The 69,087-nt window shown below is 52.0% G+C and overlaps 3 protein-coding genes and 1 long non-coding RNA gene across 4 annotated transcripts; all 4 read left to right on the plus strand.

The window, feature by feature from the left end:
* Positions 1–23,119: 23,119 nt before the first annotated feature.
* Positions 23,120–31,888, plus strand: LOC132246536 (maestro heat-like repeat-containing protein family member 2B). Its single transcript, XM_059719670.1, has 12 exons — positions 23,120–24,681; positions 25,711–25,833; positions 26,464–26,626; positions 27,025–27,123; positions 27,572–27,723; positions 28,182–28,325; positions 29,208–29,300; positions 29,768–29,837; positions 29,981–30,079; positions 30,501–30,574; positions 31,013–31,132; positions 31,621–31,888. Exons 2-12 carry the CDS (start codon positions 25,819–25,821, stop codon positions 31,663–31,665), a joined length of 1,074 nt encoding a protein of 357 aa, XP_059575653.1. The 5' UTR covers positions 23,120–24,681; positions 25,711–25,818; the 3' UTR covers positions 31,666–31,888.
* A 119-nt stretch (positions 31,889–32,007) lies between these two features.
* On the plus strand, positions 32,008–33,504 carry LOC132246553 (uncharacterized). The gene is made up of 3 exons (XR_009457924.1): positions 32,008–32,138; positions 32,707–32,765; positions 33,407–33,504. It is a non-coding gene; the product is annotated as an uncharacterized LOC132246553 (long non-coding RNA).
* A 31-nt stretch (positions 33,505–33,535) lies between these two features.
* LOC132246554 (maestro heat-like repeat-containing protein family member 2B) lies at positions 33,536–35,617 on the plus strand. The gene is made up of 3 exons (XM_059719734.1): positions 33,536–33,966; positions 34,200–34,322; positions 35,259–35,617. Exons 1-3 carry the CDS (start codon positions 33,763–33,765, stop codon positions 35,460–35,462), a joined length of 531 nt encoding a protein of 176 aa, XP_059575717.1. The 5' UTR covers positions 33,536–33,762; the 3' UTR covers positions 35,463–35,617.
* Positions 35,618–35,763: 146 nt separating this feature from the next.
* On the plus strand, positions 35,764–47,629 carry LOC132246502 (maestro heat-like repeat-containing protein family member 2B). Its single transcript, XM_059719638.1, has 20 exons — positions 35,764–35,788; positions 36,525–36,604; positions 36,990–37,125; positions 37,276–37,371; positions 37,738–37,842; positions 38,032–38,155; positions 38,563–38,672; positions 39,178–39,330; positions 40,480–40,634; positions 40,932–41,076; positions 41,562–41,758; positions 42,388–42,525; positions 42,727–42,838; positions 43,386–43,532; positions 43,851–44,030; positions 44,611–44,763; positions 45,212–45,346; positions 45,585–45,687; positions 46,500–46,565; positions 47,390–47,629. Exons 2-20 carry the CDS (start codon positions 36,531–36,533, stop codon positions 47,569–47,571), a joined length of 2,511 nt encoding a protein of 836 aa, XP_059575621.1. The 5' UTR covers positions 35,764–35,788; positions 36,525–36,530; the 3' UTR covers positions 47,572–47,629.
* Positions 47,630–69,087: the final 21,458 nt, after the last annotated feature.

The following is a 69,087-nucleotide window of genomic DNA, read 5'->3' on the forward strand; positions in this document are numbered from 1 at the left end:
CGTTATTTGGGATGTCAATTAGTGCCATTTGGAACGTGTCAGGAGCATCGGTGGCATCCGCTCCAAATGGATCTGCAAACAGCTTCAACTCATCGCTGTGTTCCCTGAAATCCACAAATCTTTGTTTGAATTCATCCAGCAGACGGCCGATCAGTGCAGAATACTTGCCATGGGTCACAGTCTCAGCACATCTTGTTAATAGTATTGCTGCTGAAGTGGCGCTGGAGGGGATCAGGCCATGGGTCAGATGCCCAGCTGGAAACATTGAAAAGGGCTAGCTGAACGAGATGAGGGAGGCAGAAGGGACTTGATGAGCCTGGAGAGCCTTGGTAGCCTGGAGGAAGGCACTGTTTGTGTTACAGCCTGGAGGGAGAAAGGCTGAGTACTGTTTATTAGCCTGGAGAGGGAAGCGGGAAGTTTTTCTGTTTGACTTCCTTTGCTGAGAAGGCCTTCAAATAAAGAACCTGGTTTGCAAGTTAAAAAGAAGTGTGGCTGACTCAAGTGAGGTGAGCTGGTAGAAAGCACTACAGCTCCCAGTGTTGAGTGTCTTCATAACAGACTTAGTTGTGCAGGGAAAAAGCAGGTTCCAGTTTTGGAGGTATTGTAGAGGAAGTAGTAATATGTAAGTACGTCTCGGCCGTGTGGAACAAGGAAATGAACGGTGGACGATGCCTCCGATTCCTGGCCTGGTTGTGAGAAAGACGATGGTGTTGTTGGCTCTGACAAAATAGGGTGAGGAGAGATTGAGGAAAGAAAAGTTCAGTTTTGGCCTCGTTACCTGGGTAAATAAAGTAGTCAAACTTGCTATAAGTTGGCCCAAGTTGAGAAACTAGATTTGAAGGGTTGTTGACTGTAACCATGCTGATCTAAGGCCACAGGCAGACAAGGTTGTTTGGGTGGAAGTCATATCTTTTATTAGACCAACTAAATTGATAGCTTAAAATATCACATCTACCCACAGAACCCTGTCTGTCTAGAGTTGAAGGCCCATTCTGTTACAGGGGTAAAACCTATCCCATATTGTATGCTTCGTGTGTTCGCAGCTGGCATTTGTAAGGCTATTGTTTCGAGTCCATGCCATGCAGCCCTCATGCTAGAGAGTCTACCTGACACGTACACCTCCTCCCAAATTTTTAAAACCCAAAGTTTCATTTTAAAAAGTCAGGGATTTCTGTGATATCTTTTGTTTGACCAGTGCATAGTTGACAGACGTATTGGACAAGCCTTTGGTCATCGAGGCTAAGGACAAGTTGCACATAAACCGGTATAAGTGATTGGAAACCAGTTCAAACGTGTAACAGAACTGCAGTTCAGTGTACATAAACTGCTTTCAAAATGGCCAAAACTGGTTTAAGATAAACCTGGATGAATGTAATATGAGACTTAATTTATTTAGGTGAAATTGGTTTACTGAACTTCTGTCCCAGTTCCCCTCCAAATTCAAACTCAACCCCCCCTGCACCCCTCTACCCCCCAGAGTGAGGGGGCTAGCCTTGTGCAGGCTGTCTGCTCCAGCCAGGCAGGGAAACATGCTGTAGCTTCCCCTGGTTTCTGGCCTGAGCACTGCAGACATATGGCTGCATTTCCAGAATCAAAATGAATGTCTGTTCACTTGCTTATTGGTTCAGCCTAATCTGCAAAGGTTGAATTGATTCAGCCTTGGGGTTTTCGACAGTCTTTTCTTAGCCCAAGTGCCCTTCCTCAGGTCGCATTTTAAACCTGTCCAGTTTGGCAGAGTCTGGCTGAATGCGTAGCGACCCTGTCTGGATTTCGCAGAACAGAACTCAGGCTAGGAGGGATCTCCATAGGTGACCTAGTCCAACCCCCTGCCTGAGGCGAATCATCCTTATCTGAGCCACCCTGTGCAGATCCATAATGCAACCTCTCAGTAAAACTACTGCCAACCCTGACACCACACAAGCCATAAGGCCCTAACCTGCCACAGGTAACACATGGGGAATATGGCGGCCAACGTCCTGCTTCTGCAAAATGTTGTTAATATTCACTCGAGAGATCTCGGGTAGATCTCCATGCCCCCACAGAGGGAGGCAACCCCTTGGCCCCCCAGCCCATACCAATCTGACCATGGGCTCAAATTTCTTTCTGAGCCCAAATACGGAGTCGGTCTGACTGTGAGCAGAGGGGCAAGACCCTCTAACCCAGGCTTGTCCAACATACGGCCCGCGGGCTGCCATGCAGCTCACCAAGCCATTTTCTCTGGCCCGAGGTCCTTCACTCGGGACAGGCGAGGAGTCCTGGTGCCTGCTGCACGCTGCACAGCGGCTGTGGGGCAGCGGCAAGGCGGGCAGGGCCGGCCTGTGGGCCCCAGCCAGCGGGGAGGGGAGCTGCTAACCCCCGCGGGGCCGGGCTCATCACGTGAGCCGGGTGCTGCTGCGGCTGCCCCAAGGGCTGCATAGCGTGGGGCTGCCCCAGCCTCGCCTGACAGGACGAGCTGGGGACAGCGCCTGCTATGTCTCCTTTGGCTCCGCCCCTTTGCCCCCAGCATCCAGCTCGCCTCGTGGGACCTGCCAGGCTCAGCGGGAATGGGGCGCGGCGCCTGGCGCAGGCAGTCGGCAGGGCAGGGTCGGGGGTCCTCAGCAGGCGGGATCCTGTGACACGTGTCCTGGCTGACTGCCAGATCCCGCGCTCTGGGCTCGCAGCGCTGGGGCTGCGTGCACGGTCACCATTGTGAGCAGGGCCGTGCAGGTAAGGGGCATACTTATAGGACACGGCACTATACACATACTTATAGGATGCAGACAAACCTGCAGCATGCTTATACGCTTGGTAGTGGTACGCTGGTTAGCACTACAGATGAAAGGGACTTGGGGGTCATGGTTGACCACAACATGAACGTGAGCCTTCAATGTGATGCTGCGGCTAGTAAAGCGAGCAAAACGCTGGCTTGCATCCATAGATGCTTCTCTAGCAAACCCCGGGACGTCATTCTCCGCTTGTACTTGGCCTTGGTGAGGCCGCAGCTGGAGTACTGCATCCAGTTTCGGGCGCCACAATTCAAAAAGGATGTGGAGAAGCTTGAGAGGGTGCAGAGGAGAGCCACGTGCATGATCAGAGGTCAGGAAAACAGACTTTATGATGAGAGGCTGAGAGCCATGGGTCTTCAGCCTGGAGAAGCGCAGGCTCAGGGGTGATCTGGTGGCCACCTATAAATTTATCACGGGTGCTCATCAGGATCTGGGGAAACATCTGTTCACCAGAGCGCCCCAAGGGATGACAAGATCGAACGGTCACAAACTCTGCCGCAACCGATTCAGGCTGGACGTAAGAAAGAATTTCTTCACTGTCCGAGCCCCCAAGGTTTGGAATAGACTGCCACCGGAGGTGAAATGGGTGTTTAGTTGGTCTAATAAAAGACAGCACTTTTACCCAGAGAACCTTGTCTGCTGAATGAAACGGCGGCATCCCGACTACACAAGGTGCTTTGCTCAGGAAGGAACTCCTGCAGAGCAGACGTGTCTACTGACCTTTCTCTGCCGTTCCCTATCGGGCAAGGTTCCTCGCCCAAGGAAACGGGCTCTCTTGTGATATGAAAAGGAAACTAATTTTCAAAAACACTGGACACTCGGCTTCCATCTCCTGCACCCCTTTGTGTTTGCAGATTCCTCTGACTTGTGCCCAGCTGGGGAGCGGGGCATGGGACATGGGGAGGAGGGCAGAGGGGCCCGGGCTGCAGGCACGACAGTGCTGGGAGTGGGGGATATGCCTCGCTGCCTCTTGCCCAGCCAGGACAGGCGGGGGGCGGGGGCATGATGCAGGTGCAGCTTGCTCCGGGCGGAAGGGGGCAAGCAGTAGCAGGGCATAAACCCCACTCCCAGCACTGCCATGCCCACATCCTGTGCCCCCTACCCTGGCTGGGTAAGTGGCAGCAAGGCATTGCCCGCCAGTTGCCCAGCCGGGGTTGGGGGGCACAGGATGCAGGTGCGTGGGGCTGGCCCAGTTTAGTGTGGCACTGTGCGCTTTTAGGTAGTTCTTGGCCACTCGCGCTGTCCCTCGGGCCCCGTGCCACTCGTGAGGACCGCGTGTTGAGTCGGGATGACTCCTGCGTGCACGAAACTGGCCCCGCTGGGTGGTGCTTGGTGCCCATGCACACAGGACCTGGTCTGGCATGACAGGTGGTCTCCGTGAGTGGGCCCAGGTGATGTGGCAGAGGAGCGGCTGGTGCGAGGGGGGATATGCCAGGAGGCCCCAAGTGCCCCAGCCCTCACTGCTGCTCCCAGTGAGCTGTGGGTCGTGCAGGGGGGCTGCGGTACTGTGGGGGTGGGCCACGCAGGGGAGCTGTGGGCCCTGCGGGGAAGGCTGTGGTCCTGGGGGCAGCAGACCATGGGCTGTGGGGGGCGGCCTGTGCCCTGTTGCGGGGCAGAGGACCCACCCTTCCTGAGCAGCCCCCTCACAGTTCCCACTCACCCACAGTCCCCCCACAATCCACCCACCCCCTGTCCCACCGCCCACCCCACACCATGTCCCACCCCACTCCTGCAAACCGGTGCTGGCCGCAGGCTCTAGCTGCCCCTGGCTGCAGATCCGGGAGGAGCTGGGCAGGGTTATTTTGCCCCAAGTGGCACAACTTGCCCCACACCAAAGGGCATGTGCAGACACATGTGTTGAGGCAGAAATCCCCAGCTCAAATACGTGCCACTCCTATCTGAGCTGCTGCAAGCACACGGGCCTGCACGTGTGGACGTGCCCTAAGGGTGCAGAGAGAAGTGGAGCTCCCAGCTGTAACTCAGAACAAGTTTTGCAAAGCGATCTGAGTTACACCCTTACCCCAGATCAAACAGAAGGTCACTGCGGGTCCGGACGGGCGGGGATCTAGCTGCCCACTGGGAGCCTGCAAGCAGGTTCCCACAGCCAGGGCCAGGCTCTGTGCAGTCCTGGCTGTTTCCGAATGGGAGGGGAAAGGCAGTGGAGGGAGCTGGTACTTGGGGCTCCGCACCTGGTGCTGGAGGGTGGAGTGGGGGAATTGGAGCCCCCCACCCCACCTTGGGGGCCTGCACTACACTGGCCCCAGCCTGTAGAGGGGGGCTGAAAACCCCCAGACTCAACTCCTGCTCCCTTGCCCCCTCCCACTCTGAAAGCACCGGCAGGTTGGGAGCCCCAGAAGACACGCGTTCCAGAAGACACTACGTTTTGAACATCTTTATCTGACACCACATGCAATGAGGGGTCAGATTTTTCCCCGGTGGGCCATTGAAGCTGCTTGCAGCCGTGCACTTGTGTTTGCTCACAGCTAGGACCAGCTTGTGGGGGACAGGGGTAAACAATGGACGTGGAAATTCAACTTTCACTTAGACTCCAAATATTGCCAGTTCCTCCTACCCTTTTCACACTGAATACTTTGAGCAAAAGGTTCTAGACCATACCTTTTCTTGAGGCAGGTCCCCAGGCTGGTCCTCGCGCAGGCTGGTTCTCCATATGGTCCTCGGTATGGTCCTCAGACAGGTCCCCAAGCTGGTCCTCGGGTAGATCCTCAGCCTCGTCCTCGGGCTGATCCCCAGGCTGGTCCCTGGGCTGGTCCTCAGGCAGCTCCCCAGGCTTGCCTTCGGGGTGGTCCCCGGGGTGGTCCCCAGGCTGGTCCTCATGCTGGACCTCAAGCTGGACCCTCGGCTGGTCCACGGGCTGGACCTTCAGCTGGTCCCCAAGGTGGTCCTCGGGCAGGTCCCCAGGCTGGTCTTCGGGGTGGTCCCCGGGCTGCTTCTCAGGCTGGACCCTCGGCTGGTCCTCAGGCAGGTCCCCAGGCTGCTCCTCATGTTGGAGCTCAGGCTGGTCCCCGGGCTGGTCTTCAGGCTGGTCCCCGCTCTGGCCTAAATACAACAATTTATTTGGAGCTAAATGAGCTGAGTGAAAATGGCTCTACCAGCCTTAGTTATGTGTTGCTATTTTATGAAAAGAAGCCACATCAATGACATTTTACAATAATTGTTCACAAAAAGAATCGCTCCGTCCTCCCTTTCTGATTCTTTCCCTGCCCCAACTGGAATCTCTCCTCTCTCTCTGTCTTAACTCAGTAACATCAGCTCCAGATCCTGTTCTACAAGATGTTAACCTCTTCATTTCTGCTGGCATTTCCCCTATAGTCTAACTCCATCAACACGTCTCTGTTTTCAAATCCTTCTTTAAAACCCACTTCTCTAAAACTCTTCTTACCTTCTTAACAGCACTGATTGCTGGCTCCCAAACTCTTGGGCTAGGCTCGCCTTGTCTGGTATTTCTTACAATATTCTGTAGGCACTGACAAGCGATGCTTTAGCCCACGATCAGCCGCTGACAGCACTCTACGACCAAGCACTGAGAGAAGGGCATGGCTGCAGAGCACTTTAAAAAATGCCTGATTGTCAGACCAATGAGCCCTCATTACATGAAGGTGCAGACTAAGGCGCTCCAAAGCAGAGCGCCTTCATTAACTTCTGTTAGGACATGCCAGGAACAGGGCCGGGCTGAAGCAGCCTGGCCTTGTTCCTGGTGCTGTCCTTAGGATGCGGGCAGAGAAGCAGGGGCGACACATAGGGAATGCACGGGGGTGCACCCCCTGAGAGCACCGGGGCACCCCTGTCATGCTGCGCTCCCTGTGTAGCCGGTGGGCAGGGTAGCAGGCAGGAGCACCAGTGCCCCTCCTGTGAGCGCTGGCCGTGGAGCGGGGCTGCCAGCTCCAATGGCCGCGCTGCTTCTGGAAGTGGTCACCAAGTTCCCGAAGCAGCGTGGCTGCTTTTATGGTGAGTGAGATCCGGGGCCCCGCAGGCAGCAGGATTGGCCACCAGGGGACCCCCCCCCCCAACCAGTGGGATCGGCCTCTGGGGTTCCCCCAGTTGCTGACTGGTATCGGGGTGGGGCACATGCCCCCCCTTGACTCAAGAGCCACCAGACACCCATGTGGGGAAGGGAGGGGAGGGAGTTGTGTCTGGGGTTGCCCAGCCTGTGCTGGAGGGTTGGGCCGGTAGACTGGAGCCCCTCCTACCCCAGACGTGGGGGGCCTCCAATCCACACACACACACACACACACACACACACTCTCCAGCACAGCATGGGCAAACCCCAGAATGGACTTGTGTGTGTCTTATCTCTTGCCCCAGCCTTGCAGTCTAATCTACATGGGTGGGCCCTGCAGAGAGTCCTCATAGATTCATAGATGTTAGGGTCGGAAGGGACCTCAATAGATCATCAAGTCCGACCCCCTGCATAAGCAGGAAAGAGTGCTGGGTCTAGATGACCCCAGCTAGATACTCGTCTAACCTCCTCTTGAAGACCCCCAGGGTAGGGGAGAGCACCACCTCCCTTGGGAGCCCGTTCCAGACCTTGGCCACTCGAACTGTGAAGAAGTTTTTCCTTATGTCCAGTCTAAATCTGCTCTCTACGAGCTTGTGGCCATTGTTTCTTGTAACCCCCGGGGGCGCCTTGGTGAATAAATCCTCACCAATTCCCTTCTGTGCCCCCGTGATGAACTTATAGGCAGCCACAAGGTCGCCTCTCAACCTTCTCTTGCGGAGGCTGAAAAGGTCCAGTTTCTCTAGTCTCTCCTCGTAGGGCTTGGTCTGCAGGCCCTTGACCATACGAGTTGCCCTTCTCTGTACCCTCTCCAGGTTATCCGCATCCTTCTTGAAGTGTGGCACCCAGAATTGCACGCAGTACTCCAACTGCGGTCTGACCAGTGCCCGATAGAGGGGAAGTATCACCTCCCTGGACCTATTTGTCATGCATCTGCTGATGCACGATAAAGTGCCATTGGCTTTTCTGATGGCTTCGTCACACTGCCAACTCATGTTCATCTTGGAGTCCACTAGGACTCCAAGATCCCTTTCCACCTCTGTGCCACCCAGCAGGTCATTCCCTAGGCTGTAGGTGTGCTGGACATTTTTCCTCCCTAGGTGCAGCACTTTGCATTTCTCCTTGTTGAACTGCATCCTGTTGTTTTCTGCCCACTTGTGCAACCTATCCAGGTCTGCCTGCAGCTGTTCCCTGCCCTCCGGCGTGTCCACTTCTCCCCATAGCTTTGTGTCATCTGCAAACTTGGACAGAGTACATTTGACTCCCTCGTCCAAGTCGCTGATGAAGACATTAAAGAGTATCGGTCCAAGGACCGAACCCTGCGGGACCCCACTGCCCACACCCTTCCAGGTCGAGACCGACCCATCTACCACTACTCTTTGGGTGCAACCCTCAAGCCAATTCACCACCCACCGGACTGTGCAGTCATCCACATCACAGCCTCTTAACTTGTTCACCAGTATGGGGTGGGATACTGTATCGAAGGCCTTCCTGAAGTCTAAGTATACGACATCCACCCCTCCTCCTGTGTCCAGGCGTTTCGTAACCTGGTCATAGAAAGAGACTAGGTTGGTCAGGCACGATCTGCCCGCCACAAACCCATGCTGGTTTCCCCTCAGCATAATTTGCCCTGCCGGGCCCTGCCCCCACGAGATCCTCGTGGGGGGTCTCTAGAGTTCAGGCTGCATATAGAAAGCTCCGCCTGCATGTTTCTCACTAAAGAAATGCCTTCGACCAATGACTCCTCACTGAGCCTTTAAATGTGCTTGTGGAGAAAGCATGATGTACTTTGGAAAGAATAGCTCATTCAGCTCTATAACCATGAGCAAACCGGATGGACACAACACAAGTGATCACTCTAAGACAGCTCCTATCATACTCTCAGATTAGACACTGCCCTGCCCTCTCCGCACTCCCTGCTACACAGACAAGTTCATTGTAATTCGGAGCCGTTCTTTCAGGATGTGGATCATTTCGTTCTCATGCAAGGGACTGTCTGTCACTCAAAGTTCAAGACCCTTTTTCCAATATTACTGCAAGAAATAAATGTGGGAACAAAACCCCTGGAAACTTCTGCTGACTTTGAACAACAGTTGGATCTAAACATCGACCTGAACATTGTCTTGGCCCACTGGACCCAAACCAGGGACAGAGCCTCGTTAGACACATATTAGCAACCTTGCAGATACGAATGATTTTGGAGGCTGAAGAAAAAAGCAGTTGTGTTTTATGCAATGCGTCTTGTATCCACATTTAAATGCCTGAGTTGACCTGGCGCTGTGCCCAAGTCTAAAATAACCCCTTCTTTCTGGAACACCCAGCAGGTCAATTTTCTGGGGTGAAATACTGCTTTTCTTTTGTTTCCCTTCTTTCATATATCATTTCCCTGCACTGCTGTGCCAAAGCTCGACACCAGTCCTAGTTCACACATTGCACCAGGTCTGAGAAGCATAACCACAAAGCTATTTGCCACAGGAAAGTTTCTACCTGGGTGAAGGACCATGTGTCAGTTGGACACTGGACATACATTGGTGCAGTGCCACAGCTCAGCGCTGTTTCAGCAGGTCTGCGTCCCAGCAATGTGAGTCTGTCCTGTGTCCTTGGATTCCCGCAGCCCATCGCTCGCATAGGAAAAACCAGTGGGACGCACGTCCTGCGCCATGGCGCTCACTAGCAAGAGATGCCTCGTGGCAAAAAGGCTTTTGCCCGAAGCTGCCTTGGGTCAGAGCACAGTAACGTCTGATGAGATTTTCCTCTTTTGAAAGGAGACAACTGGGTAGAGAGCAGCTTTGGCCAGATTTTGCAGGTGCTGAAAGTCCAAAGGCAATTTGCCTCTTGGCTGCTGCTCTCACTCCTGTGCGCTGGCAAAAGTCTCCGAAATGCCAAGTCCCCAGTTTCCAACCCGCACAACCAGGCCTGTGCTTCCACCCTGCAGGTTTGCATTTCAACCCACTCTTGACCTGCTCTCCCGGGAGAGATGCAATGGGGACAGCGCTAAAAACCCCCAAATCTGCAGGGCCTGGTCCTCTCATGTCAGTGATATCAGAATTCGCCCTGGTAATATAACTGTTGGTAACATTTACCCCCCAAATGCAATTCTTTGGTCAGGTTTGGGAGGTTTGGCAGCGATAGCTTGGGGAAAATTATAACTTACTCTCATTTTCTAGCTCGTCCCTCAGAAACTTGGCCAGGAGGTGTTGTGCTTCTTTCAGCATTTGGGAGCCAGGCATGTCTCCTTGCAAGTAGCAGACCAGTGTCTTTAAACTGGGGTAATCTGGTGCCTCCCTGAAGTCTTCTGGCATTGAAAGGAGCCAGGTGCTGAGGAGGAGGGCTAGTGGGCTGAAAACAAATACATTGACCAAATCCGGCCATGGTCAGTCTTTGAAACAGTGATATTTGTCACTCAGCCTGTATCGAGAAGATGGACATATTTCTTCTGTCATGAGCCAGCAAGGACTTCTGATCTGGGCGCCTTAGAAAGGACAGCTGCAATCTTTGACTGAACCTGGTTCTATGACTACCGCATCCATCTCATCTGTATTGCCCTTCCCTGTACCTTTTCAGATTGTAGGAGATCCTTTCTGAGAGGGATGAACAAGAAAGGCTGTCCACTACTAGAAGCAGAAAAGCTGCTTTAATAGAGGGATGAATCTACCCTGGACACACAAGGGTTATTATCAGCATATACACCTGCATTCACGTGGAAGGGGTAATGCAGGCACACACACACGTGCTCCGTCCCGGCAGTGCCCAACATCTGTGTCCCGCAGGCGGGTGGGCACAGCCAGGTCCCTATCCAGCCAGATCCCAACAACAGGCCGGATCCCACTGCCCAGCTGCTGCTTCCTGTGGGCGCGTATTCCGCAAGGTATGGGGAAACCGGCCGTAGTTGCGTCCTGAGTGGGGCACCGGGTGGTGACACCAACCCAGACACGCTCGGGGATGCCGGGTGCGAGAAAGAGATGAATACCGAAGGCAATGAGAAGGTAAAATAAGACTTGAAGTTTTACTTACAGAACAGTTGAACAGTAGGTGATATAACTTGGAGAACGATACAGATGATGAACTATATACAGCAGCAAGGAATACAGATGACAGATGACAAACAAGTGACGGGTGGTGGTTGAAGCGAGGCAGTAAGCTATGGCGCTCGGAACAACCAGAGCAGCTTCTGCTGGTAACCTAGGGGTCTGACCAGGCCCCAAGACAGGTGATCAGTCTGTCTCGGGAGTCGGAGCCCGGGGACCCCGCACCAAGGCGCGCGGTCCCCTATATAAAATTTCTAGCCAATCCGAAAGCTCCCCTGATGCTAAGTTCTGGAACACATGGACATGCTGGCCAGCCATGCCCATTAGGTGGTTTTTGGTTGGCTAGACCACAGGTGATCACACGCCGCTCACATGGAGGGTTAGATTGTGGACACACTCTGCCACCGCATCACCAGTCGCAAATGGTTGTGTCACTTAACCCATTTTTGGTACAATAATCTGGCGGGGTCACTTTATTTGTTGACACTTCCCAGAGCATACTCTACTCACACTTCCCAACCCCACCACCACCCAGTTCAGAATGGACTTTCCAATGGTGGGACTGCTAGGTCAGCTATCTTATCATGAATAATCCGAAGTATTCATCGTAATTTCGTAATGTGGTATGAAAACCAGTGGCATTCTCTGTGACACCCCCTGCCACAATGTCTTAGGACTAGACAATGCTAAAATGATGACAACTCCAAAAACCCATTCATGAAACTTGGTAGAAAGGTTGTTCCTGGGAGGGAAAAATGTGGTGTGAGGTCTTGCAGGTGAGACACTGCTCTTCTATTCACTAGTTAGTGGTTCTTTACTGCCCAGCCTGCGCACTTCAGTCTGCGACGCGATGGGCCATGTGCTCGAGCGCTGCCCATACTAGTACCAAGGCTTTGCCCTTGGAGGGAACATTTCATCTGAGACTGTCAAAGGACTTGGCAAACAGCAGCTATGTCTCACCAATCTCGCAATGAAATACAATTCAAACCCAGAAACTGTGCTATTGCATTTGCTCTGCTTCTGTTGTACCCAGCATGCTTTTCCATTAAGGGCTTCAAAGTTGTCATGATGGAGCCTGAAGCAGCGTCCCAATTCTGTACTAAGGGCTGGAGTACTTGCTCCATGTAATAGGAGCCTGTCATCCTGGAGTGGCACCCTAGAGAAATAGGGCATCGACCCTTCTTGTGGCACTCCGGCCTTTCTCCGTACCTTGGAGTGCAAATATACGTATTCAAGAAGCCTTGCCCCTTGCCCCCTTACAAAGCATGCCGAGGGCCTGCAGAAACCTTTGGTCGTTGGGTTAGTAGATGGCATCTACGAGAGGAGAACAATCCAGAAGGCTCTGCTCCGGCTTCAGGAAATTTACTGCTCCCTGCCCCTTTTGGGAGGCTGCAGAAGTGGCCGAGACAGAGATGACATGACCCGAAGGAGCCTCGAATTCTGCTCCTGGAGCAAGACTCCAGAAGAGGACACGTGGGTTCCTGTCATGTATATCAGCTGGAAGACGACCAGAAGAACTGGGGCACACAACACCTACTGATTTATCTTCTACTGCAAAGAGATGTTTTTTAACACCTTTTAGAAGAAATCCCGGCACTCTCCATGCATCAGGGAATAAGCTCAGCGGGAGCTGCCATCGGCCTCAGACTGGCATGTCGGTTAAGACACCTCTCACTGTTGACTCGCAGGACAGCGGCAAGGGTCGAAGTCCATGGTGAGCATAGGTGACACATTGGGCCACTGTGGTTAACGCTCCCCGGTTTCTGGAGCCAAGAGCCTGCAACACAGTGATGTGGCTGACTTCACTTCCAGCTGCCTCTGGCCCTCCATCCTGAATGCCTGGGTCCCCACTTCCAGCTGGGTTGACTAGGACTGGCCTTGGGTCCCCGTCTACAGCCAGGCTCCAACTTCTGCCTCCTTTTCTGTGCTGCAGATGTCCGCGTCAGAGGGAGCGCCAGGCCTGTATGATGGGCATAAGCATCCTCCACTGAAGGAACAGGAGAGCATGAGATAACTTCACTATGTGGAACAGGATCAAGGAAGGCTGCCCACGTTATGGCCTTTCCAGAGCAGGCGACCTCTGTGTCTATTCAGGTTGGATGAGGATCAGTCTCTAGGGCACGCTAGCTTGCCCACTGAGGCAGTGATGGCTATGCCTCTCTCCGGCTGTGTTCAGGTCCCTGCACTGAGATGGCTGAGATGGGACATGTGCTTTCTGCTACCTGCCGGGAGCACTTGGAGGTGGAATAGGACGTGGGCCTGGCTCTGTGACCTCAGGGGAGGTGCAAACGCAGCGGTGGTACTGCACTGGAGGCTGCAAGAGCCCCTGCTGGGACGAACCCTGGAGGAACATACCTTGGCCTAACGTGCTGGGGCTCAGCCCCAACTGTTCGGTCTGCTGGGACCCTGAGGACATGGCTGCCTTTCCCACAGACCTCCCTTTCCCTTGAACTTGTCTAGATTGGAAACTGCCAGAGAAACACTGCACATAGCAGTCTCCTGTTAAGTCAAGCACAGCATGGCCTATCTATCTATCTATCTATCTATCTATCTATCTATCTATCTATCTATCTATCTATCTATCTATCTGTGTGTCTGTGTGTCTGTGTGTCTGTGTGTCTGTCTGTGTGTCTGTGTGTTTGTCTATCACTCTATCAATCTACTTTGATTAGCATACAAGGTACAAATCTACCCTACTTTCTGTTGTTCCTAGCCGTGCGGGGAGATGTCTCAGGTCGTACCTGGCTGCTGTTGCTTTTGGCCTACAGGCTGCTGGAGCCTGCATGCCCGGGAAGGCTGGTGTTCAGGAGACGTCTTCCAGATCCTGAAGGTGACACAGAAAACCACTCGGATACGTGGTCGGTGGCGAAAGCTCAGAAAGGTTTCTCATCGCACGGCATCCCTGTTGCCTGATGAATACTCAGCCCAACTTGGTGACGTTTACCCTTGACCAGTAGAGACACCGGACATTATTCATGGTTCCTCTCGGCCTCTACAAGGCACAGGTTTCCCAACCCGTGTATTTCTACTTGCAAGCCCCCATCTCGTGCTCGCTCTTACCTCTCTCTCTGTCGAGATGTTCATCTCTGCTTGTTACATTTGCCAAGGTTGTGCACCTGGACTTGTGACCTCTGGCTCATTAGGAAGGGCTTGAGTTTGTTTGGGGGTTTTTTTGTTTTTGTCCTTCCTTCAGTGTCTTTTTGCTCCTTGGTGTGTTTTCATTTTGTCTTTCTGACGGTGTCATCCAGCAGTCAGGAGGCTCCTTTGTCCCACACTGCTTTTTGGCACCACTGCTTATAATAGCTTAGTGTAAGTAGGGCCGAGCACAACGGGAACTCCTCCAGCTTCTACCTGACTTCAGGTGAGCACGGTGCTGTGTCGCTGAGCTCTGATAACAGCCCGCTCTTCTCAGCGCTGCCCTGATTACTTGTTATGTTGGTGTGGTTTACAATCACCGGATGTGCTGGGTATACTTTTCTGTCTCCTTTGCCATGCATTTTTTTTGCCTTATAGCTGTGTTGAGAACCACACAAAAATCATGACCCCTCTACAAGGTGGTGTAAAATAGGTCAGTGTGAAAAGCAGAGGGAACACCAGCTTCCTGGTCCCTGCACACCCTGAGAAAGCTCACTGGCCCTCCTCGTCGCCCACCTGCGCTCCTGCAGGGCATGCTTGGCCCGAAGCGAGTGCGTATCTTCTCCCCGCCCCAGAGACACGGTTTTGTACCAGACTTGTCCTTGGGGCACGTGTGATCCTGTGTCTCACCCTGCTTGCCCTCTTCAGGAGATGTGAGTGGCCCCTGGAGGAAGGTGTTTGGTGGGGATTCATGGGTCCTTTCCTTGCCTTACACAAAGAGCTTCTGGTCTCAGTGGGCACATCTTCACGTGGTGGTTTAAGGTGCATTAGGTATTTTTAAGGTGCATTAAGAGCACAGGTCTACACATGTGTGCTCTTAATGCAGCTTAAAATGGTTTTAGGCTACTCACACCTAAATTTCCTACTTGCCTAAAGCAGGTATCAAATGTATATGTGATTAGTTAAGGCACTTTAACCCACGTGCAAACACCTTAAGGTGCCTTACGGTTATGTGTGACCCAGTGGGATGGAGCCAGGCCTGCGGGGCACCGCCAAGAAGACGATGCGGTGGGTCCTGTTGTGCCAGGCGCAGACACTGGAGCTGGAGCGGCACCTACGGTTGCAGTAATCCCTGGTGGTGTGCCGACCAACTTGGACTAAATCAGTGGAGGGGGCAGGAGGCACGAGGGCTTCTGTTCGTGCGCAAGGGAAAGGCCCCCGCGACTCCTGGCCGGGGAAGGGAGCAGCGCAGCGTGAGCAGGGCCTTTGCTAGCGGCTCCCCCGTGCTTCTCCCCCAGGTGCGTGTGCTGGACGGGTCCCGCCACAGTCCCCCAGAAGAAGCATTGCTACTCGGGCTCCTTGCATCGCTCCTAGATTTGGTTCCTGAGGAAATGAAGAGGAATGCAAGTTTCTGGGGCTACTTAAGGGCCCGGCATCTCCAACCCTTCTCCCACTGAATAATCGTTTTCTACGCCAGTACTTCCCCTGACTGAAAGGGACTGCGTGCACCATGAAGTTGTACTCAGCAGGGACGCAGGGGGCAAGGTACAGCCCCTTGGGATTTTCCTAGTCCCAGGGGGAAAAAAACTGAGTCATGCTGGCAGCAAAGATAACATTGGAAGAAAGAAAACTCTTAATTGGATGTCTTTTGTTGCCTTTTTTTTCAGCTAGCTGAAGCCATGGAGACCAAAGGTCTGATGGCAATGGCTGCGTAAAAGAGCCAGTCACTAGGAGAGGGAGAAGACCGTCACTGTGAAGGGTCTGTACCGTGGCAATGCCTGGGGCCTCCAGTCCTCAGCAGGAAACCCACTGTGCTCGGCACTGGACCAGCACAAACCTAAAGGGTGGTTGTGGCCCAAAATGCTGAGACTCTGCTTTTCAAGACACACAGAAAACTGAGGCCCTGCTGACCAGGTTAATGGGCATTAGTCTCAGCGTGCCTGCTGCCTACCTGCGGGCATCCCTGTTCAGAGGTCGCAGAAGGGGTGCTCCTAAAGAAGGATGTGAATCTGGATAACAACATGACTTTGAGAGAGTCACAAGGGCCCTCTCCCTCTCGACTGGGGCCGTGTTCTGCCCAATTTCTAGCCTGTCCCGGTCTGCCTGCAGTCATTCCCTACCCTCTGGTCTGTGCTCGGGCCGTGCTCGGAGTTGGCAGCGTGGCAGAGCCAAACTGCACTTTGGGACGGACAATACTCTGGGTATAATCCCAGCACAAAATCCAGTTCCTTATTCGGTTCCCCCTTCTGCACACTGAATGACATCTGCAAGGCATGGGCATGACTGCAGGGGTGGTTGGAGGGCACCGTTATTGCCCCCCAGGCACAGCTGGGGCTCCCATTAAGGGGAAACCCGCTGCGTGGAGGTTGAGGCAGACAAGCCCCGAGGACGGTGCGCAGGGGAGTGGCACCTGGGAAGAGCCGACCAGGAGGGAGTCGTTTTTAGGTGTTACCCAGATTAGGCTCCTCTGCCCTGCTCGTCTTCACCCTCGTGGAGTGAGACACTCTCACTTTCCGGCTTTTGGGCCCCTCCTCGGGCTACTTGAGATCTCAGTGCTCTTAGCAGTGACCTCTCTCAGCCTTGTGACCTCTCATCCATCTCTTTCCCTCAGCTCCACTCTGCGCCTCTGGACCCCTCTGGTGCCACGCTTTCCAGCAGGTCTTTGACGTCCCCACACTCCCTTGAACAGGTCCCTTTTTGGGTCACAGTACAGCCCAGGGGTCCATACACACTTAGAGCCTCCTGCCACCGCCGAGGTTGTGTGTGACACTTGCCAAAGATCCCGTGCGCCTTTCCCGCTGGGGTGTGTAACGCCAAGGGCCTTCAGTCCCATATGCCGGCCAAGTTATAACAGAAATCTCCCAATAGCTGAAGTTACAGCACGCAGACCTACCTTTCAATCTGCTGTAGCTACCCAGGTGGCACTACACCGTTGCTAAGTCAAACTGAGCTTTGATTTTAACCATCTTTTAAACACGGAGGTCCCAGGTTTAGGGAAGCATCGACTTTGCAGGTTTTGGCTTCAGAGATGCTCAGGTCGGAAGGGACCTCAACAGATCATCGAGTCCGACCCCCTGCCTAGGGAGGAAAGGGCCAGATGCCCCCAGCCAGATGCCTACCCAGCCTTCTCTTCAAGCCCCCCAAGGCAGGGGAGAGCACCACCTCCCCTGGGACCCAGGCCAAATTTTGGCCACCCTCAGCATGAAGAAGGTTTTCGTGATATCTAGCCAAAATCTGCTCGCTGTCAGTTTGTGACCATTGCTCCTTGTTGCCCCAAGAGGCGCCCTGGTGACCAGAGCATCTCCGTTCCCTTGCTGCCCCCCTAATGTATTTGTAGGCAGCCACAAGGTCACCTCTTGGCCTGCTCTTGCGGAGGCTGAAGAGGTCCCGGTCCTGCAGTTTCTCCTCCCTAACCGTGAGTGGCCTCCTCTGCACCCTCCCAAGTCTATCAACACCCTTCTTGAAGTGCGGCGCTCACAACTGGACGCAGGACTCCACCTGGGGTCTGAGCAACACCTCATAGAGGGGAAGGATCACCTCCCTGGATCTAGTCGTCATGCATAGCACGCTACAGCGTGGTTACCTTTGCTGACGATTTCCCCACACTGATGACCCGTGTTCGTCTTGGATCCACGATGACTCCGAGATCCCTTTCCGCTCCTGTGCTGCTGAGCGGGTCACTCCCAGCCAGTGGGCGTGCTGGATATTTTGACCTCCTCAGTGCAGCGCTCTGCACTTGTCCTTGTTGTGCTGCATCCTATTGTGTTCTGCCCACTTTTCCAGCCTGTCCCGGTCTGCCTGCCATTGTTCCCTGCCCTCCAGTCTGTGCTCAGGCCATGCTCGGTGTTGGCAGCGTGGCAGAGCCAAACTGCGCTTTGAGCTGGACAATACTCTGGGTATAATCCCAGCACAAAATCCAGTTCCTTATTCGGTTCCAGATACTTAGCACAGTGGCTAGGGTATTGTTAGTTGGCCAATCTGCACTTTGGGCAGGGCAAATCTCTGGTCAGAGATGTCCAGAAGTGTCCCCTGGTTGTACAGAGACATGGTCTGGGGTGGCCCAAGAAGGATTTCTTGGTATAATCCCAGTCCATAATCCAGTTCCTTATTCAGTTCCCTGTATTCAGCACGGTGGCTGTGGTGCGGTGTGTTATCAGCCTGGCATGGCCAAACCGGAGTTTGGGTCGGAGAAGTCTCTGGTCACAGATGGCCAGGACAGTCCTCTGGGCACGCAGAGGTATTACGATAGATGGCCCAAGCACAATTTCTAGCCATGAACCCAGCCTGAAAGCCAGTTCCTTATTCAAGCCATTATACTTAGTACAGTGGGCATGGGGGCTGTTAGCTGGCAGCCTGGCACGGCCAAACCGTGCTTTGGGCCGGGCGGCACTGTGGTCAGGGGTCTTTGTGACAGTTCACCAGTGGCATCGCCATGAAATCTTGGGTAGCCCAAGGAGCATTTTGCCCCATAATCCCATCCTAATCTCGTCATGTGACAAAGATACTGGAGACAAAGTCAGCTCTTTGGTAACTGAAGACAGAGAGCTCATATGCTTGCCCATATTGAAGTATTAATTAAGTCTTAATCCTGGCCACATCGACATGATTACCAGGTAGCATGTGGGTATTACAGCTACTTTCTTCTATTGTTTACTACAATGCAAAGTAAAAGCAGAACTGGGCCTTTAAAGAAAAACATCCAGCAAGATAATAAATAGACTGAGGCGAATATTAAAGAATGCATCTGGTACACAGTGTAATATTAAATATTAAAGCGGGAAGCAGAACCAATTCAGGAATGGACCAAAGCAGTGTGCTCATGGACCAAAGCAGCGTGCCCACGGACTGAAGCGGGGCGCTCACGGATGGCTACACCTTAGAGGGACCATTGCTTAGAATGGGCGAGCCAGTCAGATAGGATGCTCCAGCGTACGGCTTGCCATTTGCATTTCTGGAACTGGGCAGCTGTGCTGAGAAAGGAGCCTCCTTGCACTGGGTAAATTAGCATAACTCCACTGTAGCCTGCTGGGGCTCCATTACCGATAGGTCCAAGATCAGAGTCGTTCTCTAGGGCTGTGATGCTGGCATGTTGCACACTCATTGCCTTGGCTTGAAAAAACAGCAAGCAAAGAAAAAAAATCCCTCTAGCCTGCAAATCACATTCCCCACTAGGTTTTTTTCTATCTAAGGCCTCTGCCATTGGTTCTTGAGAAGAAGCCTAATGAGGAAGACTTCTTTGTGGGAGAGCAGGAATCACAGAAGAGGAGGAACAATCCCTCAGCAAGAAACTACATGTCACCAGCAGCTTCTTTCCTTTCCTTGTTGGAGGAGGAGGATGACACCAGTTTCACAGCCTACGTTGAAATGCCTCGGTTCCCAAAGAGAGACCCGAACTGCCGAGTGTCCAGCGTGAGTCAGAAAGGGTTGGAGTCCGGTTCTGAATCAGGAGTCTCCCAGCTGGATGGAGGGTCTGTGCCCAACCTTACGGGGTGTGGGTTCTCTCATTTTGTCTGGAGGGAGACTGAAGAGGACACCTCAGCTTTCCAAGACAGCTAGAAAACCTCCTTTCAGACAGTTCCTCCTTGGGAGACTTTAGATATCCAGCAGAAGGATACGAGCAGCATAATGTGGACATGGGCAGGTGCTGACAAGAGGCCTTCTTTCAGGTGACTGTGCTGACAGAGGGTCTTCATTTTAACCTTTCCTCTGAGGACCCACATCTCCCCGCAAGGGGCCACCTTCACCCTGACCTGGAGAGACTTCTCTTCCCTGAGCGCATAGCTTGCTTGAAAGTACGAGTCTCTGATGACTCCGGTGAGCTCCCTCCCCAGGACTTTGGCCTTTCGACTTGACAGTTCGCAGGGGACAAGGACATTTCAAGTGACTGTGACAGCGAGACAGAGTTTCTGGCCGCACACTCAGCAGGAGGAACCGTGCCTTCGGCCACCATGCTAAGGGAGACTTTTGAAGCTGGGACACGGGGAAAGCATGGGACTGTGGAGGAAAGGATCTACCAAAAGCTTAAATGCCAGGGCTGTCAGCAGGTGCATTATATGTCAAGAAACTGATGGTATCATGGGAGGAATGAAAGGACAAGCATTTGTCACCCTGTGCCTGTTTGTGCACCACTACCCAGACAGGGTAGCTTCTACTAACGTCTGTCTTATCAGGTGTTACAGCTCCAATTGCAAAAAAGGTGTGCTTTCACTGCAGGTAGCTAATACCCATTCACCATCCTGCTGCAGAAACCCTGTGACCATAAGTCACTGTGATTTTACTGCTGAGCAAATAGGGCAAAATCAAACGTGGGCAGTGGTGATCTCACACATCTCCCTTGCAGCAAACACTGCAGGTGCCTTGCCATCCCATAGGAATTCATGGTGAGATATGGATTGCGTGTTAATTATCTCTCTGTAAAAACACTGGTTTATCAGAAAAAAGCAAAGTCTGAAACAACCAGTCCATGCTGGCAACGTGGCAGGTTTCAGTCACATGTGGTTTGGGACCCAAGCTGATCCACCACCAATTGCTCTCCTGGGGTTGTGAAGTTATTCCCCCTCCTTGGGGGCAAAAGTAAGAGTTGAAATTTGTCTCCTTCTCAGACATTTTGCCACGTTTTCTTTCTGTGGGATCGGGAGAAACTCATGGTCACCATATCTCAGAACAGAGGAAAAATCAAAGCCCAAAATATAGGCTGTGTTTATTTTTGTCATTTTTTATGGGTTCATAGATGTTAGGGGCTGGAAGGCACTTTCCAAGATCATTGGGTCCAGCCCCCCTGCACTTGGGCAGGAAAGACTGCTTTATTTTGGTTTGTATAAAAATACGTGTTGGAGGTGAAATTAGTCTCGCTGAGCAGAGCAGCTCAGTGGTGCTAGGGACTGATTGATAAGTGCCTGTTTGCATTTGCCCAGCCAGCCCAACTGAGGGCACCTCTACGCACCTGGGAAACCTGCTGCCTTGATATTCGGAGTGATATTCTAAGTACTCCATCTCCTGTCTCTCCTCCCCGGGCGCTATTTGTTGTCGGTGGGTGCAGTTCCCATGCTGGCCGGGTCTGGATCCTGCCCATCCCTCTGAGCAAAGTCAAAGCTTCACTAAACTACGTAAGAGTGGGGGACAGAGGAGGAAGGGGCAGAGTGGGGGCAGGCAATAGGCCAAGTGGCTGAGGGTGAGACCTTACCCTTTTACTTATATTTCCAGGTTAAAGGAGCTTGTTGCCATTCTATTCCAATAAAGGAAATAAGGACAAATGACACTACCGAATAAGAGAGAAATGCCAGTAGCACATGCGTAGGATGTATTGCCCTTGGTGGGAGTTTGTGTGCTGACATTTACCCTGCCTCATCCCCCTCAGGCTCACAAGGAGGGAAGGGCAGCAAGGTCCAAATGGAGGCCTTTAATGCTCAGCTCCTTCCGAGGACTGGGAAATCCAAAGGGCAGATCAGATGATGTGGGAGCTGGTTAACTGCATGCACAGTCTTTCATCTTCCCATATCAGTATAGCTCATGCCTTTTATGACTAGAGACAGCAACAGCAAGGCTCTGATTGAGATTGGCACTCCAGAGTATTGTTTTACACCAGCCCCAAGGCAGGACTGACACTTTTCCCCAGAGGTCTGTGTGAAGTGAGCCAAGAATCTTGCTCCAGGTCCTGTAGAGGGGAATCCTAGCCCCAGACACCAACCCAAACTTCCTTCCTTCTTTAAATCTGAAAAGAGGGCACGAGCTAAGAGGAAACTGCACATGGAAGGCTTCCCATTTCCCATTTATAGAGGGAGTTAAGATGATGGCCTAGTTTAGAGAGCGGGTGAGCACCTGCAGCAGGAGTGAAAGGGCGATGTCCATTCCTGAAGTTCAAGCCAGAAGCATGCAATAATCAAGGGAAACTGCTGCACATGCTGCATGCCTGACCTGCCACTAGCAGGCACTATTTTAGAAGACCTCTGTTTGCGCTCAGCACCCTGTAAGATGCCACACAGCCAGCCTTAATAGCATGGCAAACTTTGGCATAACTTCCCTGATATGGAACTGAGACATAGCACACCTAAGATCACAGGCCTTGCTGTTGCTAAGTCAGAGAAAAGTGCTCCTGCAGGTAGCCCTGTGCAGAGGGGGTGTCAGCCTCTCACTGTGTTTTGAAGGAAGAAAAGGACTTGATTAAGCCAGATGCTGTATTCACGGAAAAAAAATATAACAGCTCCACCATCTTGTACAGTTCCTTCAATCACTCTTTTATTTTACTTATCCTGCACGTCCTCGAGTGTATGCAGTCACACGCTGCACTTAATCACATCTATTCATTTAGCAGTACATGCAACCGTTCTAGTATCATTGGGAAAAGTCTCCTCCCCCTCGATGAATTACAGGCATCTTGGGAAAAGCAAGAGCGAACCCCCTGCAGTGAGAGTTTGACACATCAGAGGTCTCTGAAAAGGGACTCAAGAGGTCTCGGTTCAATTCCCTGCACCAGCACACGTCTTGTGGACCCGCCACTTACTCTCTCTTTGCCTCCCTACTCTCATCTGCTAATTGAGAGTAGTGATCATTGGCAATCTGACAGGGGTTGTGTATGAGTTAAACATGGCAGCAACGTGGGAGGGAAGCAAGAGCACTTTTATATACAGATTTCCTACCTCTTGAGACAGTTGTGTGTGATTCCTACTGGGCCAAGTTTTAAAGTCCTGAATCAGCGACTTCTCGAGTAGAGTTCATGGCAGCGTCCACCCCGCACCCACCCCTGGGGGCACTGGATGGAGGGGGCGGGTGGGGCCTCCATGTAGACAGACCCAGGACCCATGTGGGCAGGGTGCATTTGGCAGGCTGGATGGACAAGATGGTTGCAACCCAGTCCTGTAACATCTGAGGGCTACAAGAAGCCATTTTGGACGACAAGATGCAAAAACAAAGGAGGCCAAGAACTAGCAAGTGAGAGGAAGCTTTTCCTGGTTCCAACCTAGTTTTATTTCTTACAAATTCAAGCATAGGCAGATTTAATTACTCGATCAGTGCCAGTGCTGGAAGGTACAGCGCACCTGGAGAAGACAGGAAACTCCAAGGTGATCTGGGGGACTAAGATAGTCTACATCAAATCAAATTGACCCTCCTCTGGGGATACTTGTATCTGGAGCCTTATGCAGCCCTGTGAAAGCTTCCATGATACGCAGCCCCTCATCGGTCAGCAGCCACCTGTGAGGTAGGACATGGTCACCTAGTTGTCATAGTGGGGCTTACATCACAAAGGCTGTTGGCTCACCTCTTTCCTGGGTCCTGGACCTGGAGCCTTGAGTGCCTCCGGACGCCTTCGCGATAGGAGCTGCTCAGCGCATTAGAGAAGGAAAGCTTGTTTAAGCCGACTTTGAACAATGGAAGTCATCGATCTGAAACTACCCAGCAGAGGTAAGATCCCCACGATGTTCTCCATGCCTAATCTCTAGTCCCACAGCCCTTCTTGGAAGCACAAGGAATAGCTGGATTAGCTCAAATCAGTTTTGCTAGAGCTAGATTTTAAATTGTGCAAACCACTGTTACTTGGTGGCCTGGACCGCAGCTTGGGTGATCGAGACCAGGTCAGGATCAAGCCTTCAGCCTCTGGACACTGGCATGCCTCCAGTCATTGGAGACTGTGTTAGATGTTCTGGGAAAGGCCTCCTTCCATCCCCGGGGTATTTCTGACCCTGTCCCCCTTGCAGCCAGGTGGGTGGTGTGAGGTGTCTCTGCATACATTAGCTAAGCTGAAGCATGACGGCAGCCTATAGACGTGCTGGTTCGCGTTCTAATTAGAACCGGTTGGAGCAGGCTCAGTTAATCGAGTCTGCTCCACTTCCTAATTAAAACGCTCCAGCCTTGCCTCACTGTCATGTGGTTTAAGTGCCCTGCCCCCCACCGCCACATTTTAAAATGGCTGTGGGGGTGCTTTAACTAAAGCTCATTGAATAAGCTTTAGTTAAAGTGCTCCAATGGCAATGTTCAAATATGGGGTGCTTAATAGATGTGACGGTGAGCCGTTTTAATTAGAATGGCTGTTGGGGAACCTCTCTAATTTAAACAGCCCCTCCCTATCCCAGGTATGCTTATAGGCAACCTTGCTTTCAAAAACGTTGTCCCTAAACCATCATTTTGGGTATGTGATCCCAATTCTCCAACTAATTGCCAAGGAGAAAAGAGTTGTTATTGTCTGCATGACTTCCCTTATTTTCCAGAAAACAAATATCACAGTAATCTCCCCTTCCCACTGGCTGGGCCATTTTGCAAGCAAATCTCCTAGCATAACAGAGCGGGAGAAAGGGGAAGGTGCATCTTCTCCCTGACCAGGTCCACTCTTGCCTCTTTGGCTGGTACAGCTGTGGCCATTGCGCACAGGACTAATGATTATAGGTTTTTAGCTTCTGATGCTGGCTAACACCAGAGCATCATCTCCACCCTATTGGCAAAGACGGGATTTTTGGCAGAACTAAATTGCACTAAGAAAAGTGCCTCTTTAGCAGTACCAGCTGCCTCAGCCCAGAAGGGTGGCCTGGAGAGCTCTCCCCTTGTTGCTGTGCTAGGAAACCTTTCCTTTGTAGCCAGGCTACAGGGTTTGGCTCCAGCAGAGCTGCTAGTGGGTGGTGATGAACGAGAACAACGGAAATCAACAGAATCCTTTTCCTCCATTTCAGGTTTTTCCACCAGTGATCCCTCTGCAGCGAGATGCCTGGTGGATCAAGCTCAGGGCAATCTTGGCCCAGAGTTTGGCCAGGCAGACGTGGACCTTGACATTACTGTGAGCCTTCTGCTGGAGAGACTCCAACAGGAGGAGGTAAGGAGATGGCTTTGTGTCACATGGCTGCTCTAAGCATTTCCTTCCAGGCTGTGCAGGGTGGGACCCCAACTAAAACTGGTCCTTGTCCATCTGCTGGGTCTTTTCCTTTCCTGCTCTCCTTTTAAAGCTCACAATACAACATGCCCCCTGTTGTTATATTGTGATGTCACGATGATATCAGGGCACGCTCACATGGGCATCATCTCCCCCTCCCCAGTGGATGATAGATATGGTATAAGCCACATTCAAACAAGCCCTCACCCTACAGATAATGCTGTGAGCCTCCTTAGTGTCTTCCTCCAAGTATCTCACAGCATTGAGATATGAAATGTAGTTTCCCAGCAGCCTTGTGAGACTGGAAAGCCTCAGCCCAGGAAGTGAAGTGACTTTCCCACTGTCCCCCAGCGAGTCAGGAAAAGAACTGGGAATACAGCCAAGGGTGCTGAGCCTCTGCCTAGAGACCCTGGGCAACACACTTTCCCTGCCTGATTTGTTGTCATCCAAGTATGGCTTGGCTGGCTTAGCGCAACCTGGTTCACAAATATTTCAACTCCCTTCTTCACTCAGTAACAGAACTAATCGCACAATGGTTTTTGGCAGCATCTTGCCTGGCAAACTCCTGCTACATTTGCTGCTCAGGATCACCCGACAGCTCCTTGTCACTCCCCTGGTGTCCCCATCTCTGAAAGAAATGCAAGTCACTCCCACCTCCCCAGTGCACTGGGGTGACAGTGCCTGTGATGCATCTGACTGCTTTTCTGATCACTTTTCTGTGTCTCCCGCCAGTCTGTTACCTTGTGCCCTCACAGTGCCTGACACTCCCCACTTATTAGTGCCAGCTGTAAACATCTGCATGAGAGGACAAACACAAGACACCCTGGGTTGTGTTCCTGTCCAGGAGCAAGGTCCCCCTTAGCGTGGCTGTAGAAGAATCCCTGGGTAACTGATGTCCAACATCACAGTCCTGGATGATCTGGCACTGGTCCCAAAGGAAACCCATTGTTCTCTTTCTCGGTGTGTTCCCAGGAGACAAGAGTCACCATTTACTCCAGCCTGCAGGAAGTCTTGCAGGGGGACATAAAGAGCCTAGACAGGGACCTTGTCAGGAGGATCATCCACTTGGCCTCCAAAGACATGAGGGAGACCCAGGTGAGTGAGCTCTGCCCAGTTTCTCCTCACAAGACTTGACTCTATGCATAGTTTGTTTGGTCCAATGTAGCTTGGGCCTATGGTGTATCTCCTGCATGGACCCTGCTTAGAGGCTGCAGGCTTGCTCAAGACAGAGCTTCTCCAGATGGTTCTGGAGAGCAGGAACACGATGCAGCCCAGTGTTGAGCTCCTCTGAAACATGGGGCAGCTTGTCTGCTGAGAAAGACCAGAGTGCATAGGTGCTTTGCTGGGGACAGCATTGTCCAAGAAGCTTCCTGGTCCATGCTGAAGCTGTGTCCTACAGCCCAGGTGAATTCTGCGGTTGGCCAGCCAACCAGAGCCGAAACATTGTTCAGCCAAGTGTTTCAGCGGGCATTTAGGAGTGAGGGATCTCATTCAAGGAATTATTAGGGGCATGTAGTGAATTCAGGAGCAGCTAGTACAGTGTGTGGCTGGTAGGTGGTGGGGAAGAGAGTTTGCTTGGAACCAAGGATGAAATGGCACTGGGCCACTGGAGGAGCTGAGGCTAATGCATCCTTCTCCCTCCCTTTCAGAGTTATCCCCAGCCTGACTTACCACTGTCTAAACTGTGCATCGGGCATGTGCTCCAGTTTTCTTTTCTTATTCTAGCAAGAAAATGATGAAGTGCAGTTGGCTGCAGGAAAAACCCTCGTGGCACTTGCCGGCACCTTTTACAATTGGGTGATGTATGAGCTGCAGTGTCACGTGGGCATCATGGAGCTCCCTCCAATTTACTTCTTGATTACACTGGGCGACTTGGCCTCAGCCTATGGTACAGCATTGCCTCCCTTGCTTCCGGGCTCTCATCAGGGATTGTGGAGGGAGGGGATAAATACCACTCTGTCCAATGGGGCCATCACAACTGAGCTGGATTTGGGGCCCAAAGAATCTGGCTCCTGGATCTAAGGCGCCAGCACTAACTTCTGTAACAGCTGAAAGGGCCTTCAGGACAGGAAGGAGTGGAGGTCAGGTGGGCAGGACCCTCCACTCCCTCCTCCTGCCCTGCATCTGGGCATGGGAGGGCAGCAGACGAAGATTGCCCTACGTAGGGGCAGTCACTGTGGGGTTCCTCTGACATCTTCAAAGCCCCTTTGTGCTGCTCACCCTGAGAGTGAGGGATGCAGGTGGACAGGAATGTCTCTAACTGCATAATGTATCCTTATCCTGCAGCACTGAGGTCTGAGCCCTTCCTTGTGCTGACGCTCAGCAAATTGCGTTTTGTGCTGAGGCTGGTGGAGACCGACCAGATGAAGCGGGCGCTGTGTGGAGGTGAGTGCCAGCCCCTCCTGCAAGTGCCCCCACTGGGCACCCAGGGCCTAACACAGAGCTTGGGCCCTACTGGAGTGTCCCGCACTAGCAAGCGGGGCCTCCACTGCACTTCCTGGGCCTGATCCAACCACGAGTGGAGAACCGTCCCTCCCTGGGCTGGCTGGAGGCTCTGAGCAGTGAGCAGGATTGGGCCCTTCATGACCCTTGCAGAGTAGTTCCCAGGAGCCATCACCGAGGCTGGAGCTGCCTCTAGGCCCTGGGGCAGATGGTGCAGATTGAATCCTAGTTGTAGCCCCTGGTCCGTGCTCCACCTGTCCCAAATTCTCCATCTGCCCTGAGCAGCACAGAGGCTGCCGGGACACTGTCATGACCACCAGGCATGCATGTCCTGCAGCACCTCACTCCAATGTTCCTGTGCAAACGTCTTGTCTTTTCTCCCCCTCTGCAGTTGTGGAAGGCTTTGCCCAGGCTGCCAACCTGATATTTCACGTCGGGGACGAGAGCCCGTTCCCTAGCTGCCGGGCAGCCGACTATGGTTTTCATGTGCTCCCTTTCTTTAATCTCATGAGCAGCAGCTGGCTGACAAGCGAGGACCTGGAGGTGAGGGCTGCTGTCTTTCTAGCTCCATAGCACAGCTGTCACGTTTCACTATTTCTGCCTATGTGTACAGTGCTGGCAGGGAAGACCCAGTCTCCGGGGCTCATAACACGTGTCTGAGAATCTGCTCTGCCCACAGGCAGTGTGCAGTTGCGTGCACTAATGGGTGCCAGTGGGCACTGGGAGCTCCTTCTGGGCATGACTCCTTCGGGGCCCAGGGGGATGGCAACAAGGAGTTTGCTCTCTTTGCACATGAATCTGGGCACATCAGCACAGCGGGGAGCCAGCCTCGGGGCCATATCCCACGGCCGTAGCTGGGAACCATGCAGACGGGGCTGGTCCAATGATGGACCAAGGACACTGCTGATATGAGAAGGAGAAAAGCTGTGCCTCTTCCTGACCCAGAGCAACCTCCTGGAAAGTCTGCCGGAGGGACTCAGTCCTGCCTTTCTTCTCTGCAGCTGCAGCAGGCTGCGGTCAAGGCGCTGGGACCCGCAATGGGCCTCCTTCTCCACCATGAGAGGCATCGCAATACTGTTTTTGAGAGGCTCCCCTGTCTCCTGCAGCAATACGAGGGAGGGGTCGACAATCTTCATGTCACCATGGTGAGATGCCACCTGGGAAACCAGCATTGGCACTTGTCTGTATGCGTGGGTGTGCGCACTGGCACACGTGCGTGCATGTACGACTTGGCCTAGGAACTCCGTAGCTCTTGGGGCTTTCCTGGTGCAATTCAAGACCCCTTAACGGATCGGCCTTGCCTACACTTGGAGGCTAAACTCACAGCAGCCGGGTCTGTAGATCATGGCTATGATGGGAATGCCGCTTCCATTTTCTAGGAAGTCTGATAAGGGGAGACAAAAGAAATGAACTACCAGACCACTCCTTCCAGCTGAGTTTCGCTCTGCTCCCTCTGGGCTTGGCAGGGATTATGGTCAGGGCCTGGCAGTTTAAAGCATGGAGATTTGGGGCTCCCTGCTATGGTTTACAGAAGTGGAGCATGTTATACAGTGGTTCTGCCTGTGGAGCGTGTCTCCTGCGCTCTGTCTTTGTTTGCACCTGGGCAGCCCCCTGAGGCAGCACAGGTTTACCCCAGGGGAGAATCCCACTTCAGCTCTGTGCTCCCTTGTCCTGTGTCCCTGGGGCTGTGTGGGCAGATGCTGGCTGGGCCTGACTCTGCGGTCAGTTTTGGGGCCTACGACACCTGTGGGCTGTGGGACCCACTCTCCTTCTGGCATCCTTTGGAAGGAATCTGAATCTCCAGAGAGTGGTAATCCAGGTGGGGTGTATTCAGGGGACTGGGCAGGGGCTCAAACAGCACAGTGTGGTGTGGCCAGACTTGCAGATGTCGAAACTTCCAGCCCCAAAGCAATAAGCACTAAGCATGGGGCAGTGAGGTATCTTTTCTCACTCACTAATTTTCTGCTCTTGCTCACTCCACGGTTCTCCTCTCTAACCCTCCCTTTGACTTTCACCGTCTGTTGCAGAGTCTGAGCCAGCTCTTGGAGGTAGCCTATGATTTTGAGGTCCCTCTCCCCGATGGGAAACTCAAGAGCATCTGCTTTGCCCTGCACACCCAGGTAAGGGGAGGTTGATTCTGTACCGCTCATCCCAAGGCCCAGCAGGTCCAAGTCCCATTACCCAGACAGACCCAGCTGATGGAGGTGCCAAGCCCCACTCTGCTGGCAACGTCTCTGCTTGCCCAAGAAGAAGAAAACAGGTGGTGGCCTCCTTGTCTCCCTCAGTCCAGTTCAACTGATAGGAGGCTCCATGCAAATCCCTCTGTCCTACCAAGTCAGGACCCGAACAATCAACCCTGTGGTGCGAGTCCAGCCAAAAGCAGCCATGTTGCTAAAGGGACTTGGAAATCAGGGTCCCCTCTTGCTTATGGTCTGGACCTTTGAGTTCTTGGCTCTTGCTGTGTGTGATAGCAGTGATGTCTCCTGGGACTCAAAAGGACTCTGGACAGTGGGAGTACAGGATCCATTCCACACTTTCACCTGCACCCAGCTGGGACTATGGAGAATCCCTTGCCTTCTTCCCACAGGTGTGTGATATCGCACAGCTGCCGGGCTCAGAGAACCAGGTCAAGGTGTTCTACTGTCTCCGCCTGCTGGGTAAGCAGAGGGGGCTCCAAGTGACATAGGGGTTTCCTTCAAACCTCCCTGCTCTGTGCCAAACCCTGGACAGGGGAATGAGAACGAGGAGTGCTGAGGCCACTGAGGTTTGCTCTTCTCCCCTGCAACCTGTCTCTCCCCAGACCAATTTATTTCCTTTGTGGGCTCCCGCCTCAAGACTGACAAAGAGGGAAGCTGCGTGGCATCCCTCTCCATCTTTAGCGGCATCATTGCTGCTGACTGTAAGTATGACCAGAGCAAATGTGCTGACTGCTGTCTTGGCTGACCCTTCAGGAACTGAGTTAGGACTGTCCAGGCCGAATGACCTGTCCTGCTCTAGCTGCGCTCAAGAGCCCTGGCTGTAGAGCTAGAGTCAGACCTCCGTCCTCTGCTGCTCGGTCCCAGAGGGCCAGTAGCACCCTGCATCCTGCTGGATGACACAGGAATGCTGGGACCAAATCCTGCTCGGACACCTCTCCTGGCAGCACTCTCAAGTCGAGAGGTTTAACGAGCCCTTTTATGGCCCAAGAGACTTTCCCAGGTTGCAAAGTAGAGACAGGAGGTTGTGCAGGTCGCCACAAGCAGGTCTTTTGCAAGCCGGGTGCCTCTTGCTGTGGATTGCTCCCAGAACACAGCAATATTGTGCCCTCCTTTTCCTTCCAGTGCCCGAGATGAGCCAGAAAAAATGTGCTGTAGTCAAGGCCATGAGGTGCATGCTTGGTGATCAGAGCACTGAGGTGAGGTGCTTTGTGAGCAGTGGCTGTGCTGGGGATGGCACATGGACCTGGCACAAAATTCCCACCCCAGATTCTTGGTTCTTTTGTAGAGAAAACCTTTCTTCCCTATCCGCGTCTTCAGGGAAGGCAGTGCAGAGAGCCTGGCCCTCTGCTTCCAGAGGTGGGGAGAGTCAGGATCTGGGGAAGTGTCATCAGTTTGCCAGTGGGCAGGGGATCTGCTTTCCCTCCGATGCCAATATGGGACTACTGAGTAGGAAAGACACGCAGTTCTCTTGCCTCTTTATAAACCCTAGAAATAAAATTGGAGGCCTGGGGACCCTTCTCCTTCCCTGTCATCCTTTCCAAGGTTTGAGGGAGGGTTTGTGCCATGGCCGGTCCCTGCCCCCATTAGGGCATAAGGGCCGTCCTGACTCCAATCTGTCCTCTCCTCCCCTCCAGGTGAAGAAGGCCGTCCTTCATTTCGTCAGGACACTGCTCAGTGTGCAGGGCCTGGATGACTGGGCCTGGGACTTAGTGGCCTATAATTTCAAGCAGTCCAGCTTGTCTAGGAGCCAAATGGTAAGAGGAATGGAAGCTGGGGACTTGGGGCTTCTGTTGTAGCAGGCTGAAGCCTGCCATTGTCTTGAGCAGGAGTGTGGTGTGCCTCAGAAGTGCCAGGCTGAGTCATTAGAACCAGGGTCAAGGCGGGAGGGCCAGTTGGGTCATTCCAAGCTGGGAGGGAGAGCCAGGCAATGTGGGCTCCTCCAAGCCAGAGCTGCCCCAGATTTATGCTGTGCCACAGGGGAATCCCAGGGCCTTTTTGCCTCAGCTTCCCCACTCATCCAATGATGACTGAGCAGTGCCTGCCTCACAGAGGGGCTGGGAGTGAAGGCTGCTTGGTAAAGCTCCTTGAGATCCAGGCACGGAAGGTGCCATGAAAGTGCCAGTTGTGCCCAGCTCCCCGAGCAGCCACGGGCGGGTGCATTGGGAATGGACAGGCTTGTAGCAGCATCACCCCCCCAGTTCCAAAGTAGTCCCACATGGCCATGCTCTCTTTCTCTTTCCAGCCACATTTCCTAAGGTTCAGGGGCTGCTGGCGCGACTCCTGGTGAGTAGCCCTGGAGAGGTACTTGCCAGAGGTGTGGGGAGGGTCAGTGGTGTGGGGACACGTGCCTGTAGCCTTAGCTGGAGGAGCACGCTCTGTCTCTTCCCACACTCGGCGCTGCCCTGTGCTGGCACAGTTCCCTTCCCTTTGCAGAGCAGAGCCAGGCTCTGCCCCTGCCTCGCAGCCTGCGGAGGGGCATGCAGGATCAGCCTAGCACAGCACTTCAGCCTCTGTCTGATTGCTGAATGCTCTGGCCATGTATGGTGGAGGCCAGTTTCCCTCCTAAAGAAAGCCATGGAGTCCCACTCCAGAGCTGAGCCCCTGTTTCTCTCGTGCTGTCTGTGGTTGCCTCGGCCCTGGGTGACAGCAGCCGCGCACATTCTGCCCTGCGGGCACTGTGGGCTCTGCACCGCATGATCCACCCTGCTGTTGGAGAGCAGTGGAGGGTCAAGATTCCCATCCTGCTCTCGACTATTGAAGGTAACAAGCAAGGAAGGAGCACAGTATCTCTGCAGAATGGAAAGGGAGAGGGGAGGGGAGGTTGCAGCCTCCTGGAGCCCCCCGTGGCACCGGTCCCCCTCTGCAGCATCGCATGCTTGAGAGCTTCTACTCTTTGCCAGGGGGCGCGAATCCAGGGGCTTGACAACATGGAGGTTGATGGGACCCAGGGTAGGGTTTGCCCATGAAGGGCTCCACCAGATTAACCACTCTCCTGCAGTTCTCTGAACTCTTGGGAGGTTTCTGTTGCCAGACGAAACCTCTGTTCATGTTGCCTTTCTACGAAGCCCAGTCCTGTACTGTGCTGTGCCGAGCACATCCGTGAGGTGCTGAGCACCCTCCAGGCCCCTTATGGCCATTTCTGCAGGGACTGGTCATGCACAAAGTTCAGACATGCCAGCAGGGTATATACTAGAGCGCAGGGCATCCAGGATCCCAGGAGGTGACTGGGTGCGGATGCAGGAGTTGCTAAAGACTTGATGCCCAGGGAGGCAACTAAGACTCTTCTTCAGTGCCTATGGCAGTGACACCCTTCTTGTTTGCCTCCCAGCTTCAGGAAATCCTGAGACCTCCCAGGACAATGTGTGGTGGGAGCACCTGCTGCTGAAGGTACAGGGTGGCTCTCAGAGCTGCTGTTGCAGCCAGCCAGGGCTGTCTGAGAAGGGAGGGTTCCCTCATGCCTCAGGGAAATGAGGTGATGAAAGTCAATAACCCAGCAAGAGTCCAACTTGGAAGGTTTGCCAGTGGCCTTGAGTTTGGATTGGCATCTAGAGTTGTCCATTTGGGATCCTCCAGCCTTTCTGTACAGTCTTTGAGCTCAAGAAATGGAAGGAGATGAGGCCTTGGTTGGGGGCTTCTGCAATTCCCAGGTCCTATCACAATGCAAGTTCAACACAACAAAGCACTCAAGTCCCTGGCAGTTGGAGGTGCCCGTTGTAGAGCCCATGGCGCCTTTTTGACTTGATCCAGCCTCCCCCCTCTACACAATCTCTCCCCAGTGGACAGGTTTCTTGGCACAATCTCTTCCACATTTCTGTCCACTGGTGTCCAGGTTGTGAAGGATCCTTGGGCAGAGATGAGGAGGGGAGAGCAAGAAGCAGGAAGATCCTAGGGTGTCCACCTGGAGCGTTCTCCAAAGGCTGCCAAGTCTCCCTGTGAGACTCGGGTGCTAGAAAGGGCAAAGAAGAGGAGGACGACAGAGACTCAGCCCATGCACCCAACCCTTTCTTTCCCTTCACTTGTGCCCTCAGTTCCTGAACATGACACTGAAGAGCATTGCTGACGATGCCTGGAGCAGTCAGCTGAGCCTGGAGCTGCAGCACCAGACAGCCAGTTATGCCTGCTCCTCCCCGGACAAGGTGCGTGCTCTTGGCAACGGCTGGGTTTCTGCAGCTGTTTGGTGGTGCTGTGGCAGGAGGCTGCAGAGAGTTTCTCTCCACAGTTTGCGCTTTTCCGTTCTATTTTCTTGATCACAGGGAGCACAGAGCTGAAGTGGGATTCTCCCCTGGGGCTCTTTCTCTGCCTTTAGCTGCCATTTTCCTGCAGAGTGGGGCCAGTTATTCGGTGTGTGGGTGCTGGGGCTGGACTCTCTTGGTCCTTCCTAGGGATGGGTGTGTTTCTGGGCAGTTCTTGTCCTGACCAGCAGGCTGCTGTGTTCCCAGCTCTTTGGTGGGTGGTCTCCTTCTTTCAGAGTTTCCTATATAAGGCACTTGGTACCACTTTGGCCTCTTGCCAGGATGTTGCCCATGTGAAATCCCAGCTCCAGAAATCTCTGAAGGGCACAGATTACATGAACGCTTCTGAGAGAGAGGTGAGGACCCTGTTCTCTCCAGACGTATCAGGTCCTCCCGTGTCCTCACTTCTCTGTTGCTTTGTGTCTCGGGTTTGTTTGCTTCCTGGCCTTCCCTTGTCCTTTCCCTCAGACAGCCCCCTGACTTGTTGCGGGTCGGACGGGCAGTTCTAGTATCAGGGAGATGGGGAGGACTCTGGGGTCTGTCAGCCAGACAGCCCTGCTCACTCCCCAGTGCGTTTCTTGGCTTCCAGCACGTTGTGACCATCCTGGCATTCTCAGCCGAGGGCCACGTGGACCTCACCCTGGGCACACTGGAGGACTTTGGTGCGGCTCTGAGTAAAGTGCAGGTGTCTGGGATAGTCGGCCGCCTGCAGGTAATGGAGCTGGGGGGTTTCTCACACTTCCTTCCCCTAGAAACCCTTGAGAAGAGCAGCTTGGCGGTGGCTCCTCTCCCTGGTAATGCCCTCTCCCAGGGAACATGCTCCACATCAGGTCTCCAGTGATACAGAGGGGAACACAGTTTCTACTACTCAGGTTTTTCATGTCCCAGGTTAATAAGTCAACAATTAACCAGCCCCTTTCAGGCACCGAGGCAACTACATCTGATGTTCACCCAGAGAAAGAGATTGTGTCTTTCTCACATCTTTCAGTTAGCCATGGGAGAGGAGACATGAGCCCTGTTGCCCAGCCTCAAAGTACCAGCTCCGAGTGCATAATCCACATGCCCCAAATGCTGTAAAATGGGCCCTAAGGTTCTCCTCTAGGGCTCACCCAGCCCAGCGGAGCCGCCACCATGGCTGAGCTGAGCACCTCAGCGCTGACAGGTGTTTGGGTCCAGGCCGCATCCAGCAGGGCGTTCACGGTGCCCCAAACACCTGCAGAGCTTCAGCTTCTGCGCAAAGCACAACAGGCAGAGCCACCTCCTTCACACGGACAGACCTGCCGCAGCCTTCCTGATGCATTGTGCCCAGGGACTCCTTACTGCCAAATACATGAGGCGGCCCTGGGCACAATGCATCTGCTGCCCCAGTTCCTGTGGGTCACAAACTCTCCCCCGCCCCTGCCCCGACTTCCACGGCTCAGAGTGGCACTGCAGCTCTCTCTGCCCGAGTCACCCAGGCTGCAGGACAGAGAAGATGAGGCATCTGAAACAAAGCACTGATGATGGTGCTGTCAGAGCTGTGGGTCTCCTGTGAGTGGCAGGGAGAGCCGGTATTGCTGCTGGGCAACTCCTTGGTCAGCAGTGACTCCTACTTGTGGGGCAGAAGGCATGGGAAGCCCTGGTTTGAGTGTCATGTCACCCTGTGCAGGACTATCACCAAGGGAAAAGAGCCAGGACCCACAGGGCCTTGATACTGGCCTACGGCCGAATTGCTATCCATGCCCCCCGAACACAGCTGCTCCCCCGCGTGGAGCATGATCTCATCAGGAAGGTCCTGCAGTATTACATGACCAGCTGCCAGGTAAGAGCCTGGGACTGCACCATGTCGGGAAGAGGCCTGCCATGGGACTGATGTCTCCTTTGCACTTGGGTGCCTAGAGAGGCTCTGACTGTCTGATCCTCCCCCTGAACTCACGCCTGTGATGAGCATCCATGTTAATCCTTCTGGGATGATGTGCAGTGGGAGGGACCCATGCATGGAGAGTGCTGGGATAGACGCTCCTGACATCCTGTCCTGCGCTGGAGCGGGGCATGCATTCACGCCCTTGCACTGCTCAACACTCCCCAGCCCAGCCCTTTTTTGGACCTGGCAGGGAGCTGTAGTCTGGAGCCGTCCAGGCATTGACAGTTGTTTTGCATTTCACTTCCCAGGTGCTTGGCATCAACTTTGTCAATAAGGTAAATGTTCAATGACCCCACCTCTGCCTGTGCTCTTCCCACACCCTACCTGCAGGAGGCACAATGACCTTCCCCAGGCGGGAGTCCCTGCTGCTGCCATGCTTCTCATATGAGATGGGCGTGGGCCTGGGGCTTTCAGGGACCTGTTGGTTCTTGCCCATTCCTCATCTCCATCTCCTTGTTGTTCCCCATGAAATTCAGGACCCGGACCTAAAGCTGACCCTGATCCGGTCGGTCACTGAGATCAGCCGTGCCATCCAGGACGCAGACGACTCCCAGAGCTTCCAGTTTGCTTACAAAGAGGAGCTCCTGGGGTACATGCTGGTGAGTGGGAGGAGCCCTGGGGGGCAAACTGCAAAGGCCCTAGTGGGAACCTAATGGGACTGGTTTGCCTGGGAGCAGCTGTTTCATCCCCTGGCTAGGATGGGATTCTTGGAGCCTCATGAGGGGTCTGCTTGGGGCCTAGAAAGCTGGTGCCCCTCGAAGCTTTGTAGGCAATGCTGCATTGCGGGCTGCTGTTGGAGGGCCCGGCTGTGTCTGGCGAGTGACTGGAGTACAGCTCTGTGCCCTCTGCACCGATGCCATCGACCTGAGCAGGATCCTGGGGCAGTAGCCAGCACAGCCCTGGCTCTGTTTATGGCTCACCTGGGAGGGCAGCCTGGTGGGTTTGTGGGGGGAAGCTCTCTGCTTCCCACATCCATTTCCCGTGTGTCATGTCTCCGTTTCTGCCTTTTAGGACTTCATGAAAGAGGAACCAATGGATTCCTTGGCCTCTCCTGTTCGCCTCAGGGCCATGCTTGCCATTAAGCACCTGAGGTAGGTGATTCCTGCCCTGGCCCTTGGCACTGGGATGCCCTGGTCAGAGATGAGCTCCTTCCTTAATCCTCCGTTGTTCTTCCCATCAGATCTGGAGCTGAGACACCTGCAGGGCTCAGGTCACAGGCTGCTCTCACTGCAGCTGGGGTCAGAGGGTTTGAATGTGTTTGGTCCACTTGGAGATTTGGACTTGAAAGACTTGGTGGTGGTGGTGGTTGTGGGACAGCTAGCAGTGGTTGCGGGGAGTGCCAGGAGCTTGTCAGCTGCCAGGTCCAGCGGGGTTTGGATTTCGGGTTCTAGGTTCAGATCATATCTTAGCACCCACTTTCCCTTGGGGCTGGCAGTCAGTGTGACAGGGCTTTTCGTCCTCTCTTTCTTCTGCCAGCAAGGTGAAACCCTCACTAAATCGGGATGAGAACAGAAACATCCTGGATGACTGCTTAAAATGCCTGCTGCCTCTTCCAGCTGTTCAGCAGCTGAGGGAAGAGGGTGAGACCTCTCAGGACGCTGTCCAAGTACAGGTACACCTAGACAGCATCACCTGCTGGGACCTGCTCCCCAGCCTGCTCTGGGTCCTGGCAGTCACCCCTGGCCTCCCTAGAATGGTTCTGGGTTTTGTGACGCATGCTCCCGCTGGCCCTGAGCTTCCCTCTTCTATCTCCTGCTTGCAGGCACTGCACGAGTTGTCCATGCAGGCCTTGGGCGAGCTCATGAGGGGCCTCCTTGAAGAAGACCCCGCTGAGAATTGGTTCATGGAAATGGTCCATGTGAGTAGCCAGCAGGAGCAGGCAGAGCTGTTTTCCTGGGGAAGGGGAAGCGGGGCAAAAAACAGGGAGGAAGGTTTCCCTCAGCAGGGCAAATGAGAGGGGAGTCTCCCAAGGTGTCCTTGAGGCAATGCATAGTAATTCCCTTGCATCCCGTTGACATCCCTAGTAGCTGCATCTTCTTGTGCCATGGTCACTCAACAGCTGCTCTGGCTTCAGGGGAATTCAAGTCTGCCTGGGGTGTATCCAGCTGATAAAAGAAGCAGATTGCTTGGAGGGATTTCAGTGGTGATGGTGATGTGTGCTGTTGAAATGGGTCCTCTGAGCTGTTGTAAAAGTTCCTCTGACAGTAGTTTGCTCTCCCAACAGCTGCTTGAGCCGTGGATCTTCTCTGACAAGGAGTGGGAGAGAGAGAGGGCCTTGCAGGCCAGCTCCCAGCTCCTTGTTGCCTATCAGGAGACAGTCTATTGCAGAGTAAGTATGGTCTAACTCTTGCCTTGATGTCCTCCTGGCAGCCTCACCCTGAGATGTAGAAAGCTCCCCTAGCAGACAGGGCCCCACAGGGATGCATTCCTGTTTTCACCTTCCGAGGATCATACATCTGAATATCACTCTAGCCAGACACAGGCACATGTCATTCATTTCTTGTTCCTTTTTTCTCAGCTACAAGAGCCTTTGGAGCAGTTTGGGTCCCTGCTGGGGCTGCTGGCACCATACACTTGCAGCTGTCTTGCTGCATCCCGCCTGTGGGCCGCCGACTGCATTTTCTGCCTTCTGCAGCTACAAGGTAAGGGCACTCTGAGTAGGTGCAAGTGACTCTGCCCCTCTTCTCCCTCTGGTAATGCCTACTCGTCTGCTCTGTCCATTCACTGCTAGTCTAATGACACCTGAAAAGCACCTCAAAAGGGCCATGACTGGCCCTTGGAAGATTTCCTCTTAGGAGAGAAGAAGTGCGTGGTGTGAAGGGCCTGACCCTCTTTTGGGAAGTGTGAAAAGAAGCCTGCCTAGCAGAAATGGGGAGAGGATTGTAGCAGCTCTGATCCCGCTGCACCTCTGACCCCACTGAAGTCACTCAGACCTCAAACAACATCCTTGGACCACACTGCCCATGACACCGCACATGGTTCCTCCATGGAGCCACGGTTCTGTTTCAGACATCATTACAGCACTTTTTCCTCCTTATTTTCATTCCAGGCCAGTCCAGGACAATGGATGCAGCAGAGGGGGAGCTGAGAGGTCTCCGGGAGGAGCTCAAAGCTGCCAGCCCTGAGGCTGTGTTGACATCATCCTGCCAAATGGCGAAGGTCAGTGGCTCAAGAAGCTGGTGTGGAGACTCTGGGAGCTGGGTGTCCTTCATTGTCCGTTCTTTTGCTCACACGTGGTTTATCTCTTTCTTTGGCATGCATGGGGGAGGCATTTGGGACACATATGGTTCACCCACTGTTTGCCCATGTCCATGTAGAAAGAATAAGTCAGAGCAAGATTAGAAAGTCTGGCAGATAGTTCTGTCCTTGCACAGAAGAACAAACCTTTGTCAGTACAGCATCCAAGTGAGAGCCTCAGCCAGGACTTGGTCTCCTCATGTGCCCATTTTAACTTATCCTGAGGTGCAGCTTGGCTGTGTTTGTGTTGTGTTGTCAATTGATGCTCTCTCCGTTGAAGAACGGTGGAACGTTCAAACCCAGGATTCACCTCTTGCACATGCACCATGTTGCCGTAAGGCCCAAGCTTATACACGGCACCACTCTTTAATATCTGTCTTGAATTCTGGGGTTCAGTGCAATTTCCCTTCTTTCTATTTGTCTCCAGGTCACTGGCAAATTCTTGCCCTCCACCCAGGCCCTTGATTTGGTGGGGACAATAATGGATGGCATGCTTTCTGCCAGCCCCACGTGTGCCACAGCAGCAGGCCACTGGTTCTGTGCAGTCCTGAGGGAGAATGGAGATGCCCTTCTGAATGAGGTAAAATTGAAGCTGAGGAGGCTTTCTGCATTTGCCTTGTGCTTTTCAAACACTGCTTTCATGTGGAGTGGACAGCAATCTTAGTGTTGATCCCTGGACATGAAGCAAGTTCCATTTCCCTTGCTAGCCAGAGATGTGGGGGGGAAGAGCAGATCAGCCGCATCCAAGAGAGAGAACACAGTGACCTAGATTATTGAGAAGAGCTTTCAGCCCCAGCAGGTTTGGAAACATAGACTGTGGGGCAAATACAGCAGGAGAGGGCAACAAGGAGCCTGAGGCACCCGGCTGTGGCTGGGCTGGAACACCATGCTTAGGCATGAGGAACAGATGCACACTTCCCTCAGTGCCACACCATGCAAAGGGTCCACAGCAAGGCAGGACCTAGAGATGGTTGTGTATCCTCAGGCATTTCCCAGCCTTGGTAGAGGCTATGTGAAATGCTCTTTCCATCCTGCTCCTCTCTGCAGGGTTGGGAACAGGGCGCAGGAAAGACTGTATGCTAGAGATACTGCAGCCTCCACCCTCTCCCTGTTCTGGATGGGACTGGCTATGGGCAGCTGGACCTACTGTCCCGCAGGCCCGGCCATGTGCAGAATAGGGAGGTGCAGTTAGAACTGAGAAGTGTGAACTCCAGTGTGCAGTTCCAGCAGAGCTGGTCTCACCTGGAAAAATTACACTTACAATCATCTTGCTCGCGGTCCCAGGGATTCTCACAGGGGTTCTGACGTTGGCGGTGCTTGTTGGTCCTGAGCTGAGCATCCACACAGCAGGTCAAAATTAGCTTCTTCAAACTACCCCCAGGTGTTGATATTTGTTGGGGTGTTTGTGTGAGCAGGTCAGGCAGAAATGGGTCCCAGGCAGACATGCAATTAGATTGTAGGTGTGTGCACATGGGTGAGGGAAAGGCTGAGGGGGTGCAGGCTGGTTGGTGTCTGCCCACATGTCATGGTGTCCATTTTCACCCCAACTAGGGGCATAGGGACGTGCTCACTTCTTAGGATCAGCCGGAGGCAGCAGTGTCTGGACACTGGTCCCTCAAAGCAAGGAATTTCTAAGATGGCAGCAAATTGCCAAACTGAGGGAGGGCTTGATTTGGAGTGTGCTGGCTGAATGAGAAAGGGACCCTTGTTCTTGCTATTTTCTCTCCAGGTGCCAGACATCCTGTCCACTATCTTTATACGGATGCCAACAATGCAGGAGAGGTCCATGCGAGGCTTCCTGTTAGAAGGCGTTGGCATTCTTGCCATGTTTCACCTAGAGGCAGTGATCACCAGCCTCCTTGCCAAGCCTCTGCCAATGGACAGGTACTTGCCACTCCCTACCTCTTGTGCCTGGTGGCGCGCACACATCCCATAGCCTGGCAAAGCCCATAGAGTTTCAAATCAGCTGCAGATCCTTTGGGTGACTTGGTAAGAGTTAACGTCCAACTGTGTTTGGGTAGGAAATACCAGGCTCGTGCCTAACGGCATTGGCAGATGACATGACTGTGCCCCAACCCCGTCCTAGGCCAGGAGAGCCCTTGGCCTTTGCTTCAGTGTCCTATTGCTTCATGACATCACAGGAGCATCTGCAGCTCATATGTAATTTGTGTTCAATTGCAGTGACACCTCTGAGCTCTGGAGGGCCTTGGGGAGGGATGACGTCTCCACCCTCCATATACTCCGTTTGCTTCTGGAGAAGATCCACTATCCAGCTGGCACAGAGGGTAGCCCATCTGAGGGCACTGCAGCCCTGGGACCTCTCGCAGTAAGTGACAGCCCAAGCCCAGCTCTGTCCATTCCCCCTTGAGGGCTAGAGTCCTGGTTCTCAAGAGCTTGAGGTAGGATGCCAGGTCGTGGGGCAAGCTTTTCTCCCTTGCTGTCCTGTCCCCTGGGTCGCCCCCGCTCTTCCATCAGCAGCAGAAACACAGCAGCTTCATGCTGCGTGGCTGACTGACTCCATGAGACTTTGGAACTGGGAACTTGTGTAACCGAGAGGCTCCTTCTGCTTTGCAGCTCTGCGTTCAGGCTGCTGGTGCCTCTGCACTTCCCAGGCAGAAGTGCAGGGATGTGACTGGGAAGGGAGTGACTGGGAAGGGATGTGACTGGGAGCGTGGGGATGTGACTGGGAAGGGAGCTGCTGCCAGAGCTGTTCTGAGCTCTCCTGGATGTGGGGAAGAGACCTTTAGACTTGGAGTTATGGATTTCCAGGTGTCTTCCCCAGGCTGACTCTGGTCTTCTCTATCCCTTCAGGCAACATGTGCATCTCTGGAGATGCTGACTACCATGCACTCCAGCTCAGTCCTGAGGGAGCTACTCCCCGAGCTCCTGTGTGCTCTTCTAGAGCAAGTTGGCCACACCGTGGGGCAGGACATGCCGATGCCCACAGCAAGCATCCGGCGGAGGCAGCTGCAAAAGGGGCAGGTGTGCACAGTGGGCAACCCTTGCAGGTAAGGAGTAGGCTGCACCTGGTTTCACAGGTTTGGCCTCACTTCAGTCTAGCTGCCTGCAAGGTGTTCTTGTCCTTGCTAAGGGCTGTGCTGAGCTGCCTTGGTCCTGGCAGCTGAAAGTATCTGGGGTTGTCTGAGAAGCACAGAGTGTGAAATGTTAAGGCTGGGAGGGCCTATTTGTTCCTCCAGTCTGAGCCCTCTGTGACAGGACTGGCAGTTTTAGCCCAGGGACTTCACAACCTCCATTAGTGACCAGCACACGCTGGGCTCCCGGTGCTTGGGACCTGGGCATGTGACTTCTGCATGCTCCCATGCTTTACATGTGGCCTTTGTCCTTGTAGGGAGAGAAAAATGGCTGCCCAGTTCTTTCCGCAGTGCATTTGGCTTGGGAGAGCCTCCACGCGTCCCGTCTGGCTTCCAGCACTGATTAGTGCAAGGCCCTGCCCTCCCTGTCCCTGTCGGGATTGCAAGGCGTGAGAAAAAATGGCAGCATCAGTCTGATCTGAGCTGCCTGCCTTGCGCAGCAAATATCTAAGTAACGGGCCCCCGAGTGACAGGGCGTTTTGGTTCTGCTCTGGACGCAGCATCTCGTTAGGGTCTGTAAATCTGTAAATCTTCTCTCTCCCCAGGCTTTCTATGGAGACCCTGGCCTGCACTATATCAAAGGGCCTGGGGGAGAGAGTGGCTGCAGACCTTTCCAAAGCAGGAACCTGGCCACTACTTGAGAGCCCTCAGACACACCACGAGGGGGTGTGCCAGCTGGCCAGGTAGGAGAGGCAGGCTGGATTGCATCTGTGCTCTAGGCAGCGGGACGAGTGGTGGAGGGGAACTTTCTGTGCTGAACATGCAGGGTTATGTGGGGCTGGAGACCTAGAGCTCATGCTCCAAGCGATGAGAGCTGCCGCCTCAGAGCAAATGAGTGCTGGCAGTGCCCAGCCGGTCCCAGAACTAGTGGTTTTCTCTTGCAGGACTCTTCTCCCACTGGGAATAATAACGCCCCAATTTATAGGGCAGGTCTTGAAGTGGGCCAGTTCCCCAACGGAAAATCTCTGTGTGACTGGTACGGCCTTCATCAGCCAGGTAAGGCCCCAGAGAGAATGAGCAGTTTGATGGAAAGGCGGCTGTTTGCTGTGCTCTTTCCCTGGGGAGTCCCCTGGTCCCCTTCCTAGGAGGGAGGATCACTGGATGCGGTTGAGAGGTTTCTCTTCTGTCCTGGCCCCTGCATCGCCACTTCTGCTGTATGTGAAGGAGAGGTAGACAAGGACTGCCTTACAGACCTGCCCCTACTGAGCCTTCATCCTAGCCAGCAGCTCTGAGTTTGGTCCTAGCTCCTGCATCTTCTATAGCCACCCAGCATCCCAGGTAGACACTGCTCTAAAGCAAGCAATGTCCCAATCGACTTGCATCGGCATCATCTCTCCTGTTTAGACTACGCCCCTGCTTTCATGATTTGCCTGGCTCTAAGCAGACAAACCTCCCCATGTCCAACAGGAGTGCACCGTGTGCTGAGGCTCTTCCTCGCGGTGGTCTGTGGGATTGTGCTCTGGCATGGGTTACTTTTCTGCTGCAGGGCTGGGCTGTTGAGAATGACTGTGCTGGATCTCACAGACACATTGATTTCTTTTAGCTTATGTGTGACCCAGTCCTTGAAGATGAAAAGCTCCTGAAGGCAGTCCTTTCTTTACTTCAGCAGCAAGCCAGGGACACAAATAACCTTGTCCAACAAATGGCAGCGAGAGGACTAGGCAACATCGTGTACGGTGCCCCTGAGCAGGTGAGGTTGGAATCGCTCTGCAATCTCTAGAACGCAGCTCGGCTGTAGAGACCAAACAATGAGGCAGGGCCAAGAGGGTGTGCAAGGACTGGAAGTGTATGCAGTTTTGCTGTCTTACCCCTTGTGGTGTGTCTGGAGACAGTTGGGTGTGACAAGTGTAATTTTGGTTCAGAAGCGGGTGCCTTGTGTCTCACAGGCACATGGGAATGGAGCCATGGGGTCATGGTCAGATGAGGTGCCAAGCGCTCTGTGAATGGGAAAGCCCAGAGGTGAGGGGCATAAGCACTGATCGGTGTGTCGTGTCTTCTGTTTTTACAGCTAAAAACCCACCAGAAGGCCGTCGTGGAGACCCTGTTCCAGGCATCATTTGTTCCTGCCAGGCCTGAGATCAGGGAGGAGGGCATGCGGGCACTCACCCGCGTCTTTAAACATCTGGGGACGGATGCGGGGCCCCTGGTTGAGGATGCAGCTATGCACATCAGGCCCTTTTTTAACCATGTGAGTGAGCAGCGCTCCCCACCCCCATTCCAGTGCTCTTCATTCGGGGCCGTTTCAGAGGTGGGAGATGCACTTGCTGCCCCTTGATCCAGCCCAAACTGGAAGACGTTCAGTTCTGTGGAAGAGATGAGTTTTCAGGAGGAAAAGCAAGTGAAGAGAATGGGATGACAGAAGGGCCCTTGTAGACAGGGAGGGACGCTAAGGAGACGGGTCGAGGCTGCAGCTGGGGTCACGGGGCTCTATAGGGCTCTGGGGCTCTTTTCTGCTGTGTTACTTCTCCTGAGTCGGAAGCAGAGCTGGGCAGAGACAAGCGACCACAGGGGTGGGGGGTGTGGTTTTGCTGGGATTCAGGATCGGAGCCCCCAGTGCCCGCATGTTCGAGGAACGAGGCTCGCTGCTGCTCCCCGAGCTCTGCTGAGTGCCCTGGCTCCCAGGCAGCCCGCCTGGAGCAGGACCTGCCAGAGCCCACCTCCTGGCACACCACCTGGCAGGCTGGAAGCCAAAGGCTCCTGGCAGGAGCTGTGCCAGGCCCATGAGAGAAAGGCTTGGTTGTGACCACACGGGGGTTTCTCGGCCACAGGACAACGACGGTCTTCACGCCGTGGCTTTCTCCCTCTTCGGCGCCCTGGCAGGCTGCATGAAAAGAAGGCAAGCCTTTTATAAAAACCAGGTGAGGCAGAGCCTGGGAACACTCCTGCTTCACCTGGAGGACCCCAACCCGCAGGTGGCCAAGGTAAGAACCGGTGACACTGATTTCCTTAGTCCCGCCAGGTCTCCTCAGTCCAGGCCCAGGGGCACTCTGCCCTTCCTGTGTCCAGTGGTGACCATCCCCTCCCCTCCCCTCCCCTCCCCACTGAGGTGGCTTCATGCAGGCACCTCCTTGAGCTCGGGGCTGCCTCCCAGGTCCAGGGCAGCTTGCACACCTGACCCCCCTGTGCATGCAGGAAATCTCCCTGCCTGGCTTTACTGAGGGGGAGACGGGTGCTGCCTGCAGGTGCCATGTGAAAGGCAGGAGAAGTCGTCCTTTTGCTCGCAGCCACTCCTTTATGCCTAGTGCCAGTCACCTCCTGGCCAGGCCATCCTGTTCCTGGCCTGGGTGCAGTCCTGGGTCAAGAGGCAAACCTTGGCCTCAGCTCAGCAGTCAGCAGGGAGTACAGACCTGATGTGCCCGTGTTTTTCAGGAGTGCAGAACAACGCTGGGCCTGTGCTGCCCTTACCTGGGCTTAAGGAGGGTCCAGGCAGCCCTGGCCTTCCATACCCAGGGGTCAGAGCAGGGGAAGCAGGAACAGCTGCTGAGGGATGTCTGCAGGCATTTGGTGAGTGAGTTTGTGAGTGGCAGGAGCTGACTGAGGTCAGGGCTCATAGGATGCGGGGAGGGAACTGGGGCACAGTGGAAATAACTGCAGGGGTCGGGTCTAGGACCTGGAGGCACGGGACAAACCAAGATTGCTCCTTCTAGCCCCTTGGTGCTCCCTTTCCTCCTGATCAGTCCCAGCATGTGGTGTGAGAGCACTTCTCACCGGAGGGAGCTCACGTGTCCTTGGTTCTCTCCAGGCCAGAGAAAAACCTGCTCTTTTGGAGGGTCTCTGCCAGGCAGCCCAGGGACACTACTCAAGCCCGTGGCCAGAAATTCAGATGGCAGCCATCCAATTTACAGGTGAGAGAGGATGCCTGGACCCTTTTCATTCTCCCTTTCACCCCCAAGAGGAAAGGTAATGCTGTTGGTGAGCGGGATCAGGCTGTTAGTCAGCCCGTGCCTCAGGTTCCCCTGAAAGGCTTTGGAAAGGATGATGCTCCCAGTGTTGCAAGGCTGGTGTTGAGAGGGAGTCAACTGGACAGTAAGGCTGGGGGCTGTGGCAGACAAGCCCTGTGCTGTGATTCACTAGATCTGAGCGATGGAGACGTGTCAGGGACATGGTCATCCAGCACAGCTTACAATTGCTTAGCACCACTTCATGAGGAAGGCAATTGGGAAGGGGCACGGGCCTCCTGGGCCACTGAGTGCAGGGACCTGGTCCTGGGAGCAGTCCTGTCAGAGAGATCCCCACACGCCCGTATTGAGCCCAACTTGAAAGTCCTTGGGCTTCTCTTCCTCCTGGGAAGGAGGCTGTGTCCGCCTGCATGTCCAACCCAGCTTGTCAGGGAAGGCTGGGTCCTTGCTCGGCCTGCCCCTATGCTCAGGGTGCTGAGAGGCTCCTGGTGCCCTTTCCACCCCCAGTGCAGCCCAGGGAAAGAGGCAGGTTTCTGTGGATTACTAGAGCTGTTGGGAGCAGCTTGTGCGTAGACTGCCCTTTTCTTCCTGGCTCCCAGCCCTTTACTTAGATAATGAGACCCAACAGTGAACCTGTTGGCCACAACCCACCTGTGATGGCAAACACAGCGCAGGGGAGCCAAAAACCTTCCCCTCGACTGAGTTTTCCTTGTGTCCTGACCACGGGAGCTGATCTGTTCTCCCTGTTGTGTGCTTAGGTATCCTTCTGGAGTATGCTGCCCCCAGGAGTGCCGGACAGATAAAGGTTGCACGCCTGCTGAGCTGTAAGTAAGAAATCCAGCCCCTGCACTTCCCTCCCGGAGCCCAGAAGGAGCTGAGAAGCTGCAGGGACCGACCCCTCCCTGTGCTTTGGAGCCCAGTTCATCCGCTCTGCCCTGAGGATAGGCTAAGAGAGCCTTGCCCCGAGCAGGCAGCTCACATTCCCCTGGAGCAGCAGGGTGCAGCACGGAGGAGCTGAATCTGTGCACCTCCTGACTGTCCTGCCCAGGCCCCGGCCTCACTTGGCTTCCTAGGGTCCCTCAGGTTGGGGAAAGTTGTAGCCAGTGCCACTGGATGCCACTGCCAATCCTCCCCTGGGCAGCCTGTCTGTCAGGTTCCTTCATCAGGTGCAGACCAACATGAACCAGGCCTGTTCCACACCAGGTCTGAGTGCCCAGTCACATCCCCTTGGCAATGGCAGCTCTTGGGAAGGTTTCCGGTGACAAAGGCAGGAGAATCTTGTCAGTGGAAGCTGCTGAGAATCTCAGCCTTCCTCCATGGGCAGCAAAGCTGCTCAGTGCCCACCAGAATCAGCATCTCTCCTGGGCTGGGAATACAGGAAGATCCCAATGGAGCAGCCACAGCCATGTCTGTGTGGGAAAGTTTCTGTAGCTTGGGACCCAGAGAGACCACAAGTCTGGGGCTGTTCGAGATGCTGGTGATGAGATGATGGGAGAAACACTGCATCCATTGTGCACTGCCGACCCGCACATCACACCAGAGCCCTGTTCCCCAGGGATGGCCTTGCTCTGGCGCTGCCAGCATGTGTGACCAGTGTTCCCCGGAGGTGGAAGTGTCTGTTCACTAATGTGTCCCTCTCTCCTTCCAGCTCTGCAAACTCTGGGACAGGACACCTCCCAGGAGGTCCAAGATGTGGCCACTCAGGTTGCAGAGGCTATTTCTAAAAGCCCTTGGGGCAGCATATTGCAAGAAGAGGAAAACCATGGGCATACCCTTCCCTATATCACTTCATTGCTCTGTTTTGGGTGCCTAAGGCCCCGCTCCATTTAAAAGCAAGCTCCTGAATTTGTATATGTTCAAAAATAAATTATGTTCTGCGTTCTCCTGACTCTTGTTGCCTTTCTCCTCCTGAGCACAGCAGAGAGAGAGGAGGGTGAAGCCTTGTAGCTTCAGGAGTCTGTTTGGCTTGGGCTTTACGGTCAGGTTTGGGTACCTTGCCTTTTGGTGGGGTTGTGTGGACAGCGAGCTGGGAATAGGTGTTACCACACGGTAACCAGAAGGTGGGACTCTGCCGGGCAGACAGGCTAGGAACAGATGTTTGGGGATGCTAGGGGGAGGATAGATTGGGTTAAAAATGGCCACCTGATCTAACTGAACTTCTGTACAGTTCCCAGAATAGCCCTGGGGTTTGGAAAGCCTAGCCACTGGCCCCAGCCGTGGGGCTGCTCTTTTCCTATCCCCCACCCCCGACACAAGGTTATTTTTAGCCCCCTAACCCCTCCTAACCCCCCACTGACATAAGACATTCTCTCCTGAGCATGTCTCTATACCTGTGTTTTAGCCATGTGTCTCATTTACATACATGTATGTTTCATTAACATACTTTGCTCTGCCCCCGGGGGGGGGGGGGGTGATTTTTAGCATTATAATGAGACGTTTTTCTGAACTTCTTGTTATCTTGCAGGTGTCAGGGAGACATTATCCTGCTGGTGTCAGGGAGGCATTCTGGGAGTCTTCCGCAGCCTACATGCTGTGTTCTCAAATCTTAATCTCCCCCAGTAAAATCTTACCTTGTAGAACCTCACATTCCCCGCTTTGGAGCATTTTAATAATTATTAGAATTGCTCCATTCAATTTGGTGTAACACAAATTTGGTATCGTCAGCTTTCCTTGTTTGCAGAATCATTTGATTAACCTTAGGCTTAAAAATAGATGTGAAAGCAGGCAAGCATTGTATACAGCAACAAACCATTATACCTATAATACAGAAAAGGACAACTATACTAAATAACTGTCTCAACCACCCAAAATTGGGAATCCAGGAAGTTAACCAGGAAAAGTCTGGACCAGTTGATTTTCTTAATGCCAGTGCTAGTTGTTGTAAAGCACCAACCTTGTCTTCAATTAGCACAGAATTATCTGTGAGATTGAAACAACACATTCCCCCAAAAGCTTCACACCCCTGATTGTGTCGTAGTAAGAGATAATCAATAGCGGCCCCATTCTCCAAGACAGCGTCTCTTAATTGTTTCTGCTCAGCATTCAGGGCTGAACGAGCTGGGGATGTGGCGTTTAGTCCTTCTGCTAGAACACAGGCGATTGCATTAAGGTTTCTGCTATTACTCACCGTGAGGCCCGGAATTCCTGCAATGGATACAGCTAATGCTGTATATTCAGCCTTAGATAACAACCCAGGGGAATCATTCTCATCGCAATCAGCGGTGAGAGCAGTGTATGACTGCTTATACCTCCCACCGAGGGAGGTTCGTTCAGTATACATCATATCAGATTTCCTTGGGATAACTGCGGTCACCCGGGCCACGGTGCATGGTCCCCCAGTAGTGTTTGCCGGGAGGTACGAATATATTACTTTCCCACAAGCCAGAAACCATCCCCGAGGGAGGATGGTATGTGCATATGCATAGGATACTTGACTGGTCTCATTACAGAGGATATTTTCACCATGGTTCAATTGAAGGCAATTACCAGTACAATTGACCATTAGGAAGCATTTGGAAACGCTGGCTGTTACCTGGACCCCTAAGGAAAACATGTTTCTGCTTCTATTTTTCACAATAGCTCTCCAATTATACATATCTTGATAGGTGTTTTCCTTATTTATATCTCTCAGCATAGTATATTCTTGTAAAACTTCCAAAGGGGTCGGTACTGCAATTAAGCATGAAGTAAAAATCAGGCGAGTATTGGTCCCTCCTGCTAAGCAGAAATCTGTCCTATTTAAAACCTCCCAGGCCAGATAGATCCAGACATTTTCCTGGGAATCAAATTTATGTCTTAAAAGGCCCTCCCCTACCATGAGAAGGAGTGTGCAGGCCAGGACACCTAACAAGAGAATCCTGACTAATTTCATAATGAGTGCTGTAAAACTTGATCAAAAGGAACAAAATTGACAAATTATTTAAAGTTCTTTTCTTTTGAATAGGAATCTTAAGTCTTTAATCGGTTCCACTTTCCACTGTTCTCTGCTTCTGGTCCCATAGTCCACAGGGGTTTCTTCCTGCTCTGGTCCAGCCACCGGCTTTAGGCGACTGGAATGTATCCAAGTCTTGATTCCCTCGAGCTTGGCTGCTGTTGGAGTCATCAGGAGTACCCTATATGGACCCTTCCATCTGGCCCGAAGCGGCTCCTCGTTCCAGTCCTTCACGATTACGTAGCTCCCAGGTGACAACTGGTTTTCTGGGGCGGGAAACTTGTTCTGCGACTGCAACACGTCTCGTACCTGTTGATGGATAGAAGACAAAACAGAAACCAGCGACCATACATATTCTCTGACCATTCCTTCCCCTAACACATGTAGTTGCTGCTCGCCACTCACAGGCAGATTCAGTGGGTAGGGCTTTCCATACATTATTTCAAATGGGCTTAATCCCAATTTAGAGTGAGGCACCACCCTTACCCGTAATAAAGCTAAAGGCAAAGCTTCTGGCCACTTGAGTTGGGCTTCTTGGCAAATTTTTGTAAGATGTCTTTTCAAGGTTTTATTCATACGCTCCACTTTCCCGCTGGACTGGGGCTGCCAAGGGGTGTGTAAGTGCCAGCTGATTCCTAGAAACTCAGAAACTTTCTGAGTCATCTGTGCGATGAAATGCGGGCCATTGTCTGACCCTATCCCTCTCTTCCCGGTGCCTGTTACTGGTATTTCCACTCTATGGCATTGCACCATTAGGCTACTGCCGCCACAGCGATCCAGCTCCCCCTGAAGCAAAGGTCTTACCGGGAAAAGAGATCCTGGGGCGCGCCTGACATTCGTCCCAGAGGAGCGGCTGGCTGGTCGTCAGTTAGTCCGGGTGTCGTGGAAACACACACAGAGTACTTTTGGGTCAGGTCAGCAGAAGCTTTTATTCAAAAGAAACTACAGCTGTAGGGGGAGTTCCAAAGTGACATGGATTTCCCAAGCACTTGGAAGGGGTTCTCCCCCAAGAGCAAAATCAGGAGGCTTATATACTTTTTAACAGTCGCTTATAACTCACGTGATCATATAGTGAAATTAGCATGAAAAGCGGCTATAATATTACTTTATTATTTCTTTGCTGTTATCAGGATGGGAATTATGGGGGAGGTAGGGTTAGTTTACAAACCTCCTTTTTGCACCTGGAAATCTACTTTGTACATACTTTTTTTTTTTTTTTCCTACCTTCAAGGCCGCGGTGAGCGAAGCATTTGCAGAGGAGTTACAAAGAACAAACACTTGCCCTTATCTGTTCTACTGTACCGAGCCAGCAATTCTACAAAAAGCGGTTATGTCATCTTATAACTAAAATAATCAAAGTTTAAGGCATATATTTTTTCTGATTCCACAGCCCCCCCCTTTGAGACTATTTAGTCTCACTTTAGCCTTAAATTTTCATTCTCATGAGCCCCTCTATTTCATCATGCAGCCTTTTATGTTTTCTTTTAATCTGCTCACACTTTTGTAACACCATTATTCTAGACTCTGCTGTGGGTTTTCTTGCCTTGCTAAAGTTTCTCCTGCTGGCTTTCACGCAGCAGAGGATCAGTTGCATTAAGACATAGAACATTATCAGAACTATCAAGACAAACAATATTCCATACAGGATTTTCTTGCCAAGGGCCCCGAAATCTGGGAGCCAGGAGGTTAGCCAAGACCACATTTCTTCTAGCCTCCAGTCAGTATTTTCTGAGGCCACTTGATGTAGGACCCTTAACTGATTTCGGATTTTGTGAATGTCAGTTTCTATTCGCATGTCCTGATTGACATAGACACAACAGGTGGAGTTTACTAAGGCACATACTCCTCCCTGGGATACCAATAGGTAATCTAGGGCTATGCGGTGTTGTATAGTTACTTGTGAGATCTGGGAGATCTCTTTTTGCAGAGCCTGAATTGCATCCGCAGTGGCATTTCCCATAGCTTCCATTGTGGCTGAAATGTTAATTATGGCTAGTTCCAATTCTCTTACTCCAAGCCACGGTATGAAGGTTCTCACAAATCGATGGAACCCTGTGTTTCTGGTAGCTAAGGGGTTAACCGCCCTTTTCATGTGATGGTTGAAATTTTTTACTTGTTCCAGATATATTGCACTATGCATTTCGAAACCAGGGATAACACGTCCAAGAGTGCATGCCCCCACCCAATTCCAGGGCAAGATTTTATGAGCCCTGTTTCCGCAGAGCCAGTAAAGGCCTGGGGCAGAAAGGGTACTCAAATCTCGACAGTTGTTGTGCCCTATCCGGCACTTTCGATTGATATGCATCGTATAGGACGGTCCACGTTCAGCTGTTATTCTGCTGGACCGAGATATATTACAAGAAGTAAAATTGGAGTGAATGTAAAATTCTGATCTGTTTGCAATGAGAGCAACATGAGGTTCCTTAGAAAAGCTGTAGACCATGAATCCTGTACAATTGAGAGAGGGTACGTTACCCAACAGGATTCCACTGGTGCTACTAGGGCTATAATCTAGAGTAGTTAGGCAATGAGGGTAGTGTCCTACAGGTGTGGCTTTATTATAAGCTCCGGTGTTGTTGGATCTGTAACAGAAAGGCGCCTCTACTCTTGGGGAGATTATCCAGTTAGCAGGGGCGGCCCTCCATTCTTTAGGAGCGGACCGATGGGCAGCTAACGAGTAGTGTCTAACGAAGCCGCCGTTTATTGTTCCCCATTGCTGGAGGGATATTGGTACTCCGATCATTGGGATTCCTTGGTGTAGGTGTGCTGGGCTGTGAGAGCATATCCAGCAGTCACTTTTATTTCCAGCTTGAGCCACCGCATGGGAGATCTGCAAATACAAATTTTTCTCCCACCCCCCTTGGGTGATACTGAGATACCCAAGTGTGATATATAAGGATATCAGTGCCATTTTTAGATACAGGAGGGACAAAGAATCTTAACAACAAACATAACCAGCACCAGTAAGAAAAAGAACACTACCAGCCAAACCCAGGATGGCAGCCAAAGTCTTTCTTCGTCCTCTGGGCTCAAGTTACCTAAAGGACTGATAATGTCGGCTCTTGGTCTTGATCGAGGTGGTGATCTTCCGAATGGGAGCATTCACTTTCTTCGAGGCCGAAGATGATATCTTTGTTCTTCAACTGATGAATCCGGCTGGGCTGAGGTGTTGGGTGCAGGGGAGAGGTTACTAGCACTTGCACCCTGATGCTCCTCACTTGCCTGAGTGAGGTCCTGAGGGTCTTTGTCCTTGGCCTCAGGGAAAGATCCCAACCTTGGTTGGAATACAGCTGCTTCGGGGTCCAATGGAGGTGATACCTTCTTGCAGTGCGAGGCGTGAGTCCACGTTTGGTGACCTTGGCAATGAACAGCAGAATTAGTGGTTAGAAGTACCTGGAAAGGTCCTTTCCATCTGGGTTGAAGTGCGTTTTTCCGTTGATAGACCTTTACGTAGATCCAATCCCCTGGTTCGAGGTTGTGACAGGGAACATCCGGTGGTTGAGGTAAGGCTTCTTGGACCTGTGAATGAACAGACCTGGCATACTTCATTAATGCCTTGCAATAATTTAGTACAGTTTCATCAGTTAATTGTAGGTCTGTTTGGTGAGGGGCAACAGGTGGTGTAGCTGGCATCCTCATGGGTCGTGCCATGAGTATTTCATAAGGGGTTAGGCCATGTTTTCTGTTAACAGTGTTTCTAATGTGCATAAGAGCAATGGGCAGTGCATCAGGCCATTTGAGGCCTGTTTCAGCACAAATCTTCGAAATGCGCGTTTTTAAATCAGAGTTTTTACGTTCTACAGCACCACTTGACTGTGGATGATAACTACAGTGTAGGTGTTGCTGTATGTTGAGTGCTTGGCAGATGTTTTTCACTATCTGTCCTGTGAAATGGGTGCCACGGTCACTATCTATTGTGAGAGGCAATCCAAATCTAGGGATGAATTCTTTGAGCAATTTCTTTGCTACAGTGATGGAATCAGCACGTACGCATGGGTAGGCTTCCACCCATCCAGAGAACACATCAATAATAACAAGAATGTATTCATAAGAACAGCACTTAGGTAGCTGCACAAAATCAATTTGCAGATTTACAAACGGTCCCCATGGAGGGGGATGGGCTGCGGGTGTCGTTTTTACCCGTTGCCCAATGTTGTGAGCTAAGCAGATGGGACAGGAGCTACAGTACTGTTGTGCCATGGAAGGAAAATTTGGGGCAAACCAATTTCTTTGTACTGTAGCAATCATTCCTTCTTTGCTCGTATGGGCCACAGAGTGGGTTAAACGAGCAAGATGTGGCAAAAGCTCTCTAGGCGCCACCAGGCGGCCGTCCGGGGAGCGCCAGAGAGAGTCGGGGTGCAGTCAACATCCTGCACGCAGCCAGTCATTTATTTCCTTTTTTGGGGCCTGATTTTGAAGAAGGGCCAGACTTGAAAGGCTAGCCAAAGGAGACTGGTCTGCTGAAAAACAAACAAAAACAGAGTTAGGAGCCTGTGGGCCAGAAAGGGCCGCATTTCTGGCAGAACGGTCTGCCAGATCATTTCCTCGTGTGACATCATCAAAGGGTTTCTCATGAGCTTTACATTTAACAATAGCAATAGCAAGAGGCAATTGAACAGCTTCTAAGAGCGCTTTTACATAACAACCATGACTGATTTGGGTCCCTGATGAAGTGAGGAACCCTCTTTGTTTCCAGATTTGTCCAAAATCATGAACAACACCAAAAGCATACTTAGAGTCAGTATAAATGGTTGTGGTTTGATTTTTTGCAAGAATGCAAGCATGTGTTAAAGCAATGAGTTCAGCAACTTGAGCAGAACGAGCTTGGGGTAAAGAATAGGCTTCCAAAACAGCATACTGAGTGCATACTGCATATCCCGCAACTAATTTGCCTGCATCATTTCTAAGACAGGAACCATCAACAAACAAAACAAGGTCAGAGTTCGGGATAGGAATGTCCTTGAGGTCAGTTCGAGGGGTTAACAATTGAGTTGTGATAGACAGGCAATCATGAGGCTCACCATCAGAGGCAATAGGCAGAAGTGACGCAGGATTCAGAATTGAACAGCGATTTAAGGTTACATTTGCAGCTGACAGTAGAAGTTTCTCATATTTAGTAAGACGGGAATTGGAAATGTGCTGAGTTTTGCCCTTGAGCAGAAGGGCCATCACAGCATGTGGAACTGCAACGGTTAAAGAGTGTCCCAAAACTAGAGAATCTGCCTTTTCAACCAACAAGGCAGCAGCTGCAACTGAACGGAGGCAAGGAGGAAGTCCCGCAGCTACGGGATCAAGGGCAGAGCTGTAATATGCAATTGGGCGATGCTTTTCACCATGCAGCTGAGTGAGTACTCCTAAAGCGATTCCTTCCCGTTCATGACAAAACAAGGTAAAGGGTTTCTTATAATTAGGAAGTCCAAGAGCAGGAGCAAGAGTGAGGGCTTGCTTAAGGACCACAAATGCTTGTTCGGCTTCAGGAGTCCAAGGGAGGGGTTCCGGGGTGGTATCATGAGTGAATGCTTGCAAGGGTTTTGCGAAAGCAGCATAACCCAGGATCCACTGTCTACAATAACCCGTTGCACCTAAGAATCCCCTCATCTGTTTTCTAGTCATAGGTTTGGGAATGTTGAGGATAGCTTCAACTCTACTAGGGGAAAGGTGTCGTTCTCCTGCTGAGATATCATGCCCTAAATAATGTACTTTAGACTTGCAGAGCTGCAATTTAGATTTTGAGGCCTTGTGGCCTTTCTGAGCTAAAGCTGTGAGGAGTGTCAAAGTATCTTGCTCACAGGCCTCTAAAGTGGGTGAGGCTAACAATAGATCATCAACGTACTGAACAAGGGTGGACCCCCCTTTGAACGTGATAGGATCCAAATCTTTTTTTAGGATCTGGGAAAACAGGGTTGGGGACTCTGTATATCCCTGAGGGAGTCTTGTCCAGGTATATTGAAATCCCTGATAAGTAAATGCAAACAGATACTGGCTATCCTTCTGAACAGGGATAGAGAAAAAAGCAGAACAAAGATCCACTACTGTGAAATATGTAGCATCTGAAGGGATACAGGAAAGAATAGTGGCAGGGTTAGGGACCACGGGGAAAGCGGGTAACACAGCGGCATTTACAGCTCGAAGATCTTGCACAAAGCGATACGTATCTTTACCAGGTTTTTTGACAGGTAGGATAGGTGTGTTGCAAGGGGAGCGTATTGGGACAATAATCCCTTGCTCAAGGAGTGAGGAAACGACAGGCTTGATCCCTTCCTCAGCTTCCTTTGAGATGGGGTACTGTGGGACACGAGGAAGTGGCTTGGCAGGGTTCAGGATGATACGCACTGGTTCAGCACTCAGCATGTGCCCCACTTCATTCGCATGGGTGGACCACAGCTGTGGAGGTACTCGTGCCAACAGTTCCTCTTGCAAGAAGGAAGTGTCGGGATCAGAGTACTCTTGGGTTAGCAAAGCCACAAGCTCGGTTTCCCTATGTTCCGGTACCTCAAGGTAAACACCATCTGGGCTACAATAAATCACGCATCCCAGTTTACACAGCAAATCCTTACCAAGAAGGTTGACAGGTGCACAGGGGCTAAGAAGAAAGGCATGATTTTCAGACAAAGGGCCAATAGAGATGGAGACAGGTTCAGAGACGGGATGTGGGATAGGTTGTCCGCCTATACCGACAGCATTTACAGTTTCAGGAGAATAAGGTAGAAAAGGAAACTCAGCACCCTTTAGCGTGGAGCAGGACGCTCCGGTGTCGACAAGACAGGAGACAGGTTTACCAGAAATAAGGCATTCAACAAACGGACCAGATTGGTCAGTAGCAAGCAAAGGAGCAATGATGTCACTGTCCCTCAGGCTGTCCTATTCAACACTGGGAAAATTGACAGGAAGTGGAGGTGGGGGCTGGGGTCTGGGTCCTTGGCCGGGGCGGTTGGGGCATTCTGATTTCCAATGTCCTTCTTGCTTGCAATAATGACATTGGTTCCCATAGCCTGGGTTTTGTGGGCTCAAGGATCTATCTCTTCCCCTGAATCTACCCGGGCCTCCCCTTCCCCGTCCTCGTCCCCTTCCTCTACCTGGACCCTGCAACTGAGAAATCTGTAAGGCCATTAACTTAAACTCGGCACTGTCTTTAGACCGTTCCAATTTGTTATGAAAATGGTTAGCCGCAGCAAGGACTTCGGTCAAATCTTTAGTTTCCCAGCCAATAATTACTGTTTGAATTTTCTCAGCAATTTTAGGGTTAAGTCCCTGGACGAATGCTGCCACTATTGCTTGTTTAGCATTTCCGACTGGGTTATCCATTCCTGAGTATCGTTCAAATGCCTGTTTGAGGTGTTCTAAATAGTCACTGGGGTGTTCATTTTTGTTTTGTTTACAGGTATTTATTTTGGTCCAGTCTGCCTTTTTTGGGCAAATTGTGAGAACTGCCTGAACCAAAGCATTTCTCTTGTCAATAAAGTCTTGGCCAATCCCTGGGTTTTGATCTGGCCAAGTACAGGCAGCGTACAGACGTAGCATAGTCTCCTTGGGCAAAATGGATCGCATGAGCTGATTAATGTCAGCCCATGTTGGATTATAACAATTTATAACAGTCTGCAATTCTTCCTGAAATTTTTCTGGGTCTTCCCTGATTTTTGGGAACTTTTGAGTTAAATTGTAGAGATCACCTGGAGTCCAGGGTGCATGCACAGTTACTATATTTTGTCCATCGGTGCCAATGCCTGGCATTTGTCTTAGGGGGTAAACTTGTGCAGTTTGGGATCTCAGATTGATGGGAGATCTTTCCATGCCTATTCCCATTCTTCTAAATACACCTGTGGTGGGTTGTGACCCAGGAGTAAATTGCCACACTGGTGATGATTGAGTGGCAGATATGGTGGATGAGTCCGGACTATTAAGCTCCGTGGATGGATTTACTGAAGGAGCTTAAGCTAATGGGTCACTAGCCTGGGCTGCAGCCTGATGTTGAACCGGTTGTTGCTGATGTGGGAGTCCCAGGAGAGCAGGGTTCGAACAAAGGTCAAGGATATCCTCTGCTGGCTCCGGTGGTGGAGGCGCCCCGGGCAATGCTGGATACATCGGAGCGGTGGCCAGCGTGTAATTTGGGGGAGCAGCCAATTTCTCCCGAACAGCTTTTAACTGCTGTTTTAATTTTTCTTGAGAGTCTTTTAGGCTCCTAGTTTGAGATTCTGTCCGCCTTTTGGACATTTCATCATACCAATAAAAGAACGCGTCCCACTGGTTTTGTGGTGTTTTGGATCCACGGGACTCTAACGCCCCTCTCAAGTGCACTATTTTATCCTGATCAAATGTTCCTTCCTGTGGAAAATGTTTCACAGGATCATCCCTAGTATACCAGTTCCACTTATCCAGGTACTTGCAAGTCTCGGGAGAATAGTGTGTGTCCATAAAGTACGCCGGAGTCCCCTTAGGGGGGACAGGAACCTGTTTAGACTGACTTGTTCCCATTTTCAGTCACACAGGGAGACGTAGGAGAGGCTTATTTAGGATGTCCGGGCCGCTCAGTGCCTTGCCCCGCAGTTTTTCACCGCCCAGACAAAAGGCTTCTGACCCGACACCGGCTCATAAAATGGAAATGGGGAGGGAAACACTAGAGGGATCCTTTCACTCCTGCTTTCGGCAGAAGCTACTGGGACGAGGGGTTTGGAAAAGACAAAATCACTCAGACGCCCTGTCCACTGGGTCACGAGGTTCCAGTTGGGTCCCCTTGCTTTCAAAACTGCCCTGTCAGGCAGAATTGGAGCGGCTGAACCCAACCGTAGTCTCAGTCCTGGTCAGTGGCTCATATTTCTAAATACACACACACAGATTCATTCAATAAGCCCTGTCCACTGGGTCACGAGGTTCCAGTTGGGCCCCCTTGCTTTCAAAACTGCCCTGTCAGGCAGAATTGGGGCGGCTGAGCCCAACCGTAGTCTCAGTCCTGGTCAGTGGCTCATATTTCTAAATACACACACACATGCACATTTATTCAGTCAGCCAGACCTCCTACCCCACACCGCCTTAGTTAATTAACTACAAGCCCGATGTGCTGTTGGATGAAGATGCCTCAAACAGTTTCTCCCTAAAACGTACGTTACCAGACACAAAATGGGATCCTTTACCAGACAGAAAATTTTAGCCGGCAGTAAGGTTCAGACTGACCTGTTTTAACAAGGTTCAGATCCAGTTACCACGGCCAAGTTGGGAGCCTACAGGCAGTCCTCCTCCGAAACCCCAGTAGAGATTTTGAATTAGGTCTCTTACCTCTCAAGTTTGGCGCCTCAGGGTTCGGGAGGGGGGGGTAGCCTGCGGTCCTCCTTCCTCAGCCTGTGTTCTGGATCCGAGTCACGGCACCAGGAATTGTCGTGGAAACACACACAGAGTACTTTTGGGTCAGGTCAGCAGAAGCTTTTATTCAAAAGAAACTACAGCTGTAGGCGGAGTTCCAAAGTGACATGGATTTCCCAAGCACTTGGAAGGGGTTCCCCCCCAAGAGCAAAATCAGGAGGCTTATATACTTTTTAACAGTCGCTTACAACTCACGTGATCATATAGTGAAATTAGCATGAAAAGCGGCTATAATATTACTTCATTATTTCTTTGCTGTTATCAGGATGGGAATTATGGGGGAGGTAGGGTTAGTTCACAAACCTCCTTCTTGCACCTGGAAATCTACTTTGTACATACTTTTTTTTTTCTACCTTCAAGGCCACGGTGAGCGAAGCATTTGCAGAAGAGTTACAAAGAACAAACACTTGCCCTTATCTGTTCTACTGTACCGAGCCAGCAATTCTACACAAAGCGGTTATGTCATCTTATAATTAAAATAATCAAAGTTTAAGGCATATATTTTTTCTGATTCCACATCCCGTTCATTGTTCTCCCAGGGCAATAAAAGAAGGGAAACATGATAGCATGTCTGTATTCTTAATATATGGCCATTCACGATTCTTTTTATTCTTTTGAAAGCTGTCATGCAGATTTCTCATTGGCCTTGGGGGCCGCTACAGTTTAAAAAAAAAAAACAAAACGAAAAACACACACACAGTCTTTGAAGAAAAGTGATTGTGCATCGCCATTAGAGAAAAGAAAGGGCGTATAAGTAGAGGAGAGGTGGAACATTAAAGTGTCATCGTATACAGGAGGAAGGAGACTAAAGGAAGGGGTTTGACCCTTTGGCATTGCTGTAATACAATTTTACTCATGTCCATTGTTCATAAAAATCATCCAGGTCACACGTTTTGCTCTTAATGGGGATTGAGCTAGATCAGGGAAATTGCTTCCAAGTGAGCATTTCAGCATATTCAGTATGTAAAAGCCCTGCTACTAAAGGTGGAAGCATGAAAAAAAGTCAGCATTAACACTATTAAGGGACTAAATTTCATTCCGTTAATCTTTTTCTTATATCCTTTTCTTCATTCACCAAAGTGACCAACAGCACGTATGCAGTTTCCAAAGGTATCTTCAGACAAATCATGGCAGTATCAGGAAGGAGGATCAAGGCTACTCACAAATTAGTAGGGTGGGATCCCTACAGGAATGTTCCCATTTTAAAACACCTTATCAGAATATTAATTCCAGGAGAACTTCCTTACAAACCCCTGATGCATGTGCAGTAATACTGCGTGAAAATAACTTGCTCCCTTACTGCAGACAGTTGGGAGTGTGGGGGTAGGAGAAGCATAAAGTGAATCTAAAATTGTATAGCTTCTCTGAATATAAAAATATTGTAATGATGCACAGGAATTTGAGTGGCCACTATGCCATTTGCAGTCCACCCGTCGTGTGTGTGTGCATCTTGTGTGTGTGCATGTCCCACTACCTTACATTGAAATAATGCTAGCTGGGTTTAAAAAAAGGTCTAGAATACTTCGCAACAAGTGAAAGTTAGATGCTGGCATAGGGCAAGTTATATTTCATGCTTTAGCAAGAAAGCTAATTTCTAGAGAAAGAAATTTGTCCTTTTCCCATTTGTGCCTTGTGTCTGAAGCTTCAGACTGTTGCGATTGCTAGAAGGAAGAAAAGACAGTTGAATAACTTGGTATGTCCCATATGTGTTGGCTAAGGAGATAATTCGGCTAACCCAGGGACACCTTAAGCAATAAACACTAACCACCAATTCCCATTACTTGTTGCCTCCAACTGGTGATCATAAATCATGTGTTTTGGTCAGTCGCCAAAAAAACAAAACACCATTGCTTGGAGCTGTACCACGTCGCTGTGTGTGGGTCATTTGTATTTTTGGCTGTCATTCATGGGTCTTTGTTCTGCAGTTTCTCTTCTCTGGAGCTCCAAAGGCTGCAACAAAAGTGAGTAAATATTCTCCCTTATTTATTTTTCTGTCTGCCCACAGCACTGACGCAGGAGACAGCCCTGTGGGAACCACTGGCACTACCAACTTGGAGCAGCCTCAGGTTATCCCATCTCAAGGTGACCTTGTGGGTGATCTTCTGAACCTTGACCTGGGCCCCAGTGAATGTACCCCAAGTGTCCTCCAGGTAGATGGGTGCTGTGGACCTCCTTGGCGGAGGGTTAGACAGTTTGGAAAGGAATGTACTCTTTCTTCCATTTCAAATGCTGTACAGTAACAAAAAACATTTGTGGTCTCAGCGGTTGGCAAGACCTTGGGTATTCATTCCCTTTGTGCTGAGTGCCTGCTACTGGGACCTGAAGAGATTCATAGATTACTGGGACCCTCAGCAGCCATTGTTACTTCTGTGCCAGTTCACAGCCAGGTTCTTCCTTTAGTAAAGAATGCTACCACACAACTTAGATTCCCATTGTAGATCGATAGGACTATTTCTCTCACTGGGAAGCAGGGGAGGAGGATTGAAGAGCCCTGTCAGTTCCTTAGGTGTCCGAGAGCATTATAAAATACACCAGTTCCTCTTCTAAAGGGCTTTCATGGTGCCCTCTTGTTCCCAACTCAATTGACTTTCATTACAAGCTCCGTCTTTATAGCCTGCGCCATCCTATTTGTATATTCTCCAGAGCATATCTTGCTTTAAGTATCGGTGACATCTTAATTGCAGTTAGGCCAAGAGGAAGCACTCTGCTACTCCGCATAGTCCTGCCCTTCACCACAGGCACTCACAAGGTAGTATTCTAATATTAAAAGGGTCAGGCACCAGAGAATGAATAAATTCATTCTGCCTCTTGCCTGGGGAGGGCAAGCTGGGCATAAGCTGTCATGACCGAATCAGAAGGGGGAAAATGTATTATGCAACTGAATAATGGGTGCAGTGGGTCTTAAATCTGTGGCTGCCATTCAGTAAGAGAACAGATCACTGAATACAGTAGCACATTTAGCCTTCAGCACTGTGAGTCAGGCCTCTACCATCAGGCAGCAGCTTTGGAGGAGTGGGAGGCTGTTCGTACGGCTGGACGAGCCCCAATGCAACAAATCCTTATTTGTCAGCTTCTCCATTCATTGTAGCAGTCTTGCTAAAACAGACATTAAATACAGAGCCCAACTTCTGGTGTTTCACAAGCTGATGAAGTAAACACAAATCTAACCCTCCCTAGCATTGCTATTCACACAGATCAGATGTGCTCAACTTATTTGATCTCTGTGCTGTTTGAGCAGCAGTTCATGCACCTGAAGGTCACATCAGTGGAACAGGCATGCTAGTCCTTGGCTGCAGTTCTCAGCAGCATGTACTGTATAAGCCCAGCAGCGGGAGCTCCGTTCAGTGATCTCTGATGAAGAGAGAGACAGCCACTGCTGTGCACTGTAACTAATTTTATTTCTTTAATTACATTCATACAATTCAGAAAACAATGTCGTGTGACAGCTTGAAAGAGGCATTTGAGCCATAAATCCCTGTAGAGACACCTTCATCTCTGGTTGCAGAGACAAACCTTCTGTATTGAATGTCGAGGCACTTGGTTGTTGGCCAGAGACCTTGTGGATGAGAGTAACTTAAGGACAAAAATGGGTTAGATAAGTCATGTCCAACCTTTTAGCCCCATGTGGTTGGACAGTTGGGGTAGGATCAGTGTACAGGGTGGATCCAGTTTGTGTCCCCAAGCTGCAGCAGTCACTTGGCTCCCCACAACCCTTATACTTGGTTCCAAGACAAGGGGCTTTTTTTCATGCTAAATGGAGAATAAAAACTCAGAATTGAGGAGATAAAGTATCTAAATAAGTTTGGAGGGACATCTGTAATGCTTACATCACCAATTCTCTCAGGGGCTGATTCTCACAAATGTAGAGAATTTCCTCCATTTCTCACAGAAACACATTCCTTAACTTCTCAATGATCTTCAGGGTCACAGTTGTTTTCCCTTTTCCTGGCAGGTGATACATAAAAAGCTTTCTGGTTTTGCAGGGGTCCATGGTCACTAACTCATATTGTTTAAGAGTCAGAAGGTTGAAAAACTCACAGGAAAGGTGGCCACTTAACAAGGACCTAAAACTCAGCAAGCCAATCACAAGTGCATCCAGTAATTTTTTGATGACTTCATGGGATATGATATAACTATTGCGATACATTATTTGCAACATAACGTATCCACTATCACTAGTGTCAAGCGCATCAGGGCAGTTGGCATGATTTTCTCGGAGGCGCTGCTGAGGGGGATCTCTCTTAGCAGGGTTTTTCAAACACTTGAGATGGAACCTCTGCTTTGGTTACTTCTTTTGTTGACATCAGTCTGTGGCCATACGGATGGATGTAATGGAACAGATCAAACAAGAATCTATTCAGCAGCCTTTGGGGCTAGTCTTCTCCTCGTCTTCTTCACGTGTCCCACCTGAGAGAGTTGACAATAGGGATTCAGCAGAGTCTGAGAATTATTCAAATCTGATTGGATCATGATGGGAGTTGGAGTCCTGGACTGCCCTGCTCGTGCAGCATCCTCACTCCTCTGTACTTCTGTGCTAGGATACCACTGTGTCGTGGAAACACACGCAGCATACTTTTGGGTCAGGTCAGCAGAAGCTTTTATTCAAAAGAAACTACAGCTGTAGGGGGGATTCCAAAGTGACATGGATTTCCCAAGCACCTGGAAGGGGTTCTCCCCCAAGAGCAAAATCAGGACACTTATATACTTTTTAACAGTCGCTTACAACTCATGTGATCATATAGTGAAATTAGCATGAAAAGTGGCTATGACATTACTTCATTACTTCTTTGCTGTAATCAGGATGGGAACTTATGGGGAAGGCGAGGTTAGTTCACAAACCTCCTTCTTGCACCTGGAAATCAGAGTTGTACATACCTTTTGCTATCTTCAAGGCCGCGGTGAGGGAAGCAGTTGCAGAGGAGTTACAAAGAACAAACACTTTCCCTTATCTGTTCTACTGTACAGAGCCAGCAATTCTCCACAAAGCAGTTATGTCATCTTATAACTCAAATGATCAAAGTTTAAGGCATTTATTTTTTTCTAATTCCAGTCCCCGGATCAGAAAGGGTACTAAAATCTGGACAGGTGTTGTGCCATATCCAGCACTTTCGATTGATATGCATCGTATAAGATGGACCACGTTCGGCTGCTATCCTGCTGGACCGAGATATATTACAAGAAGTAAAATTGGAGTGAATGTCAAATTCCGATCTGTTTGCAATGACAGCAACATGAGGTTCCTTATAAAAGTTGTAGACCATGAATCCTGTACAATTGAGAGAGGGTACTTTACCCAACAGGATTCCACTGTTTCTATTAGGGCTATAATCTAGAGTAGTTAGGCAATGAGGGTAGTGTCCTACAGATGTGGCTTTATTATAAGCTCCGGTGTTGTTGGATCTGTAACAGAAAGGCGCCTCTACTCTTGGGGAGATTATCCAGTTAGCAGGGGCAGCCCTCCTTTCCTTAGGAGTGGACCGATGGGCAGCTAATGAGTAGTGTCTAATGAAGCCGCTGTTTCTTTTTCCCCATTGCTGGAGGGATATTGGCACTCCGATCATTGGGATTCCTTGGTGTAGGTGCGCTGGGCTGCGAGAGCATATCCAGCAGTCACTTTTATTTCCAGCTTGAGCCACCGTAAAGGAGATCTGCAAGTACAAATTTTTCTCCCACCCCACTTGGGTGATACTAAGATACCCAAGTGTGATGTATCAGGATATCAGTGCCATTTTTAGAGACGGGAGGGACAAAGAATTTCAACAACAAACATAACCAGCACCAGTAAGAAAAAGAACACTACCAGCCAGACCCAGGATGGCAGCCAGAGCCTTTCTTCGTCCTCTGGGCTCAGGTTACCTAAAGGACTGAGAACGTCGGCTCTTGGTCTTGGTCGAGGAGTTGATCTTCCGAGTGGGAGCATTTATTTTCTTCGAGGCTGGAGATGATATCTTTGTTCTTCAACTGATGAATCCGGCTGGGCTGAGGTGTTGGGTTCAGGGGAGAGGTTACTAGCACTTGCACCCTGATGTTCCTCACTTGCCTGAATGAGGTCCTGAGGGTCTTTGTCCTTGGCCTCAGGGAAAGGTCCCAACCTGGGTTGGAATTCAGCTGCTTCGGGGTCCAATGGAGGTGATAACTTCTTGCAGTGCGAGGCGTGAGTCCACGTTTGGTGACCTTGGCAACCAACAGCAGAATTAGTGGTCAGAAGTACCTGGAAAGGTCCCTTCCATCTGGGTTGAAGTGCGTTTTTCCGTTGATAGACCTTTACGTAGACCCAATCTCCAAGTTTGAGGTTGTGACAGGGAACATCTGGTGGTTGAGGTAAGGCTTCTTGGACCTGGGCTGCAGCCTGATGTTGAACCGGTTGTTGCTGATGTGGGAGTCCCAGGAGAGCAGGGTTCGAACAAAGGTCAAGGATATCCTCTGCTGGCTCCAGCGGTGGGGGCGCCCCGGGCAATGCTGGATACAGCAGAGCGGTGGCCGGCGTGTAATTTGGGGGAGCAGCCAATTTCTCCCGAACAGCTTTTAACTGCTGTTTTAATTTTTCTTGAGAGTCTTTTAGACTTCTATTTTGAGATTCTAGATGCCTTTTGGACATTTCATCATACCAATAGAAGTACATGTCCCAGTGGTTTTGTGGTGTTTTGGATCCATGGGACTCCAAAGCCCCTCTTAAGTGCACTATTTTATGCTGATCAAATGTTCCTTCCTGTGGAAAATGCTTCACAGGATCATCCCTAGTATACCAGTTCCACTTATCCAGGTACTTGCAAGCCTCGGGAGAATAGTGTGTGTGCATGAAGTATGCCGGAGTCCCCTTAGGGGGGATGGGAACTTGTTTAGACTGACTTGTTCCCATTTTCAGTCACACAGGGAGACGTAGGAGAAGCTTATTTAGGATGTCCGGGCCGCTCAGTGCCTTGTCCCGCAGTTTTTCACCGCCCAGACAAAAGGCTTCTGACCCGACACCGGCTCATAAAATGGAAATGGGGAGGGAAACACAAGAGGGATCCTTTCACTCCTGCTCTCGGCAGAAGCTACTGGGACAAGGGGTTTGGAAAAGACAAAATCACTCAGACGCCCTGTCCACTGGGTCACAAGGTTCCAGCTGGGCCCTTGCTTTCGACGCTACCTTTGTAGGCAGAATCGGGGCGGCTAGACCCAGCCTTAGTCCCAGACCTGGTCAGTGGCTCATTTTTCTAAATACACACACACACATTCATTCAATAGCCAGATAGAAAAAGACCAAATCACTGGGAAGCCCTGTCCACTGGGTCACGAGGTTCCAGTTGGGCCGCCTTGCTTTCAAAACTGCTCTGTCAGGCAGAATTGGAGCGGCTGAACCCAACCGTAGTCTCAGACCTGGTCAGTGGCTCATCTTTCTAAATACACACACGCGCGCATTCATTCAGTCAGCCAGACCTCCTCCCCCACACTGCCTTAGCTAATTAACTATAAGCCCGATGTGCTGTTGGATGAAGGTGCTTCAAGCAGTTTCTCCCTGAATAAAACGTACGTTACCAGACACAAAATTGGATCCTTTACCAGACAGAAAAGTTTAGCCGGCAGTAAGGTTCAGACTGACCTGGGTCTCGTCATTACCCCTGGTGACACGTCGGCATGACAATCTTGTCTTTTCTTCTCTCTTAGGTGTCTGGTGAGACTTGAGACCCCAAGCATTCTGCTTCTGCCTTTTATGTTCAAATTCACAGCTCAACAGGTAATGGAAGTTATATGGCTCATCCTGGCCAGCCAAGTAAGGCAACGATGCTGCAGAAGCCAGATGGGTGTGAACTGCTTCCCTGGGCATGCTGGCCTTGGGGAAAAACACCAGATCCATCCTGGCTGGGAGGAGAGCATCTAACAAGTTGGCAGTGTCCCAGTAGAAGCTCCCGGGGGTGCCTCCTTCTGCAAGCCCACTTTTCACCCGTTGCAGCCAAGCCCTTAGCCAATGGGCGAGGCTCCACTGTTTGCCGTGACACTGGATGCTTGAATGTCGCTGGGACACCTGAGTGGCAGTGCCGAGGTGAGTCGGGCAGGGGCCTGTGACAAGGTTACATGAGAGTGAGGGGGCAATCTCAACATACGGACTGCCAAGCCCTTCTGTTGGAGTGCGCGGACCCAAGGCAAGGACACAAGAGAAGAGGGTGCAGAAAACTACAAGGAGTGAGAAGCCACTTACATGCTCAGATAGGTAGAGGCACCAACGCTGTCATCCCATGGACCCATCCTGGCAGATCGGGAAGGGGAGGACGAAGAGAGGGGATGACGGGGGCGGATGGAGAGGGGAGGAGTGCAGGGCTTCACCTCCTCAGGGTGAAGCAGCACGGGAGCAGCCAGGCGAGCTGGAACCTGCAGGAGAAGGGTAGAGTCAGGGCACGCTCAGTGTGGGGTCCTTCCGCTCACTCCCGGGAACAACCACGGGGTAAAGGAGCGTCTCCCCAGCAGGGAGCAGGACGTGGCTCTCACACATGGCTCAGTGGGGCTTTCTGTCCCAGCGGGCCTGGCCTGGGCCAGAAGCTCTGATTCCTGGAATGAAACCCTGGCAACAGGGTCCTCAGGCCCAGAGGTGGGTAATGAGGGGCCAACCCAGGAGATAGCTGGTCCATGCAGGGCACTAGGGCCCTGGCAGATAGGTGGCACGGGTCATCCTGAGCGGCCTGGAGGCGGGGGGCACCCGGTCATCATGTGGGCTGGTGGAGGGGCAGCCCCTCAGGCCTGGGTCTGGGTGGGGTGAATTGGGGAAACTCACCTCCTTGCTGCCCCCAACCTTCTCCTCCTCCCCTCTGCCACAGTGTCAGCCCTGCAGGTGGGAGGCAGAGACACTGGTCACCTCCCATTCACCCCAAGACCCCAGGCTCTGGCCACTGCCACCACCCCATGCCCATGCCTCCCCCCAGGAGCTGCTCTTCCTTTGCTGAGCACTGTGGGGACAAAGTACATTTGTGGGCTCAGGGAGACTGATGGCGCCATCCCACAAAACAGCCCTTCCCCAAAGAGAGACTTGCGCAGAAGCAGGGACAGGCCCTGGGCTTCAGCCCCGAGCCCTGCGCCGCACCCCAGGAACAGCCCGGTGCCCCCCAGCCCCACACCTACCGGGACAGGAAGACTGCTGCATCCTGCTCCTGTTGAGCCAGGCGGGCCCTGAGTGCCTTCAGCTCCAGCTGCAGGAAACAGGACCGTGTGGGTTAGAGAGGCCTCACGCCACTGCCCGTCTGTCTGCACACGGAGCCACCTCTTGCCCCATCTGTCCCTCTGGCCCTGCCTTTGCCCTCCATCCTGCAGCCCAGCCCCAGGCTTGTCCCTCTGGTCCACACCTCCGTGCAGCCATCACCCACCGTGCTTGGTCTCCTCACAGCCCCCAGTTTGTCCTCCTGGAGAAAGAAAGAGCGTCTGGGGCGATGGGCTCCATTGGGCAGCAAGGTCCCATCTCCCCGTGATGCAGGGTTGGCGGCCCCCTGAGCCCCGGGGCCGGGCAGGGCTCCTAGAGCTGGGCCTGGGGATCCCAGGGGTTGGTTGTTACCCCCTGTCCCAGGTGAGTCCCCAGGTCCAGGTCCCCCCAGACATTTGGATTCGGGAAGGACTGTCCCTGCGATCGGGGGATGAGCCCACGACCCTCCCTTAGTCTTGGAGGCCCCGTGGAGTTGGTGGGAGACAGAGACTTTCCTCCAGGGTCCCATGTGCTGCATGGGGCTGGGAGGGGCACGGGGCACCTGGGGAGAGACCCCCACCCTCAGAGCTGCCCGTCCCACTCCTTGGGCAGGGGAAAGACTCATGGGAGCGGGGGGATGCGACCATGTCTGGCCCCTCACCTCGCTTGCCACCCGCACGGCTCCTGGCCCTGCGGGGAGACAAGGGGCCGCCTGTCAACTGGGCCCACGCTGTTGCAGCGTGCAGGACGACCAGCCCCTCTTGGCCACAACACGTGGGGGCACCTGCCAGGAGTCCTGCGTGCCACATGGGGGCAGCTTCTCCCGCCTGAGCATCTGCAAAGAAACACAGCCCTGAGCTGAAGGAGGGAAAGAGGAGCCGGACTGCCGAGAGCAGGGATGAGGCATGGG

This window comes from Alligator mississippiensis, chromosome 16 (assembly GCF_030867095.1).
Source record: "Alligator mississippiensis isolate rAllMis1 chromosome 16, rAllMis1, whole genome shotgun sequence".
Lineage (NCBI taxonomy): Eukaryota > Metazoa > Chordata > Crocodylia > Alligatoridae > Alligator > Alligator mississippiensis.

What these genes read in the sequence shown, in the direction of transcription:
- LOC132246554 (XM_059719734.1), top strand. Translation starts at nt 33,763, where the DNA reads ATGGGTGTGTTTCTGGGCAGTTCTTGTCCTGACCAGCAGGCTGCTGTG. An exon ending in TGAACGCTTCTGAGAGAGAG is followed by an intron (nt 33,967 to 34,199) that starts GTGAGGACCCTG and finishes CTTGGCTTCCAG; the next exon opens with CACGTTGTGACCATCCTGGC. An exon ending in GGATAGTCGGCCGCCTGCAG is followed by an intron (nt 34,323 to 35,258) that starts GTAATGGAGCTG and finishes CACCCTGTGCAG; the next exon opens with GACTATCACCAAGGGAAAAG.
- LOC132246536 (XM_059719670.1), top strand. An exon ending in ACAATCTTCATGTCACCATG is followed by an intron (nt 28,326 to 29,207) that starts GTGAGATGCCAC and finishes CGTCTGTTGCAG; the next exon opens with AGTCTGAGCCAGCTCTTGGA. An exon ending in GCTTGTCTAGGAGCCAAATG is followed by an intron (nt 31,133 to 31,620) that starts GTAAGAGGAATG and finishes TTCTCTTTCCAG; the next exon opens with CCACATTTCCTAAGGTTCAG.
- LOC132246502 (XM_059719638.1), top strand. Translation starts at nt 36,531, where the DNA reads ATGAAAGAGGAACCAATGGATTCCTTGGCCTCTCCTGTTCGCCTCAGG. An exon ending in TCAGGCCCTTTTTTAACCAT is followed by an intron (nt 44,031 to 44,610) that starts GTGAGTGAGCAG and finishes TCTCGGCCACAG; the next exon opens with GACAACGACGGTCTTCACGC. An exon ending in GGCAGCCATCCAATTTACAG is followed by an intron (nt 45,688 to 46,499) that starts GTGAGAGAGGAT and finishes TTGTGTGCTTAG; the next exon opens with GTATCCTTCTGGAGTATGCT.